The sequence below is a fragment of the Lycium ferocissimum genome, chromosome 7 (assembly GCF_029784015.1).
Source record: "Lycium ferocissimum isolate CSIRO_LF1 chromosome 7, AGI_CSIRO_Lferr_CH_V1, whole genome shotgun sequence".
In the NCBI taxonomy this organism is placed as follows: domain Eukaryota; kingdom Viridiplantae; phylum Streptophyta; class Magnoliopsida; order Solanales; family Solanaceae; genus Lycium; species Lycium ferocissimum.
In genome coordinates, this window is record NC_081348.1 from 19506569 (window position 1) to 19578657 (window position 72089).

At 36.7% G+C, this 72089-nt stretch overlaps 3 protein-coding genes across 8 annotated transcripts; 2 read left to right on the forward strand and 1 right to left on the reverse strand.

Annotated features, from left to right (window-relative positions):
• Window positions 1-27607: 27607 nt before the first annotated feature.
• On the forward strand, window positions 27608-42760 carry LOC132063656 (uncharacterized). 6 transcript variants are annotated; one of them, XM_059456309.1, is made up of 32 exons: window positions 27608-28069; window positions 29976-30438; window positions 30534-30788; window positions 30903-31115; window positions 31227-31358; window positions 31470-31599; window positions 31686-31732; window positions 31827-31928; window positions 32021-32128; window positions 33559-33701; window positions 33764-33858; window positions 33951-34029; window positions 34909-34960; window positions 35039-35119; window positions 35405-35500; window positions 35600-35703; window positions 36383-36833; window positions 38168-38203; window positions 38337-38538; window positions 38616-38749; window positions 38895-39075; window positions 39172-39407; window positions 39525-39620; window positions 40247-40333; window positions 40435-40467; window positions 40566-40700; window positions 40779-40839; window positions 40968-41023; window positions 41111-41167; window positions 41269-41389; window positions 41893-42108; window positions 42454-42760. In XM_059456309.1, exons 1-31 carry the CDS (start codon window positions 27699-27701, stop codon window positions 42027-42029), a joined length of 4494 nt encoding a protein of 1497 aa, XP_059312292.1. In that variant the 5' UTR covers window positions 27608-27698; the 3' UTR covers window positions 42030-42108; window positions 42454-42760. The 6 variants fall into 6 exon arrangements, with proteins under 6 accessions (XP_059312292.1, XP_059312294.1, XP_059312293.1 ...); XM_059456311.1 differs by having other exon boundaries at window positions 33562-33701; XM_059456310.1 differs by having other exon boundaries at window positions 42322-42458.
• A 1817-nt stretch (window positions 42761-44577) lies between these two features.
• LOC132062580 (uncharacterized) lies at window positions 44578-48942 on the forward strand. Its single transcript, XM_059455121.1, has 4 exons — window positions 44578-44738; window positions 46883-47045; window positions 47121-47260; window positions 47839-48942. Exons 1-4 carry the CDS (start codon window positions 44619-44621, stop codon window positions 48610-48612), a joined length of 1197 nt encoding a protein of 398 aa, XP_059311104.1. The 5' UTR covers window positions 44578-44618; the 3' UTR covers window positions 48613-48942.
• Window positions 48943-66684: 17742 nt separating this feature from the next.
• LOC132063657 (uncharacterized) lies at window positions 66685-70770 on the reverse strand. The gene is made up of 3 exons (XM_059456315.1): window positions 70257-70770; window positions 68878-69078; window positions 66685-67277 (listed from the first exon to the last, which is right to left on the reverse strand). Exons 1-3 carry the CDS (start codon window positions 70695-70697, stop codon window positions 66984-66986), a joined length of 936 nt encoding a protein of 311 aa, XP_059312298.1. The 5' UTR covers window positions 70698-70770; the 3' UTR covers window positions 66685-66983.
• Between the last annotated feature and the right edge of the window lie 1319 nt (window positions 70771-72089).

Here is a 72089-nt window from a genome sequence, read left to right on the forward strand (position 1 = left end):
AAAGTGAAAATAAAAAAGAAATTAAATAATAGAAATAAAAATGAATTAAAATAAACAAATAAATAAAAACTAAAAAGGAACCCTGTAATTACAGGGTGTAATTACACCCTCCCCCCCCCCCCCCTCTCCCCCACCCGAGAATTGGAGAGTGTAATTACACCCTCTCAATTACACCCAATTCCATCTAAACAAGTAATTACTTGGCCAAATAAACATGTCAAACTCTGTAATTATATTCAATTACCTGGTGGCTTTCCAAACATGCCCTAAAAGTTAGATGAGGTTGTTAAGAAGTGAAAATGATGAAATACCATCAATTAATTTTTAGCATGCATGGAGTGTCATATCACCACAAATGTATAGCGCATATGCATGTGTGATATAACATCTCAAAGTCAAAAGATTAGTTGAAATGTTACCTATAATTACTAGGTTCAAATCAACATCCGAATTAGGTATTTTGTTAATTTACAGAGACATTTAAGCATTTTCTTTTAATATCGTGAGTTGAATTGTCAATTTTTTATTCCCATGTAATAAGAATAAAATTGAATGCATGGAAAGCAGTGCTATTTTACAAGTACAACTGTGCAATCACACAATTTCCTAATTTCCCCCAAAAATTGACGAGATTTTTGTTTTCCTTTTTAATTGTGAAGATATTCGAAAGATTCCTCTTTTTAATTTTTTGTGACGTTTGAGAAAAATATAAATACAGTTTTGGAGACGTAGAGGCAGTCGCGTAGGGCTATTATCCTCTATTTTTTTAGATGATAACTCTCTAATCCACCAACTGACAGAAAAAATTAAAATTAGGATTAATTAAATATAAAGAATCAAAATGAAAAAAGTCATTGCAAAAGTATTATATGGTGCACGTTCTTATCTTAAAAAAAAAAAAAAGAAGACGAAAGATGAATAAGAAGGAAAAGAATTTAGGGTCCACTAATCAGAGTATTGCCGGTAGGTTAGTGAATAATCAGAGACAAAATATAGATTGCTTACAAGGGTTGAATTAGGATACTATATGAAATTGATTAATTACGTAAGATCAATTTAAGTCTTGATCATAGATAAATTGATTAATTACGCAAGATGTCTTGATAAAGATGCTAGTTTGTGGAAGGTCGTTTTTAAGTGACAGCATCTGATTCTTAAGCAATTAGACATTAACCTCAACAAGGTAGTCGCTGATAAAAAGTTTTAAAAATGCAATTATTTTCATTTTTAATATGCAAGTGCATTTCATAGTTAGATATTAACCTTAACAAGCTAATCGAGTGATAGAGATGTTTAAAAATCCAAAATTTCCATTTTAATACTTAAGGGTTTAGAAATTTTCAAATATGTAAGTGCCTTTTGTGGCGATCTGATGACACTAACTAACAATTTTTTTATTTTTTTTTGACAATACACTAACTAACAATTACAGTAAAAATATTTTTGCAACACAAATTAACACGTATATATCTTTTTGCTAAGTGTCATAAGACTTATGATACCTTAATATTGTAGAGAGACCATAAAAAGGTGTAAAAATGAAAAGGTGGGAGGGGGGAACTAATTAAAGACGAGAATATTTTTCTTTTGGTGTTCGATTACCTCTTAATAAGCATCTATTCGAATGCTTTGATTTAACGACTTTTGCCCAAATATAACACAAATGATATATAGAAAGTAGGAAAGAAAAAAACACTTAGATACTTTTTTTGTTTGTTTGAAAGAGAACTAAAACAACAAGAAACTAAACGAGGGAATGAGACCCTAACAACATCTCATGTAGCACGCGAAGAAATGTTAGAAGACACGTGTGAATGCTATTCGAAGCGAGACTCTTGACTAAACTTCAAATTGGCTAAACCATCAGCAACCGAATTAGCCTCCTATAAATATGTGCAACAGAGACCTCCGCTTCCTAGCCAAGAGGTGACTGCGGTTGACAATATCACTATTCCGATGAGGCGCAGTTCTTCCAGCCCGCAACACATGAACTACACTAGCATTATCAATTTGCGAGGCAATTCGGCGCCAACACCTACCCCAAGCTTCCTGAAGTCCAGTGAGGACTCCCCATAGCTCTGCTCTAAATGATGTACAAACTTCAATTTTGACTGAAAAACCTCCAAGCCACCTGCTATCAGAATCACGACATACGCCTCCTGCAGTTCCCATCAAAATACTCCTTCGAAGAGCCCCATCTGTGTTCAAAGCTACCCACCCGATGCTAGGAGGTGACCAGACGAATGAAACTATAAGCTTGTTGTTAGACACTTCCCCAATTTTTTTCAACGAAAGCCAAGAAGTAGCACAAGCTCTAATTATGCTAATAAGGGATGTTATCTTTTTGTCCACCGAAAGATACTTATTTGAAAATGAGCATTATTATGCCACATTCAAATTTTCCAGCAGGTGTATCCGAAAAACATTCTCCAATCATCATCTGTAACTCCGTTGAATTTAGACATTAAATTGTCAGTAAGCCAATCATGGATATCAAGAGCAAGAACTGAGACATGTCATCTGGATCAAGAATGCGAACCTAGATAGCCCGAGCATGAATACAATCCCGCAAAATATGCAACACAGACTCCTCTTTTGCTCCACAAGCCGTGCAAGTACCTCATGAAGTAAGATGTATGTGATATCTTTCCAAATTTATAAGGATTCTACCTTTGCCACATAACCAAAGGAACACTCGAATTTTTTTTAGGCCCGGACCAGCCCCGAAATAATTTCGAGACTCTATCAAAAAGAAGATGCTCTGAATTACTAAGAACATCATACATAGAAGCAACTGTTAAGGCATCACCGGTACTATTTCTCTAGAAAAATTCATCATCTCCGAGTTGTTCATTAGGAGGTGGAAAATTGCCAAGTAATTCCACTATTTGTTGTGGAACATAAAGAGAAAGGAGCAGCAAATTCCAGTTTCCATTTTGCCCAATAACATTCACGAACCTCCAATGCAACATATGATCAGGAATAAAATTATCAACAACCTCAATTAAAGGTTTATCCATCAACCAAATATCATACCAAAAGAAACAATTCTTACCATTAACAATTGACCAACTAAGATTATGATGAACAAAAGGCCAAGGCTTGCACATACAATTCCATAAGGCTGTACCCCGAGAAGAAGGAAAATTCAAAGGCAAAGGCTTACTTTTGATCCCATATTTTCCTTCTAACATCGAGACTCATAAGGCTTGAGGTTCCGAGATAAATCTCTAACAAAGCTTGACAATAAAAACATCATTAAATTTGCTAAGACTTTTGATGCCAAGACCCCCTTTCTCTTTTTTTCAAGTGAAGTTGGTCCCAGTTTACAAGATGCACTTTTCGAGAATCCGCGTTACTTCCCCAAACAAATTTTCTACACAACTTTTCAATTTTAGAGCAGATAGTTATAGGTGACACAAGATTGCATGGCATAAGAAGGTACTGACATAAGAACCGAATTAACAAGTGTGATACGCCCTGCCAAAGTGGGGGAGTGAGACTTTTGAGCACTTAAACGACTTTTAACTTTATCCACCAAGTAATTAAAGTACTTACAACCATCCAGGGCATGAAGAATTGGTACACCTAAATAGTGACCCAAATTGTTAGAATGTTTAAAGCCAGAAAGCTGACGAAGGCTAGAAATAAGCTCAGGAGTGCAATTTTTGGAAACACAAAAAGCCGTCTTTTCCACATTAATTTTCTGACTAGAACAAGTACAAAAATCCTCTAACACACCCAAAATTACATGTAACTCATCCAAAGAAGCCTCCGCAAATAAGACAAGATCGTCCGCGAAGAATAAATGAGATAAAGGGGGCCCGTGTCTACCCATATGAATTGGATGCCAAACACCAATTGTGACCGCTTTATTAATGCCATGGGATAAATTTTCCATGCAAAGCACAAAAAGATAAGGTGATAATGGGTCACCTTGCCAAACTCCTCTTGAAGGAATGAAAGAATCTGTGAGTTTTCCATTCCAAATTAAATTTGAATTACTTGCCGCGCAACTTTTAACAATCACATTAATCATGGCAGTATTTAACCCAACCTCCACAAGAGTATCAGAAATAAAATCCCAACGAAGATGATCATAAGCTTTTTCTATATCTGTCACGACCCAACCCCGTAGGCCGTGACTAGTGCCCGATCTGGGCACCCAAACACACCTATCAAACGCTATCTCAAATTATATCAAACGCATCCAAGTATCTAACAGAAGCCGACAAGGCTATGTTTCAAATTTGGATAATTTCCAGAAAAATTTCGGCAGAGTTTCCTTTGTTTTACGGACTATCCAAAATAACCCCCGCACGTAAAATACCAACAAAGGCCACACGGGGCCAACAAAACATCATATATACATATGCGGACCGGCGCCGGCGAACGGGATCGCCCAAACACAACGCATACACACGCGTCCGCACGTAATGGCCCTAACCCACAAACATGTCCAGACCTTAAACGGCGAGACAGTAATCATCGACGGACGGGCCCCGCCGTACCCATGAACAAATATATACAAATGCACGAACAAATATATACCAAAAATATAAGTTCTGAATGAGAGGAGCACTCAAATGGCGAAGAGAGTGTCCTAAATAGGTGGATCACCAACGTGCGTCCGTACTGCGGGCATGAAACGCGACCCCCCGAAGAAGGGGGTCGACGAAATATGTACTGAGTATGCAAAGCGTAAAAATGTAGTATACAAATCTGAGTCACAATCGAAATAGAGGTACAGAAAGCAAATGCATTTCCAAAATATCAAAATGTTACTTCAAAATATAAATCATGCATAGGGCACAGGAAATATGGTCGCCCGCCTGTCGATGGCGCCATAACACAGCATAACACCAGAAGGTTTCAAATCTCAGAATCTCCGTCACATATCATACACAGGATATCGCCATACACAAGATCACACCAAATATAAGTGGAACCCGCCCTCGAGCGAGGATCTCGGTGAACCATAAACACAAGATAACACCGGAGTATATCATAATGCGCACGACAACCGAATCCGGCCCGGGAACCGGCGAACGATATCATAGTAGGCACGAGCGGAGTAGTGAAGAATCATATGCATAAAATCACAGTCAGAATCCAAAAGATAAGTAAAATAGTCACATTTGAAATCGGAATAATAATTACAACATTTTCTTTCCAAAGTTACCGAAATTACAAAAAGGGCGTCGCGGGACCCACGGGCGAGTATAGACCCGAGCTGGGCCCGCTTATGGAAAAACATACTCATTCTATATCATACACTCTCCTACCAAAATCTCAAAGCAATCCGAGCTTTTCTGTGAAAGTTATGAGCGTTTAAAGTTTTGGAATCGCTAAAGAATGTACTTTAAAACAAAAATCAGCTTTCATGAAATCTTTACTAATTATGAATTCCAAGAACATAAGGATTTGTGTTTTTCCATGACAAGGCAAGGATGCCAAAGAACAAATGTGATTCATAAACATGCTCGGATTGCGAGAATAGAGTTTCCTCGAGGCTTATATCATAGCCTATTTTAACTAAGGCATGCCGAAGAAGGAAGGTTACTTTACATACCTCAAACGCTCTCCAAAATGATCCAAACTCAAGCTAATCCAACCTATGATTCGGGCTGCCCACGATCTATAAACAAACCATAAAATGCCAAACATTAGCTAATGACTTTTTGGCCTTAAATTCCAATTTCGCCCTTAATTCTACGTAAATTTGGAAGATTTCCCCTGTAAATAGGCTACCCCGAGAATTTAACTCGGCCATATCAATCAACAACAACAACAACAACCAACCTAACAACATCAACAACCAATCCGAAAGACAAAACAACAATAATAGCTTTCTTTTCCATTATTCAACAACTTACATAAATTCAATTCGACGACTTGCATTCAAGCCAACGTCGACGCTTATACATTCACAACACATTTTCATCTTCCCATTTCATCAACAACAACCATAATTTATACCTTAACAATTTCATTTCCATAATTACATAAATCTACAATAAAATCACAAAGCTTCCTACAACAACTTATCAACCAATTTTCATGCTAGTTTGGACTAGTTTCCTTCCAAATTCCAACAACACAACAATTCACATTTTTTTGAACTCCACTTCCATAATTTCATAATCTATAGTAACATCACATACTTTCCGACAACAACCCAACAACAAAATTTCCATGCCAACTAGAACCATTAATCTTCCATTTACATCACAAGGCCACAACAACATAATTAACATACTAAACAATTCAATTCCTCTTCTTTCACAAAAAAAAAATACTACACGGCCACAATACACACACACACACACACACGGCTCACACCACACACAACATCTCCATATTTTTCATTAGATTCTACTCACTATAACAATATAGATTTCCCATAAGAAAAGAGTAGAATTCTTACCTTTTTCCAATTCCACCACTTGATAAAAAAATACTTTCTTGCCTCCAAATTTGTATCACCTTGAAGAGGGTTCCGGGCTTAGTAGGAATTCAAAAGGGATGAATTTTGAACCAAAGATTTGAGCCCCAAATTTTTTTATTTTTTTTTTCCTTGGTGCCGAAACCCCTCTCTTGTTCTTGCTCTCTCTCTCTTTTTTTTTTTTTTTGTTCAAGAATGAGAATGAATGGTCCCTTTTTCCTTTATAAAACAAGGCTTTAAAAATTTATGGGCTTGGGCCCCTCTTTTCCTTCACATGGCCGGCCACCACCCAAATGAATTGGGCCTTTTGTATTTTTTTCAATTAGGCCCAAACCGTTGCGGGTCTTATTTTAAAATTCCCGAAACTAATTTCCAAAATTTCCCATTTTGCCCTTGACCTTCCTCCATGTTTCCACATCAACAATTCCATGGTCAACACACGTACATTAAACAAACATCCAATTATGGCCTTATTTCTTACAAGTCAGAATTATTTCGAATTTCCGAATATGCGAAAATGCGGGATATAACATCCTCCCCCCCTTTTAGAACATTCGTCCTCGAATGTTAAATTAGCCTTGTAAGACTTACAAGCATTTTTGGGGGAGGTTCTTCCTATGGATGGCACATACAAATCATTCGTTAGTCAACATAACCAATTTCGGAATTTAGATTACCTGAAGGCATAGGAAACAAGGGAGGGTACTTCTTCCTCATTTCTTCCTCTGCTTCCCAGGTCACTTCTTCCCTATTATTATTTCGCCACAGCACTTTAACAGAAGCCACATCTTTATTCCGCAACTTTCTTACCTGACGATCCAATATGGCTATAGGCTAGCGCGCTAGGCGACCTCGCCTATTTTTCATAAACGATAAGGCCCTCGCTCGAGTTTCGGATATCTTCTATGGGGAATATTCTAGAAGGATCACCAATACATTTACGGAGCATGGATACATGAAATACCGGATGTACCGCCTCCAGATCAGATGGTAAGTCTCACCCACAGCGCGTAGGCGACCTCGCCTATTTTTCGAAAATATTATTACAACAACAACCAACAACCCGGTTGAAATCCCACATCGTGGCGATAAGGCCCAATATATCTACGAACCGAGCTTTCCTTTTTCGCCGAATCGCATTATACCTTTCATAATGCGACACTTTCAAAAATACCCGAAATCACCAATTTGGAACTCTAGCGGTCGACGTCATTTATGCATAATGATTTATATTGCAATGCCTGCGACTACTAATAACCGGATAACGAGACTATCTCGAATAAGCTTCACCTTATCGTGCTTGCCGGATCATTCTAATTACGGCCCGATCAATTTAGTCTTACCCACATCGAACCGACCAATCGGAGATCTCCACTTTCTACCATATAAGGCTTCATACGGTGCCACCTGGATGCTGAACTGATAGCTATTATTATAAGCAAATTTGATGAGTGGCAAATGATCGTCCCAGCTACCTTCGAAATCGCCCAATACGCGTGTGACATCATCGTCAATCTCCGCCGCCTTGCACAATAACATACTTATATCTTCCGTTGTCCGAATAGTACGCGATGAGTGGCAAATGATCGTCCGTCGGACCGAGGGTGAAATCTTTGTACTAAGACTAAGACTCACCTGAGTCCCTAACCCGTCCTGAAACAACTTCCAGAAGTTAGCTATAAACTGTGCACCTCTGTCGGAAATAATGGATATAGAAACTCCGTGAAGCCTTGCTATTTCATTAATATACAATTTGGCATAATCCCCAGCCGAATAAGTAGTCCTGACCGGAAGAAAATGGGCTGATTTTGTCAGCCTACAAACAACAACCCATATAGAATCATACTTGCGTGGAGTGCACGGTAAACTTGTAATGAAATCCATATTAATTATTTCCCACTTCCAAGCTGGAATTTCCATTTCCTGTAGTAATCCACCGGGCTTCTGATGCTCGATCCTAACCTGTTGACAATTCGGGCACGGAGCAACGAACTCTGCGATATCTCCTTTCATACCATCCCGCCAATATACGCACCCGAGATCGTGGTACATTTTTGTGGATCCAGGATGAACAAAATACCGAGCATAATGTGCCTCTCCCATAATCTATCGCCAGCCCCGCAACGTCGTGCACACATAACCTCGCCACTATATAGCAATATCCCATCGTGTGACATCTCGAATTGGGTCTTTTCCTTATCGGTGGCTATATCTCCGTAATGTACCGAATAGGATCCTCGAACTAACGCTCGTTTTACCTCTTCCATAATCGGTGATTCAAAGAACTTCTCGGACGGAAACCCCAATATTTCTAGAATCGGCCAAACGAACTCCAAAGCTGGCTAACTGATGAATTTCACGAACAAATTCCTTCTTCTCTGGCTGCACGTCGGTCAAACTGCTCATAGATTTACGACTAAGTGCATCTGCCACAACATTAGCTTTTCTAGGATGATACAAAATATCGACGTCATAATCTTTCAATATTTCAGCCATCTTCTTTGCCACAAATTCAACTCCTTTGCTTAAAATATACTGAAGGCTTTTATGATCCGTATAGATATCGACATGAACCCCATATAAGTAATGCCACCATATCTTCAAAGCATGAATCACCGTGGCTAATTCCAGATCATGAATAGGATAATTTCTCTCGTACGGCCGGAGCTGCCGGGAAGCATAGGCTATAACTCGACCGTGTTGCATTAGTACACAACCTATCCCAATACCAGAAACATCACAATAAATAACATACCCGTCTGGGCCTTCGGGAAGAGTCAAAACTGGGGCTGTAATTAATTTTTCCTTCAGCAACTGGAAGCTACGTTCACAAGCATCGGTCCACTGAAATTTTTGCTACCTTTTGAGTTAGCTTTGTTAATAATGGTGCCGCAATAGAAGCAAAATTCTCCACAAATCTCCTGTAGTATCCGGCTAATCCCAGAAAACTGCGTACCTCATTCGGTGTCGTAGGCCTAGGCCAATTCTTTAAAGCTTCGATCTTCTGCGTGTCAATTGTTTCCATTTATTCTGATCAATAATTTGCTAGTGCTTATAGTCATTCCAAAGTCTCCATTAGGTAGCACTTATATTCTAATGATAAATGTCCCAAACTTTCTTATAACACCATCTTTATCCCAACGAATATCGTCTGTTTCTTCTGATAAATTCGCAATACATCAGTTGTTTTGCAAATCCACAATCCTTGTTCTTTAGAGATTTCACTATTCCCGAGGTGAAGTCGCATATACGCAGTACTCTTTTTTGCCTCATACTCTTTCTCTCTTGTTGTATATCAAATGCTAACTTCTAACTTACCCGAAATCATGTCGAATTTGTCTTAATAGTGGTCTTGTCTTATTATCATTTCGTCGCACTACCTCTTTAAGTCCATAACCATATGTTCCCCCCCCCCCTTTTTTTTCTATACTCATACTCAATTAGTCACGTCCGTCTTGGGTAGTTCCTTTAGCATTTCCTTCATTTCTTCAGTCTATGTCCATCTTTTATTTTGTGCACGAGGAATCTCATGCTGTTCCCGTATCCTCCAGGAAACACAACTTCTACATAAGTCCTTTCTCATTTTCAAATCATATTCTGTCTATCTCTTTTTATTCTTATCACACTAGTCATTTCTGGTATTTATTCTGTCTTGTTGCTCACCTATTCTTAGATCATCTTTAACACTTCACCAACAACACATGAAATGTATGATCCTAGACAGCCCACAAGTTTAAGTTTTCATTTCACAAATCCCATCTCCAATTAGCCGACGAGAACGGATAAAATATTACTATAAGGCATTCTCCAACCACCAGCAGAGGAAACTAGAGTCAGACAAGCGCCGCAGAACTTCTTAGTACTTAATTCACATAGTCTATCTCCATATATATATTTTTTTTTTGAGTCATGAGCGGATCGTTTAATTCCCAACTGCTTGTCATACGCTTTGTATTCTTCCAATAAGGTGGAACTAATCGCCGGACATTTTGCCCTTCAACATAGGCTTTTTCTAAAGCAAAATGTGGTTGGGACGTATTCAGGTCCGTTTAAAAGAATTACGAATTCGCCGCTCATATATGCTTTCTCGAAATAAAAATTTCCCAAATAAGGATGATGCTTCTTACGAATGACATGGAAGGTATCTCTTAAACTTTAATCCAACATAATAGATTTACCCTATCGGTATCGACCTTTAAGACATATCAAGAACTTATATCTCATTCTCTTTTCTATATTTCTGGAAAAATTTGGGCAGAGGTTCCTCTGTACTTCTTACTATTCCAAAACTTGCACGCTTAACCTCGGAACTCCATTGGAGTACGATGCTCTAATGCTAGTATAATCACGTCCACCTCACCGCATGACCTTCAGCACACAACCTGGAGTAAATTAAAGCCTTGACAGATTTCAAAACGCCCTCGTAACACAATTACTATTTTACCCTTCTCGATCCTTCGTGTTCTCTTTTCGCCTATGGACACGACCGCCTTCCGTTCTCGACTTCCCGATCCACTATAATGATGAACACCTTGATCGCCATGTCTTACGATTATTCGACTATCGGCCCTTAAATTTTCACTTACCGCTATTAAATAACAATCATACAAAGAAATACACACATAGAACATCCCATTGAGTACTCATATAAAGCGGTCTCCCGATCCGTGGGCTATAGGGCGAAGTGTACTCCTCCCTCGTCATCCCCCGCGTCTAAATCCGAGGAATCTAGGTAGCCGGCCGCCTCCGGTTCACCGACGGCCGGGATAAGGGCTAGAATAGTCCGTAACGCTCACCGAGGAAGCCGGCCTAACATAGTGCTCCACCATCGAGCAACCGGCACAACCTTGGGAAGCCCTCCCCGTGCCCGCGTCGAATACTCGGACGGGTCCGATAATCGGGGGGTCCTCCTCGCCGGGGGTCGCGGACTCGGAGGAATTCAGATCCTCCGAGGGACCGCCTCGATAGAAATCGGGGCTAAGCCGGGCTAGCCTCGAGGTCCCGAGAATACCTCGGGGGCCTTATTAGCACCCCCACTAACGGTCTTTTCATCTCCTCGTCAACCCGTACCGCCTCGCAGAAAAGGGGTCGAAGTGATCTTCCCTAGACTGCGGCCCTATCGCACGATCTAAGAGATCCTAATTGTCCCGTAGCCCACGTTTATAGATGTGGTGCACAACACACCGATAAACAAGACTACTAGACACGGTCCGTGGACACTCCGAGGACAAACCGCCTCGATACCACTCGTCCACGACCCAACCCCGTAGGCCGTGACTAGTGCCCGATCTGGGCACCCAAACACACCTATCAAACGATGTCTCAAATTATATCAAACGCATCCAAGCATCTAACAGAAGCCGACAAGGCTATGTTTCAAATTTGGATAATTTCCAAAAAAAAATTGGCAGAGTTTCCTTTGTTTTACGGACTATCCAAAATAACCGTACGTAAAATACCAACAAAGGCCACATGGCCAATAAAACATCATATGTACATATGCGGACCGGCCGCCGCGGCGAATGGGATCCCAAACACAACGCATACACACGCATCTGTACAGAATGGCCCTAACCCACAAACATGTCCACAGACCTCTAAACGACGGAGTAATCATCGACGGACAGGCCCCGCCGTACCCATGAACAAATATATACAAATGCACGAACAAATATATACCAAAAATATAAGCTTCGGAATGAGAGGAGCACTCCAAATAGCAGAAGAGAGTGTCCTAAATAGGTGGATCACCAACTCTGCGTCTGTACCTGCGGGCATGAAACGCAGCCCCCCGAAGAAAGGGGTCACGAAATATCTGAGTATGCAAAGCAGAAAATGTAGTATACGAATCTGAGTCATAATCGAAATAGAGGTACAGAAAGCAAATGCATTTCCAAAATATCAAAATGTTACTTCAAAATATAAATCATGCATAGGGCACAGGAAATATGGTCGCCCGCCTATCGATGGCGCCATAACACAGCATAACACCAGAAGGTTTCAAATCTCCGAATCTCCGTCACATATCATACACAGCATATCGCCATACACAGCATCACACCAAATATAAGTGGAACCCGGCCCTCGAGCGAGGATCTCGGTGAACCATGAATATAGCATAACACCGGAGTATATCATAATGCGCACGACAACCGAACCGGCTCGGGAACCGGCGAACCATATCATAGTAGGCACGAGCGGAGTAGTGAGGAATCATATGCATAAAATCAGTCATAAATCCAAAAGATAAGTAAAATAGTCAAATTTGAAATCGGAATAATAATTACAACATTTTCTTTCCAAAGTTACCGATATTACAAAAAGGGCGTCGCGGGACCCACGGGCGAGTATAGAACCGAGCTGGGCCCGCTTATGGAAAAACATACTCATTCTATATCGTACAATCTCCTACGAAAATCTCAAAGCAATCCGAGCTTTTCTGTGAAAGTTATGAGCGTTTAAAGTTTTGGAATCGCTAAAGAATGTACTTTAAAACAAAAATCAGCTTTCATGAAATCTTTACTAATTATGAATTCCAAGAACATAAGGATTTGTGTTTTTCCATGACAAGGCAAGGATGCCAAAGAACAAATGCGATTCATAAACATGCTCGGATTGCGAGAATAGAGTTTCCTCGAGGCTTATATCATAGCCTATTTTAACTAAGGCATGCCGAAGAAGGAAGGTTTTACATACCTCAAATGCTCTCCAAAATGATCCAAACTCAAGCTAATCCAACCTATGATTCGGGCTGCCCACGATCTATAAACAAACCATAAAATGCCAAACATTAGCTAATGACTTTTTGGCCTTAAATTTCTTTGTTTTAATTCTACGAAATTTGGGCAGCATTTCCCAAATAGGCTACCCCGAGAATTTAACTCGGCCATATCAATCAACAACAACAACAACAACCAACCTAACAACATCAACAACCAATCCGAAAGACAAAACAACAATAATACTTTTCCATTATATACATAAATTCAATTCGACGACTTGCATTCAAGCCAACGTACGCTTATACATTCACAACACATTTTCATCTTCCCATTTCATCAACAACAACCATAATTTATACCTTAACAATTTCATTTCCATAATTACATAAATCTACAATAAAATCACAAAGCTTCCTACAACAACTTATCAACCAATTTTCATGCTAGTTTGGACTAGTTTCCTTCCAAATTCACTAACAACACAACTATTCACATTTTTTTTGAACTCCACTTCCATAATTTCATAATCTATAGTAACATCACATACTTTCCGACAACAACCCAACAACAAAAGTTCCATGCCAACTATAACCATTAATCTTCCATTTACATCACAAGGCCACAACAACATAATTAACATACTAAACAATTCAATTCCTCTTCTTTCACAAAAAAAAATACCACACGGCCACAATACACACACACACACACACGGCTCACACCACACACAACATCTCCATATTTTTCATTAGATTCTACTCACTATAACAATATAGATTTCCCATAAGAAAAGAGTAGAATTCTTACCTTTTCCAATTCTACCACTTGATAAAAAAAATACTTTCTTGCCTCCAAATTTGTATCACCTTGAAGAGGGTTCCGGGCTTAGTAGGAATTCAAAAGAGATGAATTTTGAACCAAAGATTTGAGCCCCAAAATTTTTTTTTTTTTCCTTGGGGCCGAAACCCCTCTCTTGTTCTTGCTCTCTCTCTCTTTTTTTTTTTTTTGTTCAAGAATGAGAATGAATGGTCCCTTTTTCCTTTATAAAACAAGGCTTTAAAAAAATTATGGGCTTGGGCCCCTCTTTTCCTTCACATGGCCGGCCACCACCCAAATGAATTGGGCCTTTTGTATATTTTTTTCAATTAGGCCCAAACCGTTGCGGGTCTTATTTTAAAATTCCCGAAACTAATTTCTAAAATTTCCCATTTTGCCCTTGACCTTCCTCCATGTTTCCACATCAACAATTCCATGGTCAACACACGTACATTAAACAAACATCCAATTATGGCCTTATTTCTTACAAGTCAGAATTATTTCGAATTTCCGAATATGCGAAAATGCGGGGCAATGATAATATTATCCATAATTTGGCGTTCCGGAACAAAGCTAGTTTGCGTCCTACCAATCAAAGTAGGGAGACAAACTTTCAATCAATTGGCAAGGACTTTCATCAAAACTTTAAAGATCACAGGAAGCAGACTAATAGGTCTGAAATTAAAAATAACAGATGTACTATCTTTCTTGGGGATAAGAGTAATGATAGCCTTACACATTTTATCTTCAAACTTCTTGCCATCTAGAGTCTCTTGCACAAACTTACATATAGAGTTTTTAACAATCTCCCAACTGGAATGGATTGGAAAAAAGCTGCACGAAAGCCATCAACACCCGCCACTTTGAATGGTTTCATCTCAAAAAGAGCATTATGAACTTCATCAAATGAAACCTCTTTATTATGAGAAATCATGCACTCATCAGATATAGGGGTGAAAACAGCCCCTGATAGGATAAGGAGGGGCAATAACCATTTGATGTATAAAGTGCACTAAAAAATTCACGACATGCTTCTCCAAAATAATTTTATTAAAGCACCACTCAGAGTCATCAATCTTCAAAAGTCAACAACAGTCTTTCTGCGCCGTACCTTAAAACGAGCATGAAAATACAACGTGTTTCGATCCCTAGAGACCAACCAATCAGCATGAGATTTTTGTTTCCAAAAGATTTCCTTCTGATTCAGAATAGTTTCATATTCAAGATGCAAATTAATTTCAAGATTATAGAGATACCTTGAGTCCCCTGGACGCTAAGTATCTCTCAATACCTTGAAGACGATCTAAGATGCGCTTCTTCCCTTTAAAAATATTTCCAAATACATTTTTGTTCCAATCAGAAACTTTATGAGCAAAAGAAGAGAACCTCATTGATATCCGCAAAAAAATCCCAAGTCGCTGTCGTAAAATTATGAAAGTCTTTATGAAGAAGCCACGAAGCTAGAAAACGAAATGGAGCAGGGCCGGATCGCGACTGAACACCATTTAACTGCACCAGGAGGGGCCGATGATCAGATAGGACTCTTGGCAAGTGAACAACCAAAGCATGGTCAAACATCAATCGCCAATTTAAACTGCAAAGATGCCGATCTAACCTTTCCTTGATTAGACCCATGTGCCCAGTCCAAATGCAACCTTGAAAATCCATGTCAATTGAGCTTGAAGAATTAATAAAATTCTGGAAGTAAGAGCAAGGATGACTCCCTCTAATTGCTCCACTAATCTTCTCATGAGAGAATAAAATGCATTAAAATCTCCAGCTAAGCACCACGACAAAGTGAGACAACTAGAAATATGAGAAAGCTCATCCCAAAATATTCTACGAACACCTGCTATTGGACTTGCATAAATAGCAGTAAAGATAAAATCTGACAAGCCTAAAATAGAAATCTTCAAATTCACGTACTGAAAAGTGAAAGATAAAACCTCAATGTCCAAGCAGTCCCGCCAAAGAACCCAAATTCCTCCAGAAAATCCTTGTGCCTGAACCCGAAAAGAGCGGGAAAAATAAATTCTTTTAATGTTTTTATCCGCTTGAACGCCACTGATTCTGGATTCTAAGAGAATTGCAAAAAAGATATAGAGTATTCACTAATCATATCCCAAATATAATTAATCTTGGTGGGCGAGCCTAATGCTTGACAATTCCAAATAAACAAACTTAAAATCTATAAACAAAATATAGAAAAGAAAGAACTAGCACATATGTGCATCAAAAAGTCAAGTAGAGACTTTGCTTATAGAGGATGAACCTCCAGGAGAGCGAAATACCATCAATGACCATATCAATATGAGACTGCATAACATCTGTTATTGAGACATTCTCTACATCAACAGAGTTAGGCAGCTGAATTTAGTGGGACTGACCAACCTTTTTTGACCGCAGATCAGGAGGTTTGCTACCACTAAATTTGGAGGTGATCCATTTAGTGAATTTATTAATACCTTGTTACAAACAACAATGGAGTTATTCTTAGACTGAGGTAATGTGGAGCGTGGAGTTGTCACCGCTTTATGCACTGAAGAGTCTAGGATCGAAGAAACCAAATTTGGCGCTATGGAAGACCTAGGCAAAGCGCTAGAGTTGTCCTTAAAAGACTAATTATGGTCCACCATATTGTCCTTAGAAATCAAATCCGTGTTAAGAATCTTCTCATTCACTTCAACATCAATCGGACTATTTTCATTTAGATGCTCAACCACCCTAGGAGAAGATTTGGAGTGACCCTTTTTGTTGCCTTTGGTGACTTTTGCGCAAATTGAAATGACAGAGATTGCACATTAAAATTATTTGTATCACTGACAAACACTTCATTTTCAAACAACAGATTCTTAACAGTTTGATCTTCTACATCCAAACCATCCAGGGCTGCAAATCGCGAGGTGTTAGAATCATATTTAGCTCCTTCGTTACTTGTTGCTTGCTTTTCACTATTTATGACATTAGATTTCCATGGACGACGTTGCACTATCATCTAGGAACCATAAATATTATCCCCTCTGTAGGGCCAATTTCTCCGCCACCTCTACCAGAATTAGCGGCTTTGTCTGATTTGTTTGGAGGTTTATTCACGTTAGCAGGATTATCCCCACAAAGATTAATAGTATGCCCAAATTTACCACAATGAAAACAAATATCTGGTAATCGCTCGTATGCAACTTTTTGAGTTTTTCCTTTAAACTCAAAATAAGAGATTGGGGGTTTAGTCAAATCCACCTCCACCTCAATCCTAGCAAAACGGGCCCTATCACGTTGAGCAATATTGTAGTCCATTTTAACAAGACGATCAATTTTATTTCCAAGCGCTCTTAAAACCTTCTTGTGGTATAAGTGGGTGAGTAGCCCTGGAAAGCGAACCCAAGCTACAATAGAATTAATTCGATCGTCTGTCAAATAATGACCTAGAACAATCAACGATCCATCCAGCAAAACATGCATGTAGTCATCTTTGGAATCAAACTGTACTAGTTAATAATTTCGTTCAAGACCAATCACTTTCCATCCCTTTTTAGGCTTCCATAATTTTCCATCCCTTTCACAAAAAATTAGAAAGCCAATGTACTTGCCCAGCATTTTCACCGCTACAGATTGTTGCCAAGGTTTCGCAATTTTATTTTTCGAAATCCTCATCCACTTTCATGGTGAAAAAGTATTTTTTATCGTGGAAAATTACTTCTAGACTCACTTCGTCACCATACATTGACTTAGAATAATCTGCCTCATCATCGGAGCCAACTTCAGTCATAGCATAATCCGAATCATAAGGATAATTCCTATCCTCAAGAGTAGCGTGTAACATCATTATGGTTTTGAGAATCAAGACCATCCTTGTAGCAGGGACCCTATGATTTCATGGGAATGGTAGTCGTGGAAGGAGATTGTTCTATGGGGTTCAGAGAGTGACACTACTTTTTACATGAACGATCATCGGGCGGAGACGGAGGAGAAAGTTTGTTCCCGGTTTAGTGGAGAAGATAATCTCAAAATCACACTTGATACTTTTGTAATCTCAAAATCACACTTGATACTTTTGCATAGACATGTGTGTGTTCATTTAGTGGAGTATTATTTATAAATGTTGTTTTACAAATAGTTCTTAAGAATATATGAATATTTGCTTTAATACTACTTGAGAAGGAAAAAAGACAAAGCTTAATAATTCTTTCTTTTTTCCGCTGAAAGGTTGACAAATCGAGAAATATAGACACGCTTGCACAGACATTTAATTATTTGTTATAGAAGTTATTTGAACTTGACCATAGTATTACAAAAGTTGAAGGGCCATAGAAGGAAGAAATAAAACAAAAAAAAAGGAGCAAAATCGGCATAGGTGTATTCAGATTACGTCTATTTATTTACTATATTATAAGTAGTCAAATACGCCCACTGCAGGATTTGCTAATCCTAGTGACCTGACTTGTCCACATTCTTTCTTTTTCTCTGTGTGAGTGGGGATGCCAATCGAATGTAGTGGAATTTTTCTGGTCAAGTAATAAAGCAGCCTTTCTAATTAAGAAAAAATAGGGATGCAACAGCAGTATAGACGGATAAAATTAGAGAAATAATTTAATTCTTGGACTCTTTTTTTTTCCCACCTGAAACTGTAGCAATTTTTTTCCAGATTAGTTTATATGAGCTGTCCTTTGTAACTGAGACTTTCGGCTGTAGCTTTTATACGGAATAATTAGGTATCCAGATTCTCATTCAGTTCCTTCTACAATTTATTGATGTGTCGCTGATCGATACTTGATCTATTTCAAAATAAGTATTATTTTAGAAATTCAAGGTAAAATTTTGATAAGTCTTTCCAACTATATGCTTAGCATTAAAAAACAATCATTTTTAATATTGTTCAATAGTCAACTCTACAAAAATATCTAATAAATAAGGATAGTTTAGTAAACTTCATATTATATTTGTCAATTTCTTAATGAGAAGTGAGTTTTATTAAGGTGACACTTATTTTGGGATGGAGGGAGTATTTTTTTTTGTTTCCCACCCGGTACTCGCATTAGAGCCCGACTATATCCGAATTTGAGCCGCGTAGGGCCTCATTTGGGGGCACTACAAGAAAGAAGACATTTGCCAACATTTTTTTTTTGTTGTCATAGTATTGACTATTGTTGCAAAATGTACTTTTGGCAACAACATTTTTTGTTGTTGCATAAACTTATTCCGATCGACTGTTATTTCAATGATGTGCAACAACTTTTTTGTTGTTGCCAAAAGTAACTTTTGCAACAATAGTCAATACATGACAATAAAAAAAAAACTCATTTTGAAAAGTTTCATCATATATGCCAACAATAAAACTAAATTGTTGACAAATATTGAATTTTGCCAATAATATTATTTTTGTTGCCAAAGAGTTGTTGCCATTTATTGTACTTTATTGCAGTAGGGGAAGCACTCCCTACCAAGAATTTTTCTATACCCAAAGCTCGAATCCGAAACCTCTGATTAAGGGAGGAGCAGCCTTATCCGCTACATCACATCCTTTGGAGAGAGGGAGTTTATTAGAACACTCGTGTACTATATTATGGACGGTAACACTTCTGCCAAGTGTTATTCACGAAATAATATTACGTGTGAGTTTATCAAATCTCCAAGTCTCTCCATAATATAGTTATTCATGTTATGAAATTATATAATTGCAAATAAATAAGAGAAGCAAACTAAAATAACTTTGTAGAGTGGAGAGAGATATTATATTATCACTTTTTTACATACAAATGAGAAGGCAAAGTTCCCTATTTATAGAAGAGTTTTGCCTTTCAACCTACAACATATACAACTTGTACAAGTTGCTCTACAACTTGCAACTTGTAACTTGTCAACTTGGACTTGTACCAGATACAACTTGCAAGTGCAAGTTGTATTTATTACTTCAAGTCAAATGGCACAATTTACACTTCTACTTGTATAATCATTAATAATACATCCAAAACAACTTGACAAAATGATTTATAACAATTCATGAAATTTCACGTGTTTTTTTTGAAAAAATATGTTTGTGTGTTTGTGCAGTTAAGTTCTTGTTACACTTCAACAGTTAGGTGTCAATCTCATTAGTTAATTATGCGCGAATGATGTACAATGATTTGATAAGTGCCTAATTCGAAAGAAAAAAAAAGAAAAGAAAAGGTACTCATACCTAATTCGCTCCTTAACACACCCATTCTTTCACTCATACATTTCCTTTGTCTTTATATTTTGCGTGCCAAAAGAGTTTAAGATATCATACAAGTGAGAATTTGGAACATTTAAATTTTAAACAATGTGATTTAAGAAAAGAGGTGGTACTTGAAGCTTCATGCTGCTCATCCTATTCCAATTAATAATATTTTAATTTAAATTTCTCAGTTTAATCTTATTAAAATAATGTACAACCAGACAAATTGTCATGACTTGATTTAAATCATAAATTTTAAAAATCTTTCTTTTATTTTTTAACTTTGTGTTTAACCAAACACTTCATACACATTAGAGAGTTAGTGGTTCAAAACACGCATGAACTATGATTTTTTTCGCGAAGTTCACACCCTAACTACGAGCTGTTCCCTTTTCTACATGAACTATTACCATTTAAGTATTAAAACACTCGTCGAAACTGATTAGACAAACTATATATCAATTATTCCCTTTTTCCATATGAGCTAACTCCATAGGTGTGTTTTAATACATAAATAGTGATAGTTTAGGTAAGGAAACAAAATAAATGATAATTAGAGTGTGAAACTCACAAAAAAATTATAGTTCAAGATGCGTTTTTAATCATTATCTCTTAAAACGGAGGAAGTATGAAATAAGAATAACACCATTTCATTATTATATAGAGATGTGACCACCTAGCTGAGTGGGGGATTTTGAGGCTAGCACGTAAAGTGGCGGTAGAGGTGGGAAAACTAAATATTGAAACGTCAACGGCGGCAACCAAATAAAGCAAGAAACTGAGCCTCAAAGTCGGTGGGATTTGAATTTGATGAGTCATGGGAGGTGGGAAATAACTATTCATTAGTCATTAGATTGAATAAAGCAAAGAAAATGACAAGTCCTAATTTTTGAATCGTATAAGAATTCTCTTCTCCTTTTTGTCTCTGCCCAAAACTTGTTTTGCCAATTAATTACTTCAGAAAGAGAAAGAAGAGAAGAAGCAATATTTTCCCTTTTTCCTCATTGATTTTGTGGGCCTGACTTGTTACATGATGCATGGCACCGGCTGGAAGGAAATCATTTTACTCCCTCCGTTTTAATTTATGTGAATCCATTTAATTGGGCACGACATTTAAGAAAGAAGAAAGACTTTTGAAACTTGTAGTTCAAAATAAGTTTTGAATATTTGTATGGCTGTAAATCATTCATAAAGTGAATTTGTTTCCAAATTAGGAAAAAAGTCATTTATTTTGATATGGACTAAAAAGAAAATAGGCTCACATAAATTGAAACAGAGGGAGTATTTCATTTCATTTGGTTTAATTAGAAAACAATTAGAAAATAGGATTGTTCTAGGTTTCTTTCTCATGGATCTTATAATTTTTTGGGTGTTAATTGCTAAAGAAAAACTACCCAATGTCTCTCTATTCATTTCATTTGGTTTAATTAGAAAACAATTAGAAAATAGGATTGTTCTAGGTTTCTTTCTCATGGATCTTATAATTTTTTGGGTGTTAATTGCTAAAGAAAAACTACCCAATGTCTCTCTATCTTTAAACCTTTTCCTATCCCTGTGCGTACGAACAAGGCCGGCAAAAAAGCACTCCCTATCCAAAATAAGATAACTGTTGAATTGTTGATTAATTAATCATGATTAAGTGAGTAATAGTTTATTATCAAATACATGTCATGCATTTATTGAGTATAAACACTTTATGCTGAGAATTTTTTACCTAGCTTTCATCTCTTATATAATAGTCATGAGGGTGTATTTGGTATGTCCAAAACCATTTTCGAGAAAATAATATTTTAATTTTTTATGTTTCTTTGGTCAAAATATTTTTTTCTAGGAAAACAATATCTTAAATTCTTAATGATAAAGTTTAAAAATAAGCTCCCTAGTGAAAGTAGAAAAAACAAATTTCATAAGTAACATCCACGTTGATTGTCTCCCGTCCCCACCCCCTCCACCAACCCCACCCCACCCCCGTTCCCTCCACCGCCATTCATCCCAATTCCACCCTCATAATGCTGGTCTAAATTATATATAAATGCTCTTGAAAAAAAATTCTATTAACTTATCAAACACTATAAAACATATAAGGAGATCACTTTATTATGACCAAATTTTTTTTTCGTAACAAATACTTTCCTTCCTACCAAACACACCCAAAATGTATGATGGTAGTTAGTAATTTGGCTCTCTGGGCAGTTATACACGGGTAGACTTTGCAGATTCCATTAGTATGATTTATGACCAGAAAGGAAGACTTGGAAGCATGTCTCCATAATTGAACAGCGGTAGTACAAGGGAAGTTTTAAAATGCCCATCATGAATTATGCATGATAATTCCCTCGAGCCATTATTGCGGATGTTAGAACATAATTGGCTACCACAATTCTTGGTGGTTGGACTTGTGGAATAAAATCAAAATATTCCTAGTACCAAGGTAACAATTTTCTAAACAAAAAAAGGCTAAAATAAAATAGAGATTCTAAGCAACATGATTCTAAAGGCTAGGATAATGCCTAAATATCCCTCTAAACTTGACAACGGTTCTCTCGTGTATAGCGGTCTAACGTTGAACACAAACATTCACGTGAATTTTGAGCATAACTCAACTCCAAAACAAATTTCAAATGAGGGTAAGATTGCCCATATGCTAACACTAAGGACCACTTATCCCATCGATGTGGGAGAACTCAAAAAAAAAATTGGGGGGGGGGGGGGAGGGGAGGTGGGGCGGCGTAATTAAAATAGCTATATGGTTCAAGAAGGTAATTAGTTATTCTTAACATAACAACTATTTTTTGTTTTAAATATATCTTCTTATCCATTTATCCTTCTTCTCCTTTACATTATTGTTGTTTTTGTTAATAAATTTTATTACAATAACACACATAGTAAGGATGTGATTGTGGAAAGAAAATTGGCCTCAATTACATTGCTATAAGTCTATAACTAATTGGATTACTAAATGACAAATGAAATTGCTTTAATCCTAGGTAATAATTTCTTCGAATCCGTTTATCATCTCATTTGTAATTCCTTTTTCTAATCCAGTAATTGATACTAATACCAGCATGCTTTTCGAAAAAGTTCTCAACTTTTCTTTTTTCCTTTTCTTCTGAAAAAAAATGCATTGTTTTTTTTTTTTTTTTTTTTTGTTGAACATTAACAAACTTTAGAATTGACAGTAAAACAAACACATTTTCGAGGAGAAATTTCCCACCGTAAAAAGGAAAAAGTTCAACAAAAATTTCTTTGGAGAACTTTTTCCCAAAGAGTTGACAAAAGGACTTATCCTAAAGAAGAAAAGTAACCACCTTACATACTCTCATTGCCCGTAATTTGCGTGGACTAAGGGTGTGTTCGGTATGGAGGAAAATATTTTCCAAGGAAAATGTTTTCCTAGAAATTGTGTTCTTGGAAAATAAGTAAATTTCTACTTATTTTTTCATGTTCGTTTGGGTAGCGGAAAATAAGTGAATTTCTTACTTATTTTTCTCGCTCATTTTCACTTATAGGAAAATATTTTCTTTAAAAATACCCACCCAAGTCCCACAACTCCACCCCAACCCCACCAACCCATCCCACACCAACCCCCACCCCCAATTTTTTTCTCTCGATTTTCTATTCCACCACATCCCCCCCCCCCCCCCGCGCGTGGACCCATACCACACCAACCCCCACAACCACCCACCCCCATTTTTTTTCTCGAATTTTCTAAACCACCACATCCCTCCCCCCCCCCCCCCGCGTGGACCCATACCACACCAACCCCCACACCCACTCCCCCACTCCCGATTTTTTTTTTGAAGTTTTAAATTTTCTTTTTTGAATTTTCTAAGCCACCACATCCCTCCCCCCCCCCGGCGGGGACACCCCCGCCAAAAAAAATTTTCTTAAAAAAAGTTTTAAAAGTTAATTTTTTCGGATTTTTACACCCCCCCCCCACCCTCCAATAACCACGCAAACTTTTAATTTTATAATTTTTTAATAAAGATAAAATTAAATAGGAAGTAGAAAATTCGGGGGGGGGGGAGGGGGAGGGAGGGATAGGGGGTGGGTGAAGAGAATCAAAAAAGAAAACTTAAAAAAAAAAAAAATGGGCGGGGGGTGGGGTGGGAGGGGGAGCGGGGAGGGATGTGGGTGCGTAGAAACCCAAAAGATTTTTTTTTTTTTAAATTGGGGCGGGGGGTGGGGTGGGCGGTGGGCCGAGGGTGGGGGTAGGGTGCGGCATGGGGGGAGTGGTGCATGGGTTGTGGGAGTGGTTGGGGGGTGGGGTGGTGCATGGTTACGAAAGTGGTTGGGGTTTGGTAATTGGGGGTGCGTGGTGCAAAAAACTAAAAAAAAATCAAAACTTTTTTTTCAAAACAAAATTAATATTTTTTGTGGGGGGGGGGGGGGTGGGAGTGGTGCAAAAAATAAAAAAATAAATTGATTTTTTTTTTCAAAACAAAATTAATTTTTTTGGGGTGAGGGTGGTGGTGGGAGTGGCTCGGGGCTTGGTGGTTGGGGGTAGGTTGTGGTTAGAATGCGCGACTTGTTTGCCCTACTTTTATTATGGAAGTCATTAACCTCATTTTTAAGGAACTTGTTTTCCTAAAGGAAATGTTTTCCAAAAATTTTGACCAAACGAAAGTGAGAAAATTGGAAAACATTTTCCGAAAAATGTTTTCCTTCATACCAAACACACCCTAAAAGAAAATTATTTTTTGGTTGGAGACTTTTAGCAGCAACTATTAACTACTAAAAAAGATTGATTTCTTCATATAACATCTTTAGTTCGTATTACATGTCATGTGTAAACACTAGCTTTGCGTAACTGGTTTTTCAAAAAAGGTTAACTTGAGAATTGAGGTATGATTAATTTTGATTTCAACCTTAATTTTTGCGGTTGGGTGGAGATTTAAAGGTGTAAGAATATTAGGAAAAAAAGAAAGGGAAATGGTTAACCTTTGGGAATGCAGCAAAATAAAAACATATTTCCATTGCCGGCTTGAACTCGGGGCTCTCGGGTGACGGGGTGAGAGCCGAGTATCCTAACCAACTAGACTACAACGGAACTTGTTGGAAGGATTGTGTTACCGATATCAGTTTGGTACCAATGTAACTCTAATTATGATTTTAGACCTATTATTACCTTTCCATATCGAGTTTGCTTTCATTTTCCCCATATGAAGTACTAAATTACGTACATTACTGTCTTTAGCAGGTAGACTACGCTTCTTCGTATATCAATTGGTTGAGAAGTCGAAATCACATAGGAGACTTGAATTACTCTTTTTCTACATCGTTGAAGGGATGGTCTTGGGACTTTTTCCTGTCACATGAAAGATGAAATTTGATGACTTGCATTATCTATATATATATATATATATATTTTAAAAATAATATGCATCCTGATTATTTATTTATTCGCAAAATAATTAAATCACCTTCTTAAAAAAAAAAAATCTCCATGGGGACAAAATAGGGAACATAGAGACGAGAAAAGAAAGGATATGGCCAAAAACGTAAAAAAGCCAAAGCCGCACGCCCGCACCCATACTCTGAGTGGGCAACTTGAATGACCCACATTTGGGTCTTTATCTTTGTAACAAAAGTAACCACCCAAAAAAAAAAAAAAAAAAAAAAGAAGGAGCATTGGTACTTTTTATAAAAATAGGACTTAACTGTACTACCAATCGTAGCTCCCATCCGTGCACTAATTTCAAGCGTAATGCTAGTTTTTTTCCCCCACACTTTGTATAATTTAAAAGTTTTGAAATTCACGTTTTTTTCATACTTTGACCAAAGATCAGTCATGTCCCAAAACTCCGAAATATCAATATTTTATATAGAACCTGACATTTTTTTAGGCAAACAATAATGTCGGCTCAATACATCAAGTATACCTAAACGTTTGGATCATCGTTTTGGGCCAGAAGCTTACTCCGCGCAAAAAAAGTTTTGTTTGAAACTTGTTATCGTTAGTGTTTTATTTTATAATGTTTTGATTTAAGAGTTTTATTAGTCAAGGCATTAATTTATTTCGAATATGTCGAGATTTTTTCGTAATTAATTTAGGACGTCGCATGAGTTATTAATAAACGATAATAAAGACTAATATAACTAATTATCATTAAAAAAATGATACCAAAAAAATATATAATATTAACATAAAATGTACCGCGCACTGCCTTAATAGCATAATATTCGTCACATAATAATTCTGTCACCATTCCTTCATTAACTTATTTTATATAAAAAAAATTAAAATTTTTAAACATTTTCTAAAGTCGAACCTTCATGTCATATAATATAAAAGTTGCACAAAATGCTTGGCAAAAATTTAATAATATAATCCATCATCCACAAGCGAGAGGTAAAAGGTGAAAAACGATTAGAATTAAAATAATAATTTAAAACTATATAGATAATAATCTACCATGGAATTTAGAAAATTCCTATATTATAGGACCTCTTTGATTTACTAAATATATACATCCCATTTAGTGTTTATGCAGTAATGCTTCCTAAATTCTGTTAGCTTCTCTATACTCATTCTCAAGTAAATGCAACAAGTACCACTAAGGTCGTTGAAGGATGGATGGATCTCTCCATTCTTAATTAGAGATTTTGGATTTGGGTTGATTTTTTTTAGGAGAGAGCGATTTCTGCATTAATGTGTTATACAGGCGAATTCAAATTATTTGAAGTCCTTACGCAGACACCAAACACCGTGTGAGTACATTTTATGTTAATATATTATATTTTTTTGGTATTATTTTCTTTATGATAATTAGTTATGTTAGTCTTTATTATCGTTCATTAATAACTCGCGTGACGTCGTAAATTAATTATGAAAAAAATCTCGACATATTCGAAATAAAGTAATGACTTGACTAAATAATAAAACGCTTAAATCAAAACCTTATAAATTTAAACACTTAAACCTAACGATAACAAGTTTCCAAACAAAACTTACTTCGGGGCACTTTACAACCCCTAAAACGACAATCCAAACGTTTATGTATACTTGATGTATTGAGCCTACATTATTATTCGTAGAAAAAGATATCAGGTTCTATATAAAATATTAATATTCCGGAGTTTTGAGACATGACTAATCTTTGGTCAAAATATGAAAAATACGTGAATTTCAAAACTTTAAAATTATACAAAGTGTGAGAAAAATAAAACTAACCCTTATTGCGTATAAAATTAGTGCGCAATAGGACTTAACAGAGCGCAAAAGGTACTAATGTTTGTCATTTAAGTGCCCGCTCCCCATACTCTCACGGTGTTCTGTTCAATTTTAAAATGTTTTAGGGGTATCGAAAGACTCAAGAAATTTGGGGACTTGTTGGATAGAATCCCAATTTGACAAAGGGCCTAAATTACAAAATGTGAACCATACAAAGGCAAAATTCGCAATCTTATTAAGTACATGACTGGCTTTTCCAAATTTCAAAAACTCCCTAACAAATTTGGCGCCTTTTTGCCTCCATTTTCACAATCTTCAAGCAGAATCTTCAACCCTAGCAGAAGAAAAATGGTTGTTAAGCAAATCGCTTCTCGTAAACGTCCTTCGAAATCGAATACCGGATTCATTCCTCCATTTGCTCAGCCCACCAAAATTCCCAAATCCTCAAACGAGGAGAAAAATGTTCCACAAATAGCTTCGGAATCGGAAGCGCCAAAATCAGGGCAATCGCAAACTGTAAATTCAATTGAGAAAATGATTTCAGTTTTAGCGGGTGCTGGTTGTACACTGATTAATCCTTCGGGTCCGCCATGTCTACCATCTGATCTACATAAGCTAAGGAACCAACTCAACCGTCTCTTCTCATCCGATTCATCAATAAAATCTGAGTTCCTCCAAGGTCTCTCGACTTACGTGAACTCTCCCAGTAACCTTCGCCGGTAAGCACTAAGGATTGCTCTGTTTATATTGCGTTAGTAATTAAATGAAAAGCAGCATCTTAGAGTGTATGTGGAAACATTGCGTCTTTTTACATGGTTAAGTGTGTAAATGAATTTGAATATTTGGAGAATGTGACGGTTATACTATTATTGAAAAGAAATAGGTTTATGAAAAGATTATACTCCTTCTGTTTCAACTTGTTTGTCTGGTTTTGACTTGACACGGAGTTTAAGAAAGTATAAAAGATTTTTTAATCTTGTGGTTGTTAACTAAAGATACGTAAAATGTACCAAAATGCCCTTTAACCTTCGACGGTAAGCATGAAGGATTGCTCTGTTTATTATTCCCCCCCTCCCATTTTACTTGTATATTTGTTGGAAAAAAATAATTCAATGTTGTAGGAAGCCAAAATTGGTTAAAATTTGGTATTTTAATTCATGTCTAGTTAGAATTCATAGTCAAATTTATATAGGAATAGTTTCTCCTGTTTTGAATTAAAGTAGGTTTTGTACTGTTGTAAATAGAGATGCTGCTAGCTATTTTCAAAGAGCGGAGATTATAGAGAGCATCCAAAGATTTATTGAGTTCATGAATAAAATATTTTCCTTCGGTATTACATTACTAAGTAAATGAAAAGCATCTTAGAGCGTTTGTGGAAACATTACATCGGTAAAGTGTGTAAATGAATTTGAATATTTGGAAATTGTGAGGGTGATACAATTATTGAAAAGAAATAGGTTTATGAAAAAGGTTATACTCCCTTCGTCCATTTTTACTTGTCCACTATACTAAAAATAGATGTCTATTTTTACTTGTCCAGTTTGGAAAACCAAGATATTATTAACCATTTTATACCTATTTTACCCTTATTATTAAGTACTACTCTTTTCGTCCCATTTTATATGAAGGTGTTTGATTGCACATAAGTTTAAGAAGGAAAGGAAGACTTTTGAAACTTGTGATCTAAACAAACCATATAAATTTGTATGGCTAGAAATCATTTCTTTAAGGGTAAAAAGGTAAATATAAAGTTGAATTGTTACTAAATATAGAAAGATGTTATTCTTTTTGGCACTGACTGAAAAGGAAATAGTGTCACATAATTGGGATGGAGGGAGTAGTTATTTCCAATGAATGAGATGACTTATAATAATTATGGGTGATATAGTAAAATTATAATTACATTTCTTGCTTCTTAAGGGGTGTGCCAAGTTAAACGCGGACAAGTAAAGATGGACGGAGGAAGTAATTATTTGGAATAAACTAGGACTAAAGCTGGAAGGGAGCATTAACTTATCTGTGGGGTGGTGGGGAGGGGGTTGTGTGGTGAAGACACTTTCAATGAAGGCAAATATTTTGAGCAATGAAAGAGCTTTATGTTGTTTTATTTTATTTTGCATATGTTTTCTGTCGAACATCGCATTACTTGCTAAATATACTAGCAACATAAATCTTGTGTTTTATGCAGTCATAGGTTATTAGTTCCTTTTATATGGGATTTCAGGAATTTAAAGATGACTCCAGCTGCTTCTGTTAAATGCGTCACCTTATTTACTAAATTAGTAGTGTACTCTTTGATCACATCCCAAAAACATGGTAGCACTCTAGCTTGTAACCGCCTATCAGATGTCTCAAGGGTGATACATTGTTATTGGCAAGGGACTGCGAATCCTAGTATAGGAAATAGTGGAAATGATAAATGTAGAATACCATCATTCCTTACTTTGTCAGTTATCACAGATGGGGTTTTAGATTCATTCATGGGAATTGTGCTTCTTGGAAAAACTAGATGCTAAATACTTGTGGTACAATAAAATTTTAAATCGTTATCCAAATTAAGAAATAAATGGTTGAGCAAGCACCTCATCAGAATGTCTAACTGGTGCAACTATTCGATCACAGCAGCTTTTTATCTCCTTCAAAACGTGATGGACTTGGATCGGTACGAAGTGACAGTCTGGCAAGAGTACTGCTACTGGTTCCTTCAGTCCAGTCAGACATTCAAAACTTGCTGCTTGAAAAGCTTCCCGAGTATTTTGATGTGGAACCTGCTGGAAATATGGGAGGGAGATCATCATCTTTATGTCTTGAAGAAGACATAGCAAGGCTGATTCTGAACCAATTCCGATGGCTTGACTTCCTTGTAGATTCAGAAGTATTTACTGAAAAACTGTTTCAAGTGTTATCTATTTGCCCAGTTCACTTGAAGAAGGAGATAATTGGGTCCTTGCCCGAGATTATTGGGGAGAAAAACAACAAAACTGTCGTAGATTCGCTTCAGGAGATGCTTCAAGAGGATTCTTCCATTATCGTTCCCATGCTCGATTGTTTCTCTAACCTCCATTTGGATGATATGTTACAAGAACAGGTTATTTTGTTGAACATGTATTAAAATCAGTGGTCATTCTGCTAAATATTGACTTTCACCTGAATAACAATTTCTTTTTCTGGAACCTGTGAAAGGTCATTACGGTGGCGTTATCTTGTATCCGAACTATTGATGCGGAGCATATGCCCTACCTTTTGAGATTCTTACTGCTTTTGGCTACACCTACCAATACTCGTAGGATTATTTCACACATCCGACAACAGCTCAAACTTGTTGGAGCATCAAATGTTCGGACCACACAGCAGAGTAAGATGAAGGGAAAGTCAGTCGTCAACAATGCAGAAGCTTCAATACTTGATGCCTTGCGAACAAGTCTTCGATTTAACAAAGTGGGAATTACAATTTCATTTCCTTATTCTTGATAATTTCATTGAGTCATTTGTCAGTAGGGTATAAAATATTTGCATCTGTTCTGCTCTTTATACATGGTGAGTTGTTGGTAGGTACTTTGCCAAGAGACATTGAATGAACTGAAAAGCCTTGAGAAAGTTCAGGATCACAAGGTGATAGACATATGGTTGCTTACGCTTATATACATGAACAGCGAGCCTTTACAAAAGAGTGTTGAGAAGTTACTGAAGAAGAAAATTCTTGAGGGCTGTATTGTGGAAACTATGTTTGATCAATGTGTTTCTGGGAATACGGATTTGACTCGGGTATGGTTTATCCTTTGGTATTCATCGCAGAGCAAAAACTTATATTCCCATTTCCTGTGCGAGCTATATTGGTGCAATTCTTTTGTGTTGACTTATTATGTTCTATACTAGGATTATCTTCCTACCCTCCTTTCCATTTCTGAGTACTTACTGGCTTGCAAAGAAGACAAAGCTCGGGAATTCGGCATTCGCATGTACACAAATCTATTCAAAGAGCTTGTGGATAGTTATTCAAGACAGGAAGTAAGATTGTCTTCTTCAAGCATTTGTTAAATAATTTCTCCTGATTTGGGAAGTAAATGCAAAAGGTTGTCCTGCATGCTGCAATTCTAATTAGCTGTTTTGTATATGAAGGTCCTTGGAGCATTAATTACGCACGTGGGCTCTGGGATAAGTCATGAAGTGAGTTCTGCTATGGATGTGATGGTCCTTCTAGCCTCAAAGTACTCACAAGAGTTGGTTCCGCTTTCTTCTCATATAACTGGTGTGCTCGTTGGTGCAATATTGATGCTGACTAGGAAATTTTGCCATAAAATGTAGTTATATGCTTATTTTAGTGCTTCTTTTCAGGCATCTTAGATTACTTGGAGACATTTAGTATTGGAAACTTGCATAAGGTTGGTGACACGATCACCATGCTTCTCTTGGCATCATGACTAAAGCCATTTCCTGGCTTGTCTTTGACAAAAAAGAACACCTTTTATGTTTCAGGTGTATGAAGCATTCAGTCTTTTGGCATTCTCTGCTGAAGTCAGTACAGGACCCTTTGGATCTCCTATTTCGAATGAACTACTAGTGATTGTGAGAAAGCAGGTAAATGTATAATATGACACTCTCTAGGATTTATGACAACATCCTTCTCTCGAGTCACAATGACAACTTATCCTCTTTAAATCTTCTGGCAGCTGAGTAATCCTGATCTTATTTATAAGAAGATGGGCTTAATTGGCACTCTTAAGATAGTCTCCTACCTTGGGGATGCAAAAACTACGAAGCATCTTTCATCATCTCAGGTAGCCTGCTGATACTTGAGTCAACTTTATCTTACTCCAAGTGTTCAAATTAATGCTGAAGTTTGTCTTCGGATTTCTACTAGTAGCCCTGTATATCAGTATACGCATTAGCTAATCATTCATTTATTAGTTATATTGTGTAGTCTTCTCAATAGAAGGGCTACTAATAGAACTCAGAAGACAAACTTCAGCACTAAATTCAATGAATGACCAAAAAGTCCTAATCTATAATGAGGCTCAAACTTAATTTGAAACATTCCAACATATACCATTCGTTATTATACAACTTAAACAACTTTTAAGAATTCAAATTCATTTAACTATTCCAAAATCTGATTTCGATATGATGTTTTCTACATCATATTACTTTAATATTTTCTTCCAATACGAGTACGACTAATATAATGGACAAGTCAATTAACATTTTAAACTTCTTATCCAGTCAAATGACATATAAAATGGAACTGAGGAGTACAATTTTTAGTGCCAAAAGTAGCAATACGGACTATGAGAATTCAGTAATGGAGTTCTAGTAGTAGAAAGAACTTCTAGGAAAAAGTGGAAGGTACTGGCTACATGTTGTTCTACTCAGATACTTTGTATTGCGAGATTATTGTGCTTTGCTGAGTATCTAAGTTTGTCTACTGGTGCTCTAGGTTTTGAGTATGTTTCAATATTGTTTATCAAGAAAGTCTTTTTATTGGTCGATCTCTTCTATGTCTGTATCGTAGTTGATAATTTCCCTGTATGATTACCAGTATTTTTTTTAAATGATAAAAGCAATATTGATATAGCACAATACCTGATTACATTCTCCAAAAGACCAATCAACCAAAGGGGAAATCTTTGACCTATCTATGTAAGCTTTCTATACACTGTAACAAGGTTTCCACATCATTTACAAAATCCATTCTACACCAACTAGAGAGGAAAAAGATACAATCAGATCTGATCTTCATTATATTGTTGAACTGTCCTTCAAAACATCTTCTATTCCTTTACTGGTCTCGTACTCTAATTTCAACACGGGGTGTTATTTTAGAACATGATAAGTATATGTATATATCATCATTAAAGTGCTTGGTAATATTCACTTTTGGCCTTCACAATTTTGAAGATTAGTGAAAGTAACAGCATTGATTGTATTTCAATACGAAAAATTACTGAGCCATATGCTATAATCGATATTTCCCTCAAATTACTAGATATGAAGTTGTGTGTTTCTTCACATAGGTTTCAAGAATTATCTTGTTATATTTCGGGGATGTCTTACGTTGAATTAATTTTTCATATTGAGTTTCCATATTTTCGTTGTCATGATATTTCAGATATTTGAGCTTTCATTTAAAAACTTTATGCCGTATTTCCTCTGTTATGATACTTCTCAACTTATGAGATTTGGTATTTATTGATTTTGAGATTTGGTTTAGAAGTCAAATTACGAGGAAGCTTTGGAGCTTTTGGAAACATCTATGAACTCTTGCAAGCAGCTGCCACTTCCATTAATTATGTTTTATGATGAACTGGCTTTAACATTGAAGAAAAAAGCACTTCATCCAGCCATAGTGGAATGGTAAGCACATAATTATCCCCAAAAATCCATATTATAATACATATAACGTTCATTACTCACAGGACAAGCAAACATGTTGGGGACTTTGAATCAAAGTTTTTGTGTGACCTTGACGGTGGGGAGCTTATGGTCAAAGAGTTATATTGTGGTTTGGAAGGTAAGCTGTAAATGTGTATTCCAGAAACTTCACTAGAAAATTTCCATTAAATAATCACCAATTGAAATTTTAACTTCTGCTTATAAGTGCAGGAGATTTATGGATGAACCTCGATGGAGACATATCTCCTATATGTCTCAATATCTTGCCACTTGTATCCTCTTCTTTGCGGTAATTTGTAATCATTCTTCTTCATCTTACCGCTTGAAAAGTTTATACATCCTTATATGCTGAATTTCAAGTATGAAAACAAACAAAAATTAAAGAAGAGGAACACACCTACTTTTATTACCTTACTTTTACTAACTGGCTTGAAACTATGAGCCAGAGAATCACTAACTTATCCTGGGGAGCTTGATCTTTTGATAACCAGGGTTTAGGAATTAAAATTGTCAATCTTAAAAGAACTCTCTGATGCAAATTATTTGCTTTTCTTAGGCTCAGCTTCACTCAGATATAATCCTGACTCCCTTAGAAAACCGTTATGCCCATCCTTCACTTTTTACGAAATATGATAAAAAGGAGCTAGGTGATATTTTGATGCACTTAAAGGACATTTTGATCAAGAGGTGCACTTAAAGGACATTTTGATCAAGGGGTGCACTTAAAGGACATTTTGATCAAGGGGTGCACTTAAAGGACATTTTCTGAGGTTAGAGGAAACTCTGACCGTTGCAGAAATCGTTGAGCGGTTTTAAATTTAGCTTTATACATCTATCAATTAATCCCACTGCCCTCTTTTAACTCATGGAATGAATTATGCCAAAAGAATGCAGCTAGCGGATGTTCCATTGCATCTTGGAGATGTTGTATGCCGCTTGAGGAAAACTTTGATATTTGCACCAATCTTGCAGTGTCTTTGATAAAAGTTTCTCCCAATACTCCTTTGTTGCTTATAAATGAATTTCTGTAAAATTTCTATCCGAGTCAAAATCACCAGCAAATAACCTTAGATTTAATTATCCTGAGATAGATATATGTTCTGGCAACGGTCTGGCTGTCAGTGTTGTTGTTCTGCATAGATAGTCACATATTATACAACTCTTGCAGGGCTGCTTCATCGCTGCAAATTCTTCCTGCAAACTTTGTTTTGCTATCTTCAGTAAGTACACAATTCTTCAATAAACTGCATCCTCTAAATCCTTAGATTGTTCTATGTTTGACCTCATGGCTTTGTTAGATTGAGGGGTTGGCAAATCAAGGATCTCTTGCAGGAATTGATGCACTTCTTGGCTGCCCTATACACCTTCCGTCCTCTAAGGTGGGATTCAGTGCCTTCCCAGTTACTCTTATAAACCATTTCAATCTCTCATCGCGAAATAAGTCGGTACATTTGGCTTGAACATTTTGTTCAAGTTTGAAGTGTGGTGATCCTTAAGCTAGAATTAGACAGAAAGTAACATTTAGTCTCTTGGCAGTTGATGAAGCACTTGATGGGCTAAGCTTTTTCTTTCCATCTTGTGGGAGAGTTTTACTTATACGGAGATAATTTTTTACCTGCTGCCTGCCTTCCGTGTGCTAATAATGTCTATTATATTTGTGTCAGTTCTTCCGTGAACCGCTTTGGGGATCTTTAAGTGGAAAGCAAAAGCAAATCATTATTCTATCATTGTACTATGCTGCCAATTGGCTGCGGGAACTGGTAGGTGGTGCCGATAATCTCGCCAATGTGCTGTAGGTGATTTATTTCTGACAAGTTATTTCTAAGCATGCTCTCTGACTTCTTGGGTATATCATGTAGCTCAATGCCTTTTGTACTCAAGCAGTCGATGAATGTAATGCTGTCAGTCAAGCAACAAGAGAGGAGATAACTCTTAAACTATTTAAGCGGTTGAGGAACCTTGTGTATGTCCTCTGTGTCCTTTTCTTGTATGCCACGCATGATATAAATTTTGAGCCCTGCAAGTTTTGAGGAGCCTTGTTGATCTCCTAAGTAGTTGTCAACTCTGTTCATCTTCATGCATCCTTGTCACAAACAAGTCATAAAGACGAAATCTGTTTCCCAGATCCCATAACTAATAGTAACATTTAACGTTAATAGGAAATGCGGTTGTCCCTGTAATGTATAAGGAGCACCACTAGTTATTTTGAATTTTCTGCGAGCTATCAGAATAAGATAATAACCCACTCCTGTACATGGTAATATTTGCTCAACTTATACGGGTCTTCACTAGTTGTAAAGTGATTTGTAACAGTTCGATAAAAATCTTTCTTCTCCAAATTACAGGATATGTAAATTCGTAATTATAAATTTTACAAATGAATAGCCTTCATTCTGTATTCATTCGATGCTTTGATTCGACAAATGTCAGGCCTGGATGGATGTGGTAGCTTTCTATAGTAGACTTCCTTAATGTGTTTCCTACGAGAAGGAGTTGCTTCTCTCTAGCAACTTAACCAGGCAATATGCATATGCATCAGCAACTGTATGATAACTATGATTCATGACTCAGTTTTTTTCTCAATAAAGAATCATGCTGTGACAACAGAACTTCATAAAGCTAACAAGCGTTTACTAATGCAGATTTCTGGACAGCTTGCTAAACAGTTCCCTAAGACAGTCCTGCTTTTCTTTACCTGAACTCCAACCTCATCTGGAGTCCTTGTCACTGAACCAACTTGATCATAACAGAGATCAGGAGATGAAGAATGAGAATGGTAATGCTGGTCTATCACAAAAGAAGAAGAAAGTGAAGAAGGACAGCCAAGCATCACTTACTGATGGAAAACTTAGGCAGCCAACCATCATGGATGCTTTGAGGAAAGCAGGTGCAGTTCCAAGCCAGGAACCAAGCACGGGTCCTACTGGAACTTGTTCTAAAGGTAGCGCGCCTGAGCCATCAAGAAATCAACCACGTAATTTGAATATGCCAGCAAATGTAGATGTTTCTGCCGCTGTGGAGCATGTGGAAGCACAAAGACACAAATTCAGGCCTCTTTTGCTAGATTGCTTTGCCATCTTAGCTTTTCAGAAGGTAGTATTTTTGTCTCGAACGAGTTCCTTCCTTTCGCTGTCTAAATGGGTTTTGATTTGAGCAAGCCTGTGCCTGAAGTATATGGACCTTCTCATCAGTGCCACTCGTTTGAATCCTTTTTCAGCCAGTGCATAACCTTCATTTGATATTCCTTTTCTTTCCTGGCCATTCTATCTGGATATTGTGGGCTGGGTATTCCTTGCATCTCAGGGCTTCGTTTTAATGTCTCTGCACTGCCCCATCTGGAGAAAACATATTTCCACCATTGAGGTTTTTCTATTTTTTTTTATTATTATTATTATTTTAATTTTGTTTTTACTTTTAATGTTTCCACCATGAGGTGTTACTTTTCTGGGGGCGTCATTTTGATACTTATCCTTTGTTTGATTGTTGAACTGTATCTTGCTTCTTCAATCAAGGTGATATTTTCCATTTTCACACTTTTCTCTTGAGCACGAAATGCTTTTGGTAGTGTGATAGAGTATTGACATAGCGGAATCAGCTGCATATAGAACTCTAGGGACATCTTTCCAAAAGAAAAGAATTATTTTTGTGATGAAAGACTTGGGGATTGTGTGATTCGATTTTTTTTTTTTTTTTTACCTGATTTGATCTATGTTTTGATATTCATCGTTTCTAATCAAATCAATTTCATTAATTGCTTAGAATTTGGTTGTCACGTGAGAATGTCACCTTTTGGACAAATAGCCTCTTTATTACTCTGATGAAAGTAGTAAATATTGTGTACTTATTATTGAATGAACACATCTAAATAATCAGAATGAGTTTTCCAACCAAATCCGTAGAGGATTTTGCTCTGATGATGAGTTGATTGATTGTCTACTAACTCAGATAGATTTCATCAGTAACTTGCATCTTTCTCTCGTTTTGTTTTAAACTTCCTTGTTCTAATTTGTAAAAGAAAAGTAACATATCTTTCTTAGGTCAGTAGTCCTTTCAGGCACAACTCTAGTTCTATTATGACAATTTATACAATCATATTTTCCTTCAATTAAGAGTAATAAAAAAAGAAAGGAGACTTTTCTGAACTGATAGAGAGTTCTGATGTTTAGTTGATACTTTATACCTCTATGCAATGTGTAAATTCACATAATTGCTGCCAGAAATCAGTGCTGGCCTGTACAGCATATTTTTTATGAAGTCGGAAATATCATTAAAAAGGCATCCAGTAGATGCAAATAAATACAAGCAAAAGAGATGTTAGCTCCAGGAAAACGTTTAACTAGGCTAGTGATAAGGAGCTAACAAAATCCAAAAAGTTGACTGGGCCTGTACGGCGTTTCTAATTTGTTTAGTATGGTTTTAAAATGCAGACTCAGGATTCCTGCTGTGCAGATCCAGCTTCTGAGGTATTCAATGTCCAGTTTCTTTTTCTTTTCTAATTGCTTAAATTTGTAATATTTGGAAATTGGTGCATAATTTCATATGTACTCATCTTCAAACATTAATCTTTGAGAATATCTAACTCCCTGGTGGTTCCAGTTGCCGATTTGTCTATATATTCTGAGGGATCTCAACAGAAAGCTGGACTACTACAGTCCACGAAGGCATTTAATGGTTAGACGCATGAGTATTCCTCCTGCTTTTGGTGAGATGAAAGTAATAGAGTTCATAAGCAAAATTCAGCCACTATTTCCTTCCCTTAGAAGGCATTTGGATTCTGCAATATCTGGTGTTAGAGAAGGTATTACAGCAGACATTGTTATATGCCTTGGAAAAAAGATTGCCAATTTTGTAATATCTTACACGGATTTTATGCAGATACAGAAACATGCCCAGATCATTGGAAAATCCATTCTGCCTTTGCGGGAAATCCTGATATACCCAACATTACAAGCTCTAGACCATCAGTTTCTAGATCTGTCGTAAAAGAGGCACTTCAATGCTTTGGCAAGGTAAAACATTCCATCATAATCCCCCTTCTAAAAAGCAAAAATTTAAAGAAATGGAGCGGTGGGGAAGTAACTTTCTCTTATCCTTGCTAGGATTTCTTATCAAATTTGTATCTCATTGTTTTCTTTTCTTTTACCTCAATTGCAGATGCTAAACATTCCGGATGTTCAGAGAGACAGATCAGTACTTTGTGATCTTCTAGAGGCATTCCAGCCAATCAGCATAACAGACTGCTTTTTCCAAGGCATGCAATTGATTCCATCACCAGGAGACATAGGTTATTTATATGCTGGTGCATACTCGTTTGTGGGGGATATCTTTGATGCAGGTATGCTGCTTATGGATTTGTTCTTTTGGTTCACACATTTCTTTTATTTATCAATGAAGAATATGTTAGCCTACCACTTGACCCTTTTCCTTGCAGCATGTGCTGTCTCATTTGCTTTGGCTTCCGAAGTATTGTTAAGCTTGGAATCGGTGCTTGTGTCTATCCGAACTATCCTAGATAACGATCTCAATGATATTGGAAAAGATACCCGTACAGGTTTTTCAAAAGAGCTACTTTCTTTTCTGTCCAAGAAGCTGGGAACTTTTGCTTACAAACTCTTGATGCAAAAGTGTGATGGTGTTAATGACATTGAAGATGGTCAGAAAGTCAAAGTATGTTAATCTAGTGGGTCCAGCAAATATCACCATCGTGTTTCTTGGATGACTGTTGACCGTGCAATATGTTTTCTTCACTTTAGGGTTGCTAATTTGATTAATTTTTAATTGCAGGCAGAGGTCATTCAAAAGCTTTTACGAATTTACTTGGAAAATTGCCAGTCCACTTCCGATTCCCTAAGTGAGCTTGCCTGCTCTGTTTTGCCCCAGGTACATATGTTAGGTGGTTTTACATAGTTGCTGCTATGACAGATCATTTGTCGTGCTTGAAGCTAAAGTGAAAACTTTGCTAGATATGTAACAGCGTGCATCAAAACTTTCTGCTGTGAGCTTATCTGTTAAACTTTGCTAAGTTTTTAACAAATTGCATCAAAACCTTCTGCTGTGAGCTTCTATCTGTTATGCAATAGGCTTGGAGTTCAAAGGTGTAAATGGAGACCTTAAGGATTCTTTTTAACCTCCTTTAGCATTTAATATTAAGCTTAGTACATGTCACACACAATACTTGTTTGATTGGACTCAGCCAAATGCACTTATATTTTGATTGCTTCAAACATATTAGAAAAACAAAGAAAGCAGCAATACCCAATTTGCATATTAAGTGGCAAGTTTAAATGTATGTGGGCGTTAATATTTTAGGAATTGAAATGCAATTTCTTAAATGGTTCTGTCATTTATATATATAGAAACAAGTCCCCCAGTTTTAACTTTACAGTTGTCTACTGTAGATAGTGTTAATTATGACAATGGTAACATATAATTAGCTTAGTGGTCTAGTCACTGTGATACACTCCTAGGCAAACCCTCAACTTAATCCTATTCCATTTATATGTCAGGTTTCATCACACAAATCTGCAGTGGAGGATGGCTGTAGTTTTCCTACTCTCTGTCCTGCAACATTTTGCATTTGGTACCGGGTAATGGTAAGATTTCCACTACCCACTCAATTCTGTGTGTGTCATCTTTCACAGAGATTATATGCGTGCTTAAGAAGACGTTTTCTGAAGATGATTTAATGGTGCAGCATGAAGAGAATCTTGCCATGATTAACCGCTTGGTTGGTACCAAAACTATTGCATATTATTTATAAGCTACACATCCACAGATGGAACTTCCATGATGAAAATAACTGTTATGTTCTTCTTACCTGCTTAGGTTAAGGAAATTTCACTTCTGGAGAAAGCCAGGGGTGGTGGTGAAGCGGAAGATGTCAAATGCCTTCTGAAGAAACTACAACAATCTGTTAATGTGATTGTATCTTTAGTCAACATGTGCAAGACTCATGATAAGGTGGTTGCCTTGCTTTGATTTTTTTATTTAATTGCCACTCAGCATTCTGATACTGACATAATTGGTGTTGACTAATAGGTCAATGTCCGTGCAATTGCTGTCAAGTTTGGTGGGAAGTTTGTTGACTCTTTCCTCAAAGGTACTTACCTCTATCATGGGTCAGGGTACAAGAACTTGTTTATTTTAGTTAAGGGAGGGTGATGTCTTCGGCCTCATCTTTGTGATTCTAACAAAATATGACGTATTGGAATTAACAAATGTCTTCAGCTTTTGGCTTCTTACAGGGGCAATTTGAATTACACCGTGAGCATATAATTCAGATGGTAAGATGAGTGAATTATTGGCTTGAACTATAGTAGATATGAAAAACCTAACTTTAGATTAAGGAGCCTCTATATATTTATTACTAGGTTAGAGAGCTTCAGACGGCAACGAGAACTATACAGACGCTGTGTTCAGAAGCAAAGGTTTGTACAGAAATCCCATATGTTTTGTCAGACTATGCTCATTCGTGTTGGCCTAGACATCTTTCTGCACTTTCTATTGTGTTTTCTTTTCTTTCTGGCAGGGTATGAAACAAACAGCAATAACCAGCAAAATCCCCATCACCAAGAGATCTATGGAGCGGTTCTTATTTCGTGTTAAGGAACTTCTTCACTCAACGTCAAGTGGATGCACTTTTTGGATGGGTATTTTAACCTTGCAATTACCTAATATTACTGTATTCAGATAGTTGATCAAATGATGGTTTATGATATTATTCTTTGTGCTAATAAAGTTCTCTATGATTTAAAGACCAAAATCTTTCCATGTTCATTACAGGCACGCATTTTATCGATCTGATATCAATTTGATCCATTCTTGCTAAGCATGCACCACATCTTTGACACTCATAGGAACTATGCCAAATAAATTGTAATGCTAGGAGAAATTTCTTTTTAAAGCCGAGGGCGTGATGGTCCTTTTCCAGATTTAGTACAGTATAATGATCAAGTTTCATGCTTTTGGTGATTCTTTCTGGTGTCCCCACATATATGTGGGAGTTTGTTAACGTTTCTGTTGCATTGATAGCTAGCTTTGTCTACTTGTAGAAGCTTTTGATGCTTCAGGCTTAATTTTGTGTAGGCCAAACATATCTGAATTTCATCCTCACATGTATTGATTGCTTTAACCCGTTTCTCCATTTTGGCAGGCAATCTAAAGCATAAAAACTTGATGGGGGATGTAGTAAGCTCCCAAGCATATGTAGGTGATCAAAATGACTATACGGACAATGTTTCAACAGAAAATATGGATATAAATGAACCCACCGATATTGCTGGTGAATGAGGACCTAACTAATTCAAGCAACAAGCGCTGACCCAAGACAATATCTGTGACACAGCCACAGCCGACTCAAGACAATTATGTGAGCTCTATATATTTCTAACTCTCTGCCCAAATATGACATCTCAAATGTGTTTTAACATTTCAAGTATAAGAAAATGTATTTATCAGTACTTTTTGTATAGTTCCTAAATATGTAGGAGTAAGTTTTAGTCCAAAATCAAGAATTTGATATCTGAAATTAGGCAAGAAATTAGATGTGTTGACTCTTGTAATTTGAACCCCGCTTTTCTAGTAGGGAATATTTTACAGACCTGTGCCTATGCTCTCTGAGAGTCTGAAACATCAGTCTGTTTATGCCTCTAGACGAAACAATGAAATAAGCTGACGATTCTTGCATGTATTTGCTGGTTTGCACATCTTACAGATTAGCCATGGGAAGAACTGCTATGGTTTAGCCCTTATTGCCGTGGTGCAGTAATTGTTGCATGGAGACCATAATAATGGGCTTCCCCTAGGTTTCGCAGCAGTTTGCATCTATTTTTGGAAAGCTTCTGTATAGAGTGTCCTGATGATATATGCTCCTATGTTTATATGGTTGTAATTTGTAAGTAACCATCATTCTCAAAGTTTTGCTCGATACCTCTCTTTGTAATTTCCTGAATGCCTTCACCATGTATAATGTGAATACACCTTTTTTCCCTATAAAATTTGCTGTTGTGTTGGATTCTTGATATTGGGCTTGGAAGGAATACATCCACGTAACAACCTCCTTCAACCCAGATCTGAGATTGTCAAAGCTGTTCATACTAACGTACCAAACAAAGAATACGAGAAGCACAAGCTCATATTCTCCGTGTTCAACTGTAAATATGGTAGTATTTGACAGGAAAAAAACCATATTCTCTTTCTCTATAGTAAAGACTAAGGTAAGTCATAAAGAGAGCCAATTTGTTGGTTATTTAGGTTTCCTCTTCCATTTCCCTTTTCTGGATTGGGTTATCAGTTTATCCATTGGCAACGAAATAGAGAATACCGATGGCTAAAATACACTATCGCCTTTGGCATATTGGTTATTGTAGACCTAGAAATTTTAATTGAATTAATTCATAAAAAGTTTGGATTGAATTCTAAGTTATAAGTTATTGACATGTTGGCCAAGTCAAATTTTGGTTAATAAAGTCGGATTCATTATTTAAGTCAAAATTATAATGAAATCAAAATTACATTTGGGTTAGTCCATTAAATTAGGCTGCTACAAGACAAGCTCAACCCACGTCTTTCTAGCCTAAGGTTTGCTAGAATTATTTGGAGATCAAAATACCCTCAAGTTTTAGCTCATACTTATATAAAGGGGTCATATATTCCTTTTGAAGACATTTTGAAAGTTGCATAGCATCTTCGATTAAAGGTAAACAAATCAACAAAAGTCCATCTTTTATTCGAGAAAGATGCTACATTAGCTCTCGAATCAAGGCAAACAACACGAAAATTAGAATCAAGAGATAAATTCAGAGTTGTACTAAAAAATTAAGTAATAAAATGTTTTCTCTCACATTTTTTCCCTCTCACATTTGTTTTGTAATTGTAGTTATTTATTTTTTGGTAAAATTTTTTGTCGCGAACAGTCATAACCTCTGCTTTGTGGGGTAAACTGCCATTTTAGTTTAAAAAACTAACATAGTATTGTTGTAATTTAAGAACTATAAAAAAAGAAAAAAGAAAAAAAAGAGGCTTAACTATTTGTTTCATTTGAGGGGGAAAATCTAACTGTTCCATTGACCAAACTAACCATTTATGTGGTTTGTTTGTTCTCCTCAACCAGATGATGTAATTTGATTGGTTTAAGCAAGTCAAATTTGCTGTTGTAACGTCTACCAAAAATGGAGATTACAACTTTGTTAAGAGCATATCTATCTTTTGTATATTGTTTTGTTGCTTAACCGTTATTAATCAATATCTAATCTCCCATTGATTTAATCACTTAAGCATGATATATAATAACTAATGTGATTCGGTGCAAAAACATCATATTGATATATTTTTTCTCACTTTCATTTAATACTTAAGCAGAAATTTAGTTAATGATCTAGCTAGAGTTTAATATCAATGAATGGATGCTGTAATTTTTTTTGCACTAACATAAAATTGAAAATACATGTAACTTGATATCCTTAAGATGGTAAATGATCTTTTACAACTGATACGCTATGGTGATAGTGTAAAAATCCATCACATTATGAATGTGTCCAATTTTGTCAGTATTATTGGAGAAACGACAACTGCATAACATGATATTTCTCTTTTTGACCTAAATCCATTTGCGCTCAATTGGTTTATATAAGATTATGTGAATTTATAACAAGCAAACTTCATATTTCTCCGATTTAAATTGGTTAGTTACACCATTATTTATTGATTTTTGTCGGTTGCGATTTAATTGTAACTAATTTGTTCATATCTCAATTTTAATGTGTTCCCACTATTTAGCTGGGAAAAAAATCTAGGAAGAAGTAACATCTCTCCTTTTATAAAGGACTAAGGGAAAAAGCAGAACTAGCAATAGAAACATCAAGTTTTTAATCAGTTGTAATGTCTATGTCACACAACCCAGGAAAACAACAGCCAATTGTTTATGTTCGGAAGAAAATCCGGAAGACCAAAAGAATGGAAGAAATATTTGGTAATGTTGTTACTTCTCCTGCTCAGCAGGTAATTTTTTTTTTTTTTTTTTACCTTGTTTATTTGTATGGGGTTCACATTTCATATCTCTTGAAAGCAAAAAATGAATCCCCAATTCTCATGCTCTTGTAAAAATAAAATATAAAAAATCAACTAGGTGGGACGAAAAGGGTTTTTCATGAAAGAAAGAAATTTATTTTTCCCCCAATTTAGGCCCTCGGCTATTGGGTCTTAAATGTCAATGGCGATCACACTCTCAACTTAGAACACGCGACATCTAAATTCTAAATTTATTACGGCGCCAAGCATGTTCACGCCAATGTTGGGACTTTGATCAAGTCAAGGATCGAGTCGAATTAGGTCTCATTTGTTTGGCTTAATAGAGGTACGAATCTGAATGGTTCAGATCTTAGGTCATTAAGTACATTTGTTTACGTTAGATTTAACCATTTATTTGGGTTGAATAGGTTTTAATTATTAAGATCTTAAACAAAGGCTTAATATCATTAAGATGTATTTTTGTATGGATAATTTTCACCACCACTAACCACCTCAGCCATCACAATTACCACCATCATTGTCAACTACCACCACCAACCACCTCTGTCATCATAACCACCACTGGAAACCGCCATCGATGTCAACCACTATTGTCAGTCGTTACCACACTCAGCACCTCCATCACTATAATTATATCCATTGTCACCTCCACCGTTGCCGTCACCTCCGGCCCCACCTCCGCTACCACTATCAGCTGCTAATACCGCTGCGGCCAATTCCTACTATTAATCACCTCGACCATCACAATTAGCACCACTGCCAACTACCACCAACACCATAATCAACCATCACACATTCTTCAGCTACCACCACCAACACCATCAATTACTAACATTAACCAACTCTACCATCACAACCACCACCACTACCAACCGCCAACATTGCGCCAGTCATTACAACACCAACCACTAGCCACTAGCACCAACCATCACCATCACCACTACAAATCATCTTCACCATCACTAACGAACATACAAGTTTAATTTATTTTATTACATGATGATTTTATTTTATTAAATTTATATTTTTCTAATATTAATTACTTTTATGTGAACTGTATATTTATTATGTTTTAAAATAAATAGATTATGCACATGCAGATGTTGAAAAATAAATAGTCTTATTAATTTAGAGTTCCGATCTAGAGACAACATCTTAATTATTCAATTATCTTAATCGTAATGAAAACAAATGGGGGTCTCGCTTCTGATCTGCCCAAGGTCGCCCACAAAAGAAGCCCTAACTCCCACAAGAAGGCTTATTCGACTTGTCTTAATTTTCAATATGGGACTTTATTCACATATTTAATAATTTCTTCCTCAAACTAAGTATTACAGGGAAAATTGCCAAGATTAATAGACATCGGAAATCGCTGATTAGATTGGATTGATCAAGAAAGATATGAAACTCTTTGTTGAGTGGATAAGTTTAGTATGACCACCTAGTGATTATAAGCACCCACATTTCACACTTTTTATATATTTGTCTCCATCCAATTAAGGATGTCTCCGCCATAGAGAATTAGGTTCGTCAATAATGAAACTACGGACCATGCTCCCCGCTTTCTTGTATGCTATCTATATCATTTGAATATATATATTTATAGCTATTGAAGCCCACAAGTTTCTCCTTGCGTGTGTGCCTCCAAAATACGAACAAAGGAATCAAACCGGCCGCAAATGGACAAAGATAGTGAATCGGCCCCATTCCACGCCATCACACCGTTGAGCTCTTTATGGGCCACAACAAGAAAGCTACTCTCAACCATATTCATACCCATCTTAGATAACCTGATGACCAGATATCACGTGTAAGCCAAAAAGTTACCGTGGTTTGATCAATTGACTTATATTTAATTACAATGAGAGATGATAAATCCACCATTTCAATGAGAATACAAACGAAAGTATAAAAATATTGAAAGATAATCTCATAAAATTCATTTTAAAAAATGATTCACACTAGTGCCGGCTAAATTTGTGTCTCACAAATCCCCTTTTTAAACTAAACTCTCTTGCTCCGAAAGTCTAGATAATGAATGTTATGCATTATCATTTTATGACAAATGGTGTACAACACAAAATTCCACCTTTAACGTTATTATTTTTTGGCAGGAATTTTCAACGAAAAGAATAGGTGAAAAAAGCTTTGAACCTTTACATAAAGATCACAACAAACTGTTCGAGGAGAAATGTGTTGCTAAGAAGGAAGCAAAGACTAAAAGGGGAACCAAGTGTTCCAATATCTCAAAGTCCTTAAATACTAGACAATGCAAAGGTAAATGGGTTGTTTATTTGAATTTAAATTATTTTCTTATGTACATTTTAAGCTCCTTAAATTCGTTATGTATAGGTAGAGGGGCTGCAAATACTAAAATTAGTGATAATAAAGAGGAAAGGCGCAAAATCTGGAATCCTTACACATCAGATTTCAACAAATATAGCCAAATTTTGACAACAGATGACGAGACGTATTGGAATCTGCTTGGTCTTGTAAGTTACACTATATTTACTTTTAAATTATTTGACTATAACGTATATAGTACTCCAAGTTAATATTATACTGTACTAAAAAATTCGGTTATGTCTAGATAGTTTTGTTTTGATCTTTTTGTTACATCGGGGGAGGAAGAGGGGGAAAGGACAAGGGGATGCTCATTACTGATGGGATTGACCCTTCACCTAACCGTGGAAGGCAGGGAGTTTACCAAGTGAGCTAGCCCTCAACCCCTATGTCTAGATAGTAAATAGATACTTCGGCGGCCTGTTTTTTTCTTTTGAATTTTATATAATTTAAATGTATTATCTATAAATCTCAATAATTTATTTTATTTTAAAGTTTCTTTCCTTAGGCCTGAAAGGCAAAACACACATCTTGCTCCTGTATTTTTCTAAAATACTGGATCACGCTAACTCGTCTTTCGTTATATGTATATATAGTTTCTTTTGAAGAATTCACGGTTGGAGCTAAAATATTACTACACTAATCTTATGTATGATGACTAAAACATATCTAGTACTATAACATATACATGAAAAAGAAATTTGATAATTCCTTTTTCTACTGTTAGGTTGATGGGAACATCTACTATGAGCGTAGCCAATATAAATTAGCAAACGATTTGGGAGAGACAGCACATACGTTTGCACACACAAATGTTAATAATACTTCTTGGGGCACCTCTGATGCAAAGACAAAGGGGAAAATGGTTCACCAAGAGAACAACAACACTATGGATTTTGCAGATTTTTATGCTCAAAGAGGAAATAAAGGTATCAATATCTGTGAAAAAAGTGTGAATTCCAGTTCAGAAGAAATGGCCAAACTTTTGGGAACAAGCAATAATCATTTTGGTGGCCTAAACTTCCAGTTCCAAAATATGAACCAAGTGACTCCTAATTATTTCCTCAGTGATAGTATGAATGAAATGAACGCATGGCGAAGATATCATAAGCCAAGAGCAATAGTTCATCCATCCAAGATTATTAGCCCATCAAGATTCAGCCAAAACTCTGATCAGAACATGCAGATAACATCAGAGCCCGCGACATCAAATTTCTCTTATATGAAATTGCTAACGGAGGATGGAAATGACTCAACATTGTTTGAAGAATTACTAAATGAAAAGCAGTTCGTTAGTACTACTCAGAACAGTTTATCGTCAGAAGAACAAAGGGTGCAGCAATGGGACGGCAGCCAAGTAGGAAATTATGAGTTTGACAGCTCTTTGCAACAGATTAACTTACAAAGTTGTCAATATCAAGCGTTGCAGCAAGTACCCCAGCAAATGTCCTATATGGATCTGCTGACAAGAGAAGATATATCATGGATTTTATTTGCTTGATTGGGGTTCTGCTAAAAATGTATTTTGATGTTTTTTCTCCTTGAATTGGTTGCTGTATTTAGTTCTTGATCGTTTAGTTGACCAATTATCAAAGACGAATTAGATGGACAAACTAGCATATGAGGAAAAAGAATTGAAGTAGGAAATACTGTTGGAAAAAGAACTGAACTAGGAAATACTGTTGGAAAAAGAACTGAATCTTTTTTCTTTTCTACTTACTATTTTCCCATCCTTTTCGTCTGTTCCCTATTTTTTTTCCATCTTTTTAATAGTGTTCAGCCAATTCAGCCAATCCAATGATACTTCTGATTTCCCTGAGTTTGAGGCAGTTTTGGCCTGGTATCAGAAGTTCACTTCGTACTTGCCCAATTGTAGGATTTGTGTTGATAATCAACATTTCATCATTGATATGATTGTGCAGAAATATATCTATCAGAACAACACATACATATCTTATCAAGTAGTAGCTGCTAACGTTACTTCTGATAAACAAAGTCAAACCCTTCTCCTGTTGAATCACCAATGTGAAAGAAGTGGTCTACCTATGAGAACTATCACCCTATAGAGCATCAAACGTCTGTTTTTTTCACAAGTATTTTTCCAACGCTTTAGCTAAAATCTGGATTCTAGTATGCTTTATTCAAGAATATATGGACTCTGTTATACCACTTCAACTAAGTCTCATTAAAAACCAAGGGCATAAAGACAAAAATGCAAAAGTATGGATTTGTTATGTGCAGGTGCAGACGTGCAGCCTGTGTGAATTGTTCTTACGTCCAACTTCTCTTCCAATTTCTCTGGCAGTGGTAGTTTTAAGGGAAGATTAGGAAAAAGGAAAAGCAACTTTCTGGCCAATTAATCTGGTCACAAACAAGGTACGCCACGTTTGATGTTTTTTTGTAACGGTTTTTAAAGGTTGATGTTTGCTTAGAACGAACTTTCAAACATTTAAGTTGCAATTTCAAGAATGTTCATGTCAATAACAGAAGTCTTATTCATGACAGAGAAACCACGACAGATGAAAGGAACATACATCGGCAATATCATCTATGAGGGAGTATTAATGAACTACGCTTCATTACATGTTTGTATCTAATTAAAAACTTTGATTTATCATTTTCATAAGTTTACACGATATTCAATCATCTTGATATCGACAAGCAAGCAGTGGCGGAGCCAGGATTCATATTAAGGGGTGTCAAAAAATGTAGAAATGTCATAACCTAGCTTTGAACCCGTGATCTTAGAGACTTTTTGCAACCCCTTAACTGCTACGCTAAGACTTCAACTTGTGTTAAGGGGTGTCAACACCAGTATACATAACTATAAAACCAAAATTTCACTTATATATACAATGTAATTTTCCGGCGAAGGGGTGTCGCACCCCTCAAGCCAAGGTGGCTCCGCCCCTGCGAGCAAGTCAGCATATGAAGATCGACATTAGTCAGTCACACAAAAAGTTTATTTTCTCATGTATTTTACTCAGAGTTTTGTTTAAATAATATTGATATTATTTTATGGAATCAAATAAAATATGACTCGGCATATACGTGCAACGCACGTGTCGAGAGACTAGTAAAATTGTAAACACATGTAACTTGATACCCTTAATATGGTAAATGATCTTTTACAATTGATACACTATGGTGGTAGTGTAAAAATCCATCACATTATCAATGTGTCCAAGTTTTGTCAATATTATTGGAGAAACGACAATTGTATAACCTGATATTTCTCTTATTGACCTAAATCCACCTGCGCTCAATTGGTTTATATAAGATTATGTGAATTTATAACAAGCAAACTTCATATTTCTCGGACTTAAATTGGTTAGTTACTTCATTATTTATTGATTTTTGTCAGTTGCGATTTAATTGTAACAAATTTGTTCATATCTCAATTTTAATCTGTTCCCACTATTTAGCTGGGAAAAAAAAGTCTAAGAAGAAGTAACATCTCTCCATTATAAAGGACTTGTAGAGGTTAATTGAAAGGGAAGAACAGAAGTAGCAATAGAAACCTCAATTAAGTTTCAGTTGTAATGTCTATGTCAAACAACCCAGGAAAGGAACCAATTGTTTTATGTTCGGAAGAAAATCCGCAAGACCAAAAGAATGGAAGAAATAGTTGGTAATGTTGTTACTTCCCCTTCTCAGCAGGTATCTCCTTTTTTTTTTTTTTTTTTTTTTTTTTTTTTTTTTTGTAACCTTGTTTTTTTGTATGTGGTTCACATTTCATACCTCTTGAAAGCAAAAAATGAATCCCCAATTCTCGTGCTCTTGTAAAAATAAAATATAAATAATCAACTAGGCGGGGCGAAAAGAGTTTTCCATGAAAGGAAGAAATTCATTTTTCCCCTAGTTTAGGCCCTCGGCTATTGGGTCTTAAATGTCAATAGCGATCACACTCTCAACTTAGAACACACGACATCTAAATTCTAAAATTATTACGGCGCCAAGCGTGTTCATGCCCATGTTGGGGCTTTGATCGAGTCGAATTAGGTCTCATTTATTTGCACTTAATGGAGGTATGAATCTGAATGGTTCAAACTTTAGGTCACTAAGTACATTTGTTTACGTTAAGATTTAACCATTTATTTGGTTTGAATAGGTTTTAATCATTAAGAACTTAAACAAGTCTTAATATCATTAAGATATATTTTTGTATGGATAATTTTCACCATCACTAACCACCTCTGCCATCACAATTACCACAATCACTGTCAACCACCACCACCAACCACCTATGTCATCATAAACACCACTGGCAACCACCATCGATGTCAACCACTATTGTCAGTCGTTACCACACCTACCACCTCCATCATTATAATTATATTCACTGTCACCACCACCGTCGCCGTCACCTCCGGCCCCACCTCGGCCACCACTATCAGCTGCTACTATCGTTGCGGCCAATCCCTACTATTAATCACCTCGACCATCAGTATAATTAACACTGCTGCCCACTACCACCAACATCATAATCAACCATCATACATTCTTCGGCCACCACCACCAACACCGTCAATTACTAACATCAACCAACTCTACCATCACAACCACCAACCGTCACCATCACGCCAGTCATTACAACACCAACCACTAGCTACTAGCACCAACCGTCACCATCACGCCAGTCATTACAACACCAACCACTAGCTACTAGCACCAACCATCACCATCACCACTACAAACCATCATCACAATCACTAACGAACATAAACATTTCATTTATTTTATTATATAATGATTTTATTTTATTAAATTTATATTTTTCTAATATTTAATTACTTTTATTTGAACTGTATAATTATTATGTTTTAAAATAAATAAATTATGCACATTCAGATGTTGATAAACAAACAGTCTTATTAATTCAGTGCTCCAATCTAGAGATAACATCTTAATCATTCAATTATCTAATCTTAATACAAACTAATGGGGGTCTCGCTTCTGATTTGCCCAAGGTCGTGCCCACAAAAGAAGCCCTAACCCTTACAAGAAGGCTTGTTCGGCTAGTCTTAATTTTCAAAAGTGGACTTTATTCACATATTTAATAATTTCTTCCTCAAACTAAGTATTACAGGGAAAATTGTCAAGATTAATAGTGTTACACCTCGGAAATTTCCCGTTAACGTACAGTGAATAGACTAACGAAGGGCATGACGTATACGATGTTTTGATAAGTAAGAAATAGCATTTGATGATCCTAATCGAGATTTCAAAGACATTTGAGGTAAGGGAAGAAAGTTGTCAAGGAAAGCAAGGTATATGTTCTGTGTCGGGTAGGATTTGCGAGTATCGAATTAATGATGACTTAATGATGTGTTGGAGAAGAGCTATAACGTCCCTTAGATTGGTAATGAGGTGTTAAACAAGTGTTAAGAAGGTTCCCTAAGGATTGGAGATCAAACGAGTCGACGAGAAAGAGTTCGGAAAGACTGGACATTATACGGCCCAACATACTGGCCATATAAAACATACTGGCCGTATGTTAGGCTATATGTTGTGACCAGAATGGGTCCTTCACTGGACCAGATCTACGGCCATACATACGACCAGTATGTTGGTCCGTAGAACTGATCCGGGCACGCATTACAAAAATGATATAAGGACCCAACCCCATCCAATTTATTTCATTTCCTCACTTTACACTTCAAGAACATTCTAGAGAACTCTCCACTCTTCATCCACAAGAACCCAAGAGAGATTTGTGATCAACTTCATCAAACCAACAAAATCAAGTGTATGAAACTCATTAAAGTTCATCCAAGCCAAGGAATTCCAATGGGAGTGAACTAGGGTTTTGGTGCAAGAGAAGTATTTCCACTCAAGGCTTATTCCTACACTATCTAAGGTAAGTTTTATGATCTTTTCATGTTGTTTAAGGTAATGAGAGGTTGAAAGACTTAGATTATGGAAGGAGATAGAAAATGGGTCACAAAGATAGGAATAATGAGATTTTGAGTAGTAGTTTGGAATGAGTCATGAATATTGATATGTTGTGATCGTAAGTATGCTATAAGTGACATTTAGAACATGCGATAAGTGTTATATGTGAGAAAACTAATAGTGAACTATGACCATGATTATGGAGGAATTGAAGTGAAATTGTGAAATGTGGATAATGTAGATGAATGATGATTGTTGCTTATAATATTGTGAATGTTGTTATGGATGTTTGGGAGTTGATATGTAATATGAGGAAAGTTGTATAAACAAAGGAAATGCTGCCCAATTTTCTCTAGCATTAGTAAGCACGTTCAATAATCGATTAACTAATGTTGATGCGAATTCTCTTGAAGGTAGAAACGTGAGCATTGAAGGAGAACAATTAAGTGAGATAATTGTTAAATGAAAGAGGTATGTAAGGCTAATCCTTTTCTTTCTAAGGCATGACTCCTATGGCATGAATCTTCATATTTTTTTATGATCTTCCTAAATAACGGAAATTATGAGTCCATGACTATAAAAAGCTACATACGCATATGATAAAGGAAGGAGATACGATACGAGCATGATAATGATGATGATGAGTTAAGTATAAAGAATCTTAAAGCGAGGTACGATGTCCATGAGGTTAATGATCCTAAGTGTGGTTCCATTGATGCTTTTCCTTGTGTACACTCACCTTAAAATGTTAGTCCCCTCAAGGTGAGATATGATGATTATGATCACTCCATAATGTAATTCGGGGTTCATGACCTTATGTCACCCCGACATAGCCATAGTTGCCTTCAAGTTCTAATGTATGTTTTGATGATAAATGTATAATGATGCTAAGTTATGATAAGGTCATGATATGCCTATGAGATGTATAATAATGTTAAGTTTATGATGAGTATATGACGATGCAATTCCACCGTGCCTAAATGGCCGGGCATGTCACCACGAAGGCGGGCTGCATACGATTCCACCGTGCCTAGATGGCCGAGCATGTCACCGCTAAGGCGGGCTGCTATGTTTACACCGAGCCTAGAGGGCCGGGCATGACACCACTAGTGGGCGGCATATGATGGTTACCCGGACGCGGGTTAACGATGATGGTATATATGATATGGGGATGTATGTGCTATGATGATATATGTAATACGATTATATATGATATATGTATAAAATGCATCCATTCTTAAAGGTTAAGCAGGTTATATCTTCATCTTATGCCTTATGATTTCTCTATTATATTCATTTCATTCATGCCTTACATACTGTCACACCCCGATCTTACTAGGGTGTGATGGGCACCCGACCCCATATTCGGAGCCGAGCGAACCCGCGAACTCTTATTACTCACATATTCTCTTTGGATTCTTAAATCAAATGAAAGTAAAATACATAGTAAAATTTTCAAAATCTTTTTGTCGTTTCTCAAATTAAACGCAGTCTGTAAGCGTAAGGGCTTTATAACATAATGTATAATATATATTAGTAGGGTTTGACGAAATCGACACTCTAGACCCACGACTCTGTCTGCAAGTCTCTAACCCAACGAACCGCACAAAGACGCATACTTCGACTCGACAGACTCCAGAACAAATGGAGTCTACTAACTCCGCGGAACGTCTTCGTGTGGCTTTACTCGTATGTGTACCGCGCGCATGAAACGCAGCGCCCACAAAGGGGCGCGTAAGTACGAACAATATCGAGTATGTAAGGCATGAACAAATATATATATATATATGAATAATATCCATATAAAAACATATATATATATATATATATATATACATGTCACATGTAAAGTCAGAACCTGTTTCGTACGTATGGAACATATATGTAAAGTCAGTAATTATGTTACATATGAATGCCTCGAGGGCGGATGCCATGCATGCTTATCCGGTCATATCATGTCATAGCGCCGAACAAGTCGGCTCACCCACATTAGCGCCGAAATACGTCGGCTTGACCCATATATCCCGCGTGGGCATCCGCGTCCGGATGATAACGCCAGCTGACCAGGTGGCAACGCGCCTGTAGCGCAACATGTGTCCCTTTCCCATATCCCCATGTATCCCCTCCCTCCCCCCATGTACATATTTAGCATGCATGAGAGCCCAAGGAAAGTCATGTACCTATCGGAGTGACGTAAGGTCGGTAACCTCCGATGATGTTACGGAATAACCATGGGCGCTTTGCCTCACCCTCTTGAACTAGACAATAAGGCAAGACTATCAATGAAGAGTAACTTCACGGGGAAACATAAAACGGGATCATAACATATCGTTTCATATACTTTGGAACCTTTTAAAAAAAAATAGTCATTATCCAAGAAATAGCTTAACATTCCATATCGTCATGTTCATGGTAAGAACATATCCTTGACGTATTCGTCATAGACATTTTCTCATATCTGGCATCATCCTTGTCATCATAAAATCATGTTCGTCGTTTTAGTCATAAAAGCTTTCAAAATCATCAAACTTGGTTTTTGGAGAAAAATGAATATTTTGGAAAACATTTGCAAACTTTTAAGAAGGAAATCATGCCTTAGAACCATTACTTCTAACGTTTGAAAATGAGAACGTTATGGAAGCTTTTAACACGTCTCACGTATGAATCATGCCATGGAAAGAAAGGGCGTAGCCTTAACATACCGTTCTCACGACCAACTAGCTACGCTTAATTGTCCAAGGGTACACGCTTATTCTACATTCAAGAAAATGATGCAACCATTAGATTCATTACTAAGCACACTTGTCTTGATTTTCAAATAAATTCACTTATGATGCCACAAATCGCAAAGATCTCCCGTAAATACACCATCCCCGAGAGTCTTACGGCCCAAATCATCAACAACAATCCGGAATTCAACCCGGCCAAACTATCAACAATACCAACAATTATTCTAGCAAGACTTCAACATTCAATTCTATTCAATTCAATTCACATGACTTTCAAAACGATTCAATCAACATACTAATCCATCCAACACCCTCCAACTCCAATAAAACCAATAACAATACATTTCCTTTTCTTCCAAATTCATGACTCCACACTAACAACATCATATTAACAATACCACACTAACAACATTATCTTCCATGCATGCAAGAACATTTCATTCAATTTACATAAGTTTCTAAAACAAGTCTCCAACTACTACAATTTCATTAAGATCATTAAGCTTTTACTAGCAACATAAAATCCACAACACAACAACCAAAATACCAAATGGAATTAAATCACCATGGCTTGTCAAACCACACCATTCGGCCACACCACAACAACAACATATTTTATGAATTTTCCATCTTTTCCTATACATTACAACAACAACCAACACACTACATAAAATTAATTCAATCTTTTAGCACAATATCACACACACACCACGGCCAACACCCACAACTTTCATATTTCCATGAATTCCATTCATTTCCACATACTACAACATACCAAACCATTCATAACATTTAAAAGAAAATGAATTCTTACCTTTTTCCTTCAACTTCCACACTTAGCTAGAATTATAACTTTGCAAGAATATGTGTTCTACTTCTCCAACAACTCTTCCATGCCATAGAGGACCCTCCAATTGGTAGGAATACTTGAAGAAAAATATTTTTCTCCTTCACCCCCTCTTGGCCTTGTTTGGCCGAATTCCCCTTTTTTTTTTTTTCCTTTCTTTCTTTCTTTCTTTCTCTCCAAAATCTTGATTCAAAAGATGAACCTCTCTTATATATATATCTTCTTCCAAATCATGTGAGGGGCACATGCCCTCTCTCTACATTTTTCTAGAATTTTCCTTTTCTTTTCTTGAATTTTTTTTTTTCTAAAATAAAAGATGACTTATTTTTGTCATCTTTTCTCTTTTTTTTTTTTTTTTTTCACATGGCCAATAGGTCCTTTTAGAACTTTCATGAACCCTTTAGTGAAATTCCCATTTTTCCCCTCGACTTTTCTCAATATTACCATTTTGCCCCTAGCCTTCCACATTATTTTCATCGGCCATTTTGCAAATTTCTCTTTTTACCCTTGGCCTCTCCCAACATTTCCATACTACCAATGTTCATAAATAATATTCATAACCAACTTGTACATTAAAATAATTTTGGAAATAATCTTGCCTTTAACTTCTCGCAATTATCCCGAATTATCCGAACGTACGAAATACGAGGCTATAACATCCTCCTCCTTTAGAACATTCGTCCGCGAATGTTTAACCGAACTCATGGGGTGTCATAATACTTCTAGTGGGGGTCCCTTTTATAGTTATTTTTTCTTGATGCCCATTCCTTATCCCTTACTTTATTTCTTTTATCATAGAACTCCTGCCTTTTACACGAGTCTTCATTCCGTGTCATAAGTTTCCTAATCCACTGCACCAACTTGTTCCTACTTCCTTCATGTATTCCCTTAATAGGCCGATATGCTTTAAACCCTGGCTCCAGGCTAATGAGTTTTCCTTCGTTTGGACTTGAAGCTTACAATATGTTCTCCCCCCTTTAAGCGGGTTCCTTATATGCCAACAAATTTTACGAGGTCTTCGTCTATACCTTATTCCTCGTCTTCCTTCCCAACTCGTGTCTAACATATCTAAAACTTCTAATCCTAAGTTTTTCTTTTACTTTCGCCTATGTCATCATTTTATCCCCATTTCCATACCCTTTCGCCCATTATTCGTCCTTTCACTTGCTTAACTCACTTGCTCATAATTCCTCTTTAATCGCGCGGTCTTTGTGTAGCCGTACGTCCATATTTCGCAAGTGTTCCGCTACTTTTGTTCTTAGCACAGAATCCTTACAATTTTCGCTCTCTTCATCCTTATTCATCGGGTCTTTAACTATATTTGTGATGCTATAGCCGAGCGGTCTCTTATGCACGCTCCCTCCATTTTATTTTATTTCCGCTAAGATCAAATCCCTCAGACCTCACATGAATTCTTATTCCACACCTTCAACTACCACCCGGCAATGTCGACCCCTTACCTTTATATACCTTTCAATACCGAAGTCTTATAACATCGTCACTAAACTTAGTCATTCCTTCTCTTACTTCATATTTCCTTATCACGATTACTATTCCTTTAGCCCCACTTGTCGCAATTAGTTCTCGAATTCCATATATTTCTTTCCGTCTTCTTTTACCACACTCTATCCCCTTTTCACATACTTACTTCGAGTCCCTTCCTAAATAGCCTCGTGTTTTGCCGTAGTTTTTCTCGGGAGCTTCACTTACTGAGGTTTCTTATCTTTCTCTTTCTTCCGTCACTTTGATCCCTTCATGTTCCATCTACTCCCTCTCTTTCTTTTCCAACTATCGTTTCCAATCTCAACCTATAATAAAATGATAACGACTTATTTTGCAATACTTGTACCATTTACTCTTCGTCGTCACTCAAACTTCGGTACCCTTACTCGATTGATGCCTTTTATACCGTAGCTTCGATTGCTGGGACTCACATGTTATATGGGATATCCTACACCTTCATATATATATATATATATATAATTACTATCAACTAACCCACAAAATACTTTCAAACACTGTTCAAGCCTATCCTATTTCTAGGGCTGTGATGCACTTCCTGTCTCTTCACCGAGCAAGTCTGCCTCGTCCTGCGCATCCTCTTATGGTCTCCAACTATTCCATATGCTCTAGTTTCCCCTAGGCTACCCTAACTTCTCATTTGTCTCTTGTGTCCGAATATATCGAATTTCTCGCATACTTGAAAGGGGTCACCCATCATAGAATTACTCACTGCCGAGCACGCTTAACCCGAAACTTTGGTGGAATCCTAAGTTGCCTTAATGAAATTTGATATAATCGCGTCCACTTCCTCGTATGACCTTTATTACCCGATCCGGAGCAAATTAAAGCCTTACGTATTCGAACATTTTCGTAACACGTTCTTCTTTTACAATTACCATTTTACCCTTTTCACTTCCTGCTGTTCACTTTCCACCTGTGTACACGACTACTTCCTGTCCTGGGACTCCAGATTCCCGAGGATAGTGATCGTACCTTTATCGCCATGCCAGATCCATAACCTTTAGCCGAAACGTCGCACCTCGTAGCTCGTTTATCGTATTTCCTTTTCGCGCTTCTTCTTGTTAAACAAATCCATTCGTGAAAGGATCTCCTTTACCATGCCTACTATTTCAAATATAGGTCGCAAATATCGATAACACCTCGGATTAGAACATACGACCCTATGACACATTCCGCCCAAAGGTGCTTCCAATTTCGGATGACGGAATATTTACGTTAGGACTTACCTCTATGGCCTTCCATAGCGTCACTCGCTTTCTTCCATCGTACGTATCGGCTTATATAGGAAAATCTTTTTTTTTTTATGAACGAGCTCTATCGCACGATCACGGGACGTAGAAAGAAGGTCAACAATCCCTAGATGCCCCGCAGCCTCTATGTTTATAAATGTGGCCGGCTTCACACCCATAAATAGGACTCTATCGGACACGACTTTATGACAACCCTTAGACCGACATTTCGAATGTTCTCCGATACCGGATATGTTATAGCCCGTATTTCGTACGTTCGGATAATTCGGGATAATTGCGAGAAGTTAAAGGCAAGATTATTTCCAAAATTATTTTAATGTACAAGTTGGTTATGAATATTATTTATGAACATTGGTAGTATGGAAATATTGGGAGAGGCCAAGGGTAAAAAGAGAAATTTGCAAAATGGCCGATGAAAATAATGTGGAAGGCTAGGGGCAAAATGGTAATATTGAGGAAAGTCGAGGGGCAAAATGGGAATTTCACTAAAGGGTTCATGAAAGTTCTAAAAGGGCCTATTGGCCATGTGAAAAAAAAAAGAGAAAAGATGACAAAAATAAGTCATCTTTTATTTTAGAAAAAAAAATTCAAGAAAAGAAAAGGAAAATTCTAGAAAAATGTAGAGAGAGGGCATGTGCCCCTCACATGATTTGGAAGAAGATATATATATAAGAGAGGTTCATCTTTTGAATCAAGATTTTGGAGAGAAAGAAAGAAAGAAAGAAAGGAAAAAAAAAAAAAGGGGAATTCGGCCAAACAAGGCCAAGAGGGGGTGAAGGAGAAAAATATTTTTCTTCAAGTATTCCTACCAATTGGAGGGTCCTCTATGGCATGGAAGAGTTGTTGGAGCAAGTAGAACACATATTCTTGCAAAAGTTATAATTCTAGCTAAGTGTGGAAGTTGAAGGAAAAAGGTAAGAATTCATTTTCTTTTAAATGTTATGAATGGTTTGGTATGTTGTAGTATGTGGAAATGAATGGAATTCATGGAAATATGAAAGTTGTGGGTGTTGGCCGTGTGTGTGATATTGTGCTAAAAGATTGAATTAATTTTATGTAGTGTGTTGGTTGTTGTTGTAATGTATAGGAAAAGATGGAAAATTCATAAAATATGTTGTTGTTGTGGTGTGGCCGAATGGGGTGTGGTTTGACAAGCCATGGTGATTTAATTCCATTTGGTATTTTGGTTGTTGTGTTGTGGATTTTATGTTGCTAGTAAAAGCTTAATGATCTTAATGAAATTGTAGTAGTTGGAGACTTGTTTTAGAAGCTTATGTAAATTGAATGAAATGTTCTTGCATGCATGGAAGATAATGTTGTTAGTGTGGTATTGTTAATATGATGTTGTTAGTGTGGAGTCATGAATTTGGAAGAAAAGGAAATGTATTGTTATTGGTTTTATTGGAGTTGGAGGGTGTTGGATGGATTAGTATGTTGATTGAATCGTTTTGAAAGTCATGTGAATTGAATTGAATAGAATTGAATGTTGAAGTGTTGCTAGAATAATTGTTGGTATTGTTGATAGTTTGGCCGGGTTGAATTCCCGGATTGTTGTTGATGATTTGGGCCGAGTAAGACTCTCGGGGATGGTGTATTTACAGGGGAGATGCTGCCGAAATTTCGGCAGATCATAAGTGAATTTATTTGAAAAATCAAGACAAGTGTGCTTAGTAATGAATCTAATGGTTGCATCAATTTTCTTGAATGTAGAATAGCGGTAGCGAGCTTGGACAATTAAGCGTAGCTAGTTGGTCGCGGAGATTGTGTATGTTAAGGCTACGCCCTTTCTTTCCATGGCATGATTCATACGTGAGATTGTTAAATGCTTCCATAACGTTCTCATTTTCAAACGTTAGAAGTAATGGTTCTAAGGCATGATTTCCTTCTTAAAAGTTTGCAAATGTTTTCCAAAATATTCATTTTTCTCCAAAAACCAAGTTTGATGATTTTGAAAGCTTTTATGACTAAAACGACGAACATGATTTTATGATGACAAGGATGATGCCGTATATGAGAAAATGTCTATGACGAATACGTCAAGGATATGTTCTTACCATGAACATGACGATATGGAATGTTAAGCTATTTCTTGATAATGACTATTTTTTTTTAAAAGGTTCCAAAGTATATGAAACGATATGTTATGATCCTGTTTTATGTTTCCCGTGAAGTTACTCTTCATTGATAGTCTTGCCTTATTGTCCAGTTCCTTCAAGGCGAGGCAAAGCGCCCATGGTTATTCCATAACATCATCGGAGGTTACCGACCTTACGTCACTCCGATAGGTACATGACTTTCCTTGGGCTCTCATGCATGCTAAATATGTACATGGGGGGGAGGAGGGGATACATGGGGATATGGGAAAGGGACACATGTTGCGCTATTGTGCGCGTTGCCACCGGGTCGGGGCGTTATCATCCCGACGCGGGATGCCGGGACGCGTTGATATATGGGTGGAGCCGACGTATTCCGCTATGTGGGTGAGCCGACTGTTCGGCGCTATGACATGATATGACCGGATAAGCATGCATGGCATCCGCCCTCGCAGGCATTCATATGTACGGGTTGGCGCCTTTACATGATATGTTCCATACGTACAAGTTGCGCCTTACATGTGACATGTTCCATATGTACGGTACTCTTACCCCCACACATGATATGTTCTATGTTTTTATATGGATATTATTTATATGTATACTCCTTATTACGTTATTTGTTCATGCCTTACATACTCAGTACATTGCTCGTACTGACACCCCTTTTGTGGGCGCTACGTTTCATGCCGCGCAGGTACACCAGATGAGTAGAAGCCATTACAGAAGACGTTCCAGCGGAGTTAGTAGCCTCCATTTGTTCCGGAGTCTGTCGAGTCGAGTATGTGTCTTTGTGCGCCTGTTCGAGTTAGAGACTTTGCAGACGAGTCGCGGGTCTGTAGTGTCGATTTGAAAACGGCCCCACTAGCCGATATGTTTTTATTATACATTATGTTATAAAGCCCTTACGCTTGCTGCATCGTGTTTAATTTGAGAAACGACAAAAAGATTTTGAAAATTTTACTATGTATTTTACTTTCATTTGATTTAAGAATCCAAAGAGAATATGTGAGTAATAAGAGTTCGCGGGTTCGCTCGGCTCCGAATATGGGGTCGGGTGCCCATCACACCCTAGTAAGATCGGGGTGTGACACATACTCAGTACAATGTTCGTACTGACGTTTGTTTTCTTTGGACACTGTGTTCATGCCCACAGGTAGGCAGGGAGGTGATCCAGACTCGTAGGAGCTACTAGCAGACTTTGAGAGCACCCCATTATTCCGGAGGTGCCATTGATTTATTCTTTTGTGTATATATATGTTTTGGGCATGATGGGGTACCATCCATATGTCTAGTACTTTAGTATAGGCTCGTAGATACGTATGTGTGGGTAGCATGGTCTCACGATGTCCTTATTGTATGTATATTATTTTGACAGCCGATGGGCTTATGTATATAAAGGTAATTATGTTTCGAAGTGAAAAATGGTTTTTCCTATGATTTGAGTATAAGATTAATGAATGGACGCTTGATGAGTGCGATGGGTAATGGTATGAGCGGTGCTTGGTGGTTAGCCTCAGGTACCCGTCATGGCCCCTAGTCGGGTCGTGATAAATAGGCATCGCAAATTAGATAGGATTGATCAAGAAAGATATGAAACTCTTTGTTGAGTGGATAAGTTTAGTATGACCACCTAGTGATTATAAGCACCCACATTTCACACTCTTTATATATTTGTCTCCATCCAATCAAGGATGTCTTGGCCATAGAGAATTAGGTTCGTCAAAAATGAAACTACGGACCATGCTCCCCGCTTTCTTGTCTAGAGACTCATTGTATACTATCCATATCATTTGAATATATATATATATATATATATATATATAGCTATTGAAGCCCACAAGTTTCTCCTTTGGTGTGTGCCTCCAAAATACGAACAAAGGAATCAAACCGGCCGCAGATGAACAAAGATAGTGAATCGGCTCCATTCCACGCCATCACACCGTTGAGCTCTTTATGGGCCACAACAAGAAAGCTACTCTCAACCAACTTCATACTCATCTTAGATAATTGGATAACCATATATCATGTGCAAGCCAAAAAGTTAACGTGGTTTGAATCAATTAACTTATATCTACAACGAGAGATGATAAATCCACTATTTCAATGAATATACAAACGAAAGTATAAAAATATTGAAAGATAATATCATAAATCCCCTTTTTAAACCAAACTCTCTTGCTCCGAAAGTCTAGATAATGAATGTTGTCATATATTATCATTTTATGACAAATGATGTGCACTACAAAATTCCACTTTTAACGTTGTTATTTTGGCAGGAATTTTCAACGAAAAAAATAGGTGAAAAAAGCTTTGAACCTTCACATATAGATCACAACAAACTGTTCGAGGAGAAATGTGTTGCTAAGAAGGAAGCAAAGACTCAAAGGGGAACCAAGTGTTCCCGTATCTCAAAGTCCTTAAATACTAGACGATGCAAAGGTAAATGGGTTGTTTATTTGAATTTAAATTATTTCCTTATGTACATTTTAAGCTCCTTAAATTAGTTATGTATAGGTAGAGGGGCTGCAAATGCTAAAATTAATGATAATAAAGAGGAAAGGCGCAAAATCTGGAATCCTTACACATCAGATTTCAACAAATATAGCCAAATTTTGACAATAGATGACGAGACGTATTGGAATCAGCTTGGTCTTGTAAGTTACACTATATTTACTTTTAAAGTATTTTCTTTCAAGTATTTGACTATAACATATATAGTACTTCATGTTATTATTTTAAGAATTTGGTTATGTCTAGATAGTTTAGTTTTTCTTCTTATTACATTGGGGGAGGGAGAGGGAGAAAGGGGATGGGGATGCTACGTTACTTATGGAAATTTGACCCTTCACCTAACCGCGGAAGGCAGGGAGTTCACCGAGTGAGCTAACCCCAACCCCTATGTTTAGATAGTAAACTAGATACTTCGGCAACATTTTTTCTTTCTTTTGAATTTTATATAATGTAAATGTATTATCGATAAATTTCAATAATAATTTATTTTAAAGTCTTCTTTTTGTTTCTAAAATATTAAAAATATAAAAGTACACATGCCTTGGCCTGATAGACAAAACACACGTCTTGCTTCTGTAGCTTTCTAAATACTGGATCACACTAACTCATCTTTCGTTATATATTGCATATAGTTTCTTTTGAAGAAATCACGGTTGGAGGTAAAATATTACTACACTAATCTTATGCATGATGACTAAAACATACCTAGAACTGTAACATATACTTGAAAAAGAAACTTGATAATTCCTTTTTTTCTATTGATAGGTTGATGGGAACATCGACTATGAGAGTAGCCAATTCAAATTTGCAAACGACTTGGGAGAAACAGCACATACGTTTGCAAACACAAATGTTAATAATACTTCTTGGGGCACCTCTGATGCAAAGAGAAAGATGAAAGAGAACAACAACACTATGGATTTTGCTGATTTTTATGCTCAAAAGGAAATAAAGGTATCAATATCTGAGAGAAAAGTGTGAATTCCAGATCAGAAGAAATGGCCAAGCTTTTGGGAACAAGCAATAATCATTTTGGTGGCCTATACTTGCAGTTCCAAAATATGAACCAAGTGAGTCCTAATTATTTACTTAGTGATAAAATGAATGAAATGAATGCATGGCGAAGATATCATAAGCCAAGAGCAATAGTTCATCCATCCAAGATTATTGGCCCATCAAGATTCAACCAAAACTGTGATCAGAACATGCAGAGAACATCAGAGCCCGTGACATCGAATTTCTCCTATATGAACTTGCTAATGGAGGATGGAAATGATATGAAATTGCTAATGGAGGATGGAAATGACTCAACATTGTTTGAAGAATTACTAAATGAAAAGCAGTTCCTTAGTACTACTCAGGACAATTTATCGTCAGAAGAACAAAGGGTGCAGCAATGGGACTGCAGCCAAGTAGGAAACTATCAGTTTGAGAACTCTTTGCAGCAGGTTAACTTACAAAGTTGTCAGTATCAAATGTTGTGGGAAGTACCCCAGCAAATGTCCTATATGGATCTGTTGACAAGAGAATATATATCGTGGATTTTAGATGCTTGATTGGGGTTCTGCTAAATTGTATTTTGATGTTCTTTCTCCTTGAATTGGTTGTTGTATTTAGTTCTTGATGGTGTAGTTGACCAATTAACAAAGACGAATTAAACGAACAAACTAGCATATGAGGAAAAAGAATTGAACTAGGAAATACCGTTGGAAATCCTGATTTCAAAATATTACCTGCAATGATCTTTTTTTCTTTCGCTCTTCCTATTTTCCAGTCATTTTGTCTAACCTTTTTTATTTTCTTGTCTATTCCATCATTCTTTCTTTTTAATTGCGTTCAGTCAATTCGGCAATCTTAAGAAAATCATCACTTATAGAATGATACTTCTGAGTTTCTTGAGGCATTTTGGCCTGGTATCGAAAGTTCCCTTCATACTTGCGCATTATAGGATTTCTATTGATAATCAACAGTTCATCTTTGATACTTATAAATTTGCAGAAAATATTTCAATCAGAACAAGAGATACATATCCTATCAAGTAGTAGCTCTAACTTTTTCCAACGCTTTAGCTAAAATCTGGATTCCAGTATGCTTTATTCAAGAAAAGCTGGATTCTGTTATACCACTGCAACTGGTTTTCATTATAAACCCAAATCATGTTTCCTCCACTTCCAAATATTACAGTGATAGGCAATTGACAGCTAATATTCCAGGAAATAGCAAAATAGCAAGCCTTCAGCAACAAAGCTAGGCTCTCTATGACAGCTTTCAAGAAGCAAGCAAGACAGAGAAGGGCATTTTTGTGTTGCAAATTGACAAGAAAAGAATGGACGATTTTAATCCCATTACTCCAAAGATATGCTAATGGCTTACTTCCTATTATACCACTTGAATACACAGCTGCATCAATAGGTTCCACGTGCACAACCACCATTGCCATCAGAAGCATATACTGGAGGCTGGGAATAACTAGGTAGAATCATTAGTATAACCTGATGGAGCAACGGACTGTATTTAATCCTTAGGAACCTTTACAAATTAGGTGAGTCCTTTTGTCATCAAGTCTTAATCCTCAGGAAGCTTTCATTCCTTTGTTACCACTCATTAAAAAACAAAGATTTAATTGCAACATGTAATGTATACCTGTCCCAAACTTGAAAAATTGAAAGATTTAGGGGAAATGGGATTATTAAACGATTAGTTTTAAACAGCAAAACAATGGAAGAAAGCTGTTCCATAGTGTCATATCTAACATGCACGTCAGCATTCCAAACATCAGCAAAATCCAAGATCACATATACTCATTAACTGCAACTTGAGGCTGATTAGGTGTTCAAAGAAAACAAACATCTTTTCTTGGGGGGTTGAGGTGGCAGTATTTACATCAAAATTATACCAGTGCCTTCAGATGTTTCACCGTCTACTCGAAGCTAAAGGAACTTGACTTATCAAGTCTACGTTTATTTGCAATTTTTACAATCTACAAGGGAATCCACTTAACACCCATCACTGCTCTGGAATCAGTTGGATGAACAGTCCTTGGCCCAGTGACCAGGCTTACCACACTTAAAACAAGTGCTTGAATTGGAATACTTCATCCCTCCATCAGCAGCAGAGCGTTCAGAAGACGACTGGGGACAATCTTTTGCCCAGTGCCCAGCATTGCCACATTTGAAACAGGAAGAAGTAACTGAACTGTGGATTTTGTTGATTGAGCCATCCATTTTTGGATTAGTTTGAGAGCTGTTACACGAATTTGAGAAGCTAGCATTGGCTGTGTTTTCGTTACACCATTTGAAGAACCCACAACTTTCCTAAGAACAGTAACAAACCATGAACCGCCATAAATATAGTGAAAATAATGTATTTGGGCGAGTTATCTCCTTCCTTTGATACCACACAAAAGAAAAGAAAACAAAGAGAAAAAATAAACAAACAAAATCAAAATTAGAAACAGGAACTTTTGCCACAGACATCTTATGTATGAATCTGCAGCAAATATACTTGTTGGTAAAGAATGGAAGTTGAAATGCGACACTTAATTTGTTTTATGGGCCTGTGCTCCTAGCACAATGCACGGGCATCTTTGGATACCTCACTTTTCAGTTATTAATATCACTACTGAAATTGGTCATGATCCATGATTGTATATAATGTTTGTTAGTGTTAGTGTCCCACATTAGTTGAGAGAATGGATTGTTATCTCCTTAGCTAGCTTTGGGCAATCCTTCACATCATCAACTAGCCTTTTAGATTAAGTTAAGCTCAAGGTATATATTCTTAACATAGTTTAGAGCCATACTCATCCCTATTGTTGTATTTCCTAATGTTGGGCCTCTTCTTATGTTATCCACACTCAAGTTGAACAGTTTTTTGATGCATGGGGATGTTAAAAGTGACTCACATTGGTTAAGGAAATGAGTTATTAATCTCCTTGTAAGTCCCATTTTGTCTAACAAATTAGAACTTCAACCAGTCATATTGAGTTCTCAACTGCACTATAAATGAGATCAAACTTTCTACTAAGAAACGGGGCAAGAACAATATTCAGTCCTGATAGTTAGAACTTCTATAATCGACCCTCAGTCTTTTGATATAACCTTCATTCAAAGGCAAAGGCAAAACACTACTGTGCAATCATGAGTTCAGGTCTAATTTTATTTAAAACCAACACGAGATCTAGAGCTGTAAGAGCGCAACACATGATATGCGGTTTAGGTGCACGTCATGGGTTCGAACAGTGCCGCAGACAAAAGCCTGATATTTAAATGGAAAAATCAAAGTCAAGTTTTCACCTATGATACCTAGTTGTGAATCCTCGCACCCTAATCTGCTATTGAAGATTTATGTTTCTTGACTTTACTCTATTTATTACCACCTGAATACAAATTTGTTTACAATATTTGTCCGATTACCACCTGAGTACAAATTGTTCACCATACCTGCCTAAAACTTGTTAACTGAACCACTTGAACTTTCTTCATTTTGCACTAGACTCCTTCCTTTTTCTTCAAACCAATCATCCCTCAAAGACTTGATCAGTTTATTCACCCACACTGATTCCAGACTGCAATCTGTTCCTACGACTACTTTCTAAATTCTGATTTTGTGTCATTATGAAGACTTTATAGAGAATGAGATCACTATATGGCTTAAAAAGCAGGAAAAGGGTAACATATCAATAGGCCCTTGTAGTCCGGCCCTTCCCCGACCCCGCACATAGCGGGAACTTAGTGCACCAGGCTGCCTTTTTTTTCCTCTCATCTGATTTTTGTGCAATCAAATAAGCCTATGTTACACAGGCACACAACCAGGCATTTGTGAAGCATTTCAGGTACTTAGACATTTAATCTCATTAAGATGTGCAACCAACTAGTAAAACAGAAAAATGAGCAGCAATAGGTGATGTCAAACCTGATTAGATGGACATCGGTAGAACTGCTGACCAATATTTTTTCCTGTTTTGGCAGTCAAAACTAGGCATGTGCCAGAACCACATGGACATGAAAGCTCCGGGAAGGAGGAACTAACAGAGTACCTCGGGCCTCGGGTGGTCAGAGTATCAGTAACTGAAGGTTGGTCACACCACTCAAAGAATCCACAACCACCATTCTCCTGAGAAAATAATCAAATCCGAATTAGAATTAGAAATTGGGAATTTTCAAAAATATAAAACCCAACTTAAAATATTACGTCAGCCATAATTTCAGTTTATACAATACTCCCGCTGTCCCAATTTATGTGACACTCTTTCTTTTTTAGTATGTCCCAAAAAGAATAACACATTTCTATAATTATTACTCCCTCTATCTCAATTTATGTGATACACTTTTATTTTTAGTTTATCTCAAAAAGAATAATACATTTCTATTTTTGGAAATAATTTCACTTAAAACTTCCGCTTTTACCCCTTGTGAAATGATTTAAAGCCACACAAGTATATATGGCTTCTTTCTTAGTAACAATTTAACTTTAAACTTCCCATTTTACTCTAAATGAGATGATTTACAGCCACACAAATATGTATGGCTTCTTTCTTAGTAATAATTTAACTTTAAACTTCCATTTTATTCTTAATGAGATGATTTACAACCACACAAGTATGTACGGCTTCTTTCTTAGTAACTTAGTAACAATTTAACTTTAAACTTCCCATTTTACTCTTAATGAGATGATTTACAACCACACAAGTATGTAGGGCTTCTTTCTTAGTAACAATTTAACTTTAAACTTCTCATTTTACTCTTAATGAGATGATTTACAACCACACAAGTATGTATGGCTTCTTTCTTAGTAACAATTTAACTTTAAACTTTTCATTTTACTCTTAATGAGATGATTTACAGCCACACAAGTACCTATAGTTTATTTTAGACCACAAATTTCAGAAGTCTTCTTTTCATTCTTAAACTTCGTGCCCAGTCAAACACCCTCATATAAATTGGGATGGAGGGAGTATTATACAACATTATACTTGGAAAAGCATTATAGATAATGTAACAAACTTGTATAAAGTATACTATAATAGTGTATAAAAGGTGTTTATACTAGGTAACAAACTAAAAATATGGGCTAGGTGGCGTAAATATTTTCTCTCAGTAGACATGGAGCGTAATTTCCCCTTAGAAATTTACACACAATATTGGAAGTCCAGATACTCAAATTTTAGCACTGAAAATGGCATTACAGAAAACTTATAGGTTAGAACCGGAAAAATGATTGGCAGTATGTTTAAGTTCCGATAGAAATGTAGAAGCATGAAAGTGTTGTACATTACGTTGAAGTGGTGTTACCTGTCTGATAGGGCATTTGTAGAACTTACGGCCACGATTCTTCTCAGTATTAGCAGTAAGTAGGAGGCAATTACCCGATCCACACGCACATTTCTTCTCAGGAAAGTTGGCAGAATCAGGATTTAGTGGATTAGCATCGCAATCACGAGACCAGTGCCCTGATTTCCCGCACTTAAAACACGAATCACCAGCAACATCGTGTGATTTGTAGCTGTTGTTAATCGGAGATCCTTTTTGTTGGAATAAAACGCTTTTGTTGCCTTTGAGAACCGCAATATAAGCTCCTTCTTCCACACTGATCGTGTTATTGGTGCTGACGTGGAGCTTTGACGGAGTGGCGGCGGCGGCGGAGATACGGCGGCGTTTGGCGGCGGTGGAAAGAGCTTCGGCTTCAGCTGCGGCGAGCTGAGATAGGAATTCTTCGTCTTCAAATTCCGCCATTTCTCTCTCTCTCTCTTTCGGCAGTTCCAAAATTAACTTTTTGGCCTCAAATTCGAAGTTTTTTCTACAATTTCCCGCCAATTTTTCCTTTTGTTTTTCTTTTTATTTTATTATTATTATTGTATTTTTCTTGATTGCGCACTGCGGTTCACTTATCATTCAATATTGCACATTTTAAGCTTTGATTTGTCACACTTAACGATTTTGGTCCAATCATAAACAACCTAATTCATGTGAGTTGAAAGCTAACAATGATGTTAGTATCAATTAATTGGAGTGAAGATGATTAACAGCAAAATGCGGACAACTTGGCTATTACAGCAGATCATTGATTAGATTCAAGATTTCATAAGCTCAACTGTGCTTTCGCTCATGTTTATGGGGAGTTGCTTACTATCTTGTCAACTATGGAGAAAGTTACAACACGCTCACTGTTTTTTATAATGTTAATTCCCTTCCTGACAAGGTGAAATCCCTCATCAGGCTAGACAGAGAGGGTATTACAAAATTCAAATTCAAAACAAGAAAGAACCATTTTGTTATTAAATATGTTATCTCTAGATAGTCATGTTTAGAGCCATGTAGTTTACATTACTTGTATTGCATCCTTTTGTATAAATGTTCATCGACCCTCCAGTATATGGGAATTATATTCTCATAAGTCAAAATGCCCTTGTCTATTATATCCCCTAAGAATGGTTTCTTTGCATTCTTCAATATTGTTTGGAGGCTATGGTCTATGTCTTCATCCGTATTTTGCTTATCTTTGATAAATATACGGGTTGGATCTTGCCTAAACCTCACAATCCACCTTAGGTAGACTTTGCTATAAAAAGAAAGATCTTACTCATCCAATTCATTTTATCGACAACTTTTGATTAGATAAAGAGTTTAAAATGGTAATTTGACTTTGTTATAGTTGTGGGGTGGAGAATATATTAAGATGAATCGACAAACAAATTGTTTGATGTGAAAAGTCACATCAAGTTTTAAATTTTAATAATTAAATGAATTCGAATGTTATGTACATGTCATATAGGAGCTACAACTTCACTTAACTTCACGGGTATGAGGCTCCCGCATCTTTGGCTCAAATCATGTATTTGTATTTTCAAACCATCTTAATATGTATAAATTTTTTATCAAGAACCCAATAAACTGCGTTTTCTATAATCCAAAACCCATAAACTTTATACTCTAGCTCTGCCTCTGGAAATAATAGGCAGCGATTTAACCGGCCATGCTTAAGAATTGAATTAATGTTCCGTTCTCTTTCTTTTTTCAATAAATTTAATCCAAAACTTAAAGAGAATATTAGCAAAACTACCATTGCAATTCTGCCAAGATATGTTACTTTTATTTAACTATATAACTTAATTATTTTCCTGAAGC

Coding starts and splice junctions, on each gene's coding strand:
- LOC132063656 (XM_059456309.1), top strand. CDS start 27,699: ATGGTTGTTAAGCAAATCGCTTCTCGTAAACGTCCTTCGAAATCGAAT. Junction 31,359..31,469: donor ATAGTTATTCAAGACAGGAA/GTAAGATTGTCT, acceptor TTGTATATGAAG/GTCCTTGGAGCATTAATTAC. Junction 38,204..38,336: donor GTGCAGATCCAGCTTCTGAG/GTATTCAATGTC, acceptor TGGTGGTTCCAG/TTGCCGATTTGTCTATATAT.
- LOC132062580 (XM_059455121.1), top strand. CDS start 44,619: ATGTCTATGTCACACAACCCAGGAAAACAACAGCCAATTGTTTATGTT. Junction 44,739..46,882: donor TTACTTCTCCTGCTCAGCAG/GTAATTTTTTTT, acceptor ATTTTTTGGCAG/GAATTTTCAACGAAAAGAAT. Junction 47,046..47,120: donor AAATACTAGACAATGCAAAG/GTAAATGGGTTG, acceptor CGTTATGTATAG/GTAGAGGGGCTGCAAATACT.
- LOC132063657 (XM_059456315.1), bottom strand. CDS start 70,697: ATGGCGGAATTTGAAGACGAAGAATTCCTATCTCAGCTCGCCGCAGCT. Junction 69,079..70,256: donor ACAAATGCCCTATCAGACAG/GTAACACCACTT, acceptor TTATTTTCTCAG/GAGAATGGTGGTTGTGGATT. Junction 67,278..68,877: donor ACCGATGTCCATCTAATCAG/GTTTGACATCAC, acceptor TACTGTTCTTAG/GAAAGTTGTGGGTTCTTCAA.